This window comes from Erinaceus europaeus, chromosome 17, assembly GCF_950295315.1.
Source record: "Erinaceus europaeus chromosome 17, mEriEur2.1, whole genome shotgun sequence".
NCBI classification, from domain to species: domain Eukaryota; kingdom Metazoa; phylum Chordata; class Mammalia; order Eulipotyphla; family Erinaceidae; genus Erinaceus; species Erinaceus europaeus.
The window spans coordinates 6,616,817-6,688,905 of record NC_080178.1 but is presented as its reverse complement, the minus strand read 5'-3'; the positions used below and the strand labels follow the sequence as shown (position 1 = coordinate 6,688,905).

General features: G+C 39.9%; 1 protein-coding gene across 2 annotated transcripts; it reads right to left on the bottom strand.

Annotated features, from left to right (window-relative positions):
- Positions 1 to 14,284: 14,284 nt before the first annotated feature.
- LOC103110387 (fatty acid desaturase 2-like protein FADS2B) lies at positions 14,285 to 65,897 on the bottom strand. 2 transcript variants are annotated; one of them, XM_007519561.2, is made up of 13 exons: positions 65,309 to 65,897; positions 55,416 to 55,526; positions 51,063 to 51,260; positions 48,733 to 48,834; positions 38,781 to 38,906; positions 34,845 to 34,905; positions 26,692 to 26,768; positions 26,396 to 26,493; positions 25,128 to 25,224; positions 22,667 to 22,746; positions 20,593 to 20,718; positions 15,429 to 15,525; positions 14,285 to 14,530 (listed from the first exon to the last, which is right to left on the bottom strand). In XM_007519561.2, exons 1-12 carry the CDS (start codon positions 65,654 to 65,656, stop codon positions 15,474 to 15,476), a joined length of 1,476 nt encoding a protein of 491 aa, XP_007519623.2. In that variant the 5' UTR covers positions 65,657 to 65,897; the 3' UTR covers positions 14,285 to 14,530; positions 15,429 to 15,473. The 2 variants fall into 2 exon arrangements, with proteins under 2 accessions (XP_007519623.2, XP_060032184.1); XM_060176201.1 differs by lacking the exon at positions 20,593 to 20,718.
- Between the last annotated feature and the right edge of the window lie 6,192 nt (positions 65,898 to 72,089).

Here is a 72,089-nt window from a genome sequence, read left to right as displayed (position 1 = left end):
GAAAGGATTGTTTTGTTAATGTTAATAAGCTTATCATTTCTAAAAACAAGAGGAGGAATTCCTATTTGCACACTACTACCCACTTTTCTTTTTTCCAGCAGTGGTACACACAGTCAATTAGAACATCGATGTGAAAAATATTACTAAATGGAACAGGATGCTCATATACTCTCCCAAATGACTTTTTTGGGCTCTTTGGTTACTCCAAGATGCTACTCATCTAAATTAGGGTGGGGGAGCCAGGGATCAATGTGATAGGGTATCTGGAAGTTTCGGGTTGGAAAGTTTTGGTCTAGGGACAGGGATGGATTCCGTAGCTAGCCTTATGGGAAGACACATTTCAACACTGCAGCTGCATCATTTATTAAAAAGATTGAGGCACTCTCATATCATATGGTGAAGAAAGTCACATTCCTCTAACTCCCACAACACTTTCTCACTGATGGCCTCCCTCCTTCCAGGACACACTTTCCTGTCTTCTCTGGAATGGAGATGAGCCAATGAGTGGATGGGGAGTTATTTTCCATACCTTTGAAACTCTGCTCCATGCTTCAAGCAAACATCCTACTTCAAAGGCACAGAGTCCTGTCCAAAAGAAAATTTGAACTCTAGACCTCAAATAACTTGAGTTTGACCCTTGCAAGGTAACCTACAAACATCTTTCAATTAAGAACAGTCACAAGAGGCACAAACCATCTCAACTTTTAAATGAAAATAATAGTCTTTCTTCTCATAATAGGCATTCCAAAAATCCCTGATATTTGCTGCTCAGGATCCAAGTGTCATTTCAATGTTTCCTGCTCAGTATGAAGATAAAAAAAAAATGGCCCTAGTGGAAGTAATGGTGAAAGTATGGAATTTGAAACCCCTTTCTCAGCCAGGGAAAAGAAAAATGCAACTATGGTTGTGAAAAGTGGGTGGAGCTATTATCTTATAAACTTTCAAAAAATCTCTAGTAAAGATTTATATATATATATATATGTTTTAAAGTTTACATCAGACCAATGATTCCTCTTTAACAGGGACAAAGCCTAATATTGACATGCTAAGAGAATGTGTGTTCTGTCATGTGATTTATTGGGGAAAGATCTTGGCAGAGCTAAACAGACAAGTGGGACTATCTGAAAGTACAATGGGAGTGGTAGTGGTGGTGGTGGCCTCATTATGGGAACACTGTCACAAGAGCTCTATGACTGGGTTCCCTGAATAGCTACACCTATTAAATATCTAGCCTTATGACATGAATTTACCTTCCCCCCCACCCCCGGCCCAATAAGTTTCTTCTGGAATCCATTCATGATGAAAGAAACACAAAGAATTATTTGGGTTTGAAATATACAATGTAGAAGGATATAAGTGGGGGGACTGAAAGTATTCATCATAGGAAGAAGAGAAATTAGGGGGTCTGGCAGTGGTGCACCTAGTTAAATGCACATGCTATCGTGTGCAAGGACACAGGATGGAGCCCTTCAGTGGGGAAGCTTCACGAGCAGTGGAGCAGGTATGCAGGTGTCTCTCTGTCTCTCTCCCTCTCTACCTCTCCCTCCTTTCTCAATTTCTCTGTCTTATCCAATAAAATGGGAAAAAATGAGGTGTAAACCTAACCAAAGAAGTGAAAGACTTGTATACTGAAAATTATGAGTCACTATTCAAGGAAATTGAGTACAGGTCCAAAAAGGATGACAGAGGACCTAGTGGAGGTGATATTGTTATATGGAAAACTGGGAAATGTCACACATGTACAAACTATTGTATTTACTGTTGAATGTAAAATATTAGTTTCCCAATAAAAAATGGCCATCAGGAATATTGGATTTGCTGTGCTAGCACTGAGCACTATAACCTGGTGGTAATAATAATAACAACAACAACAATAAAAAATTGGGGACCAGGTGGTGTTGCACCTGGTTGAGTGCACATGATCCAACGTACAAGGGCCCAGGCTCGAGCTCCTTGTCCCCACATGCAGGGGAAAAGCTTCACAAATGGTAAAGCAGAGCTGAAGGTGTCTCTCTGTCTCTCCCTCTCTATATTTCCCTTCCCTCTCAATTTCTGACTGTGTCTCTAGCCAATAAAAATAATGGGAAAAATTATAAAGATAATGGGAAAAATAAGAAATTGCATCTATGTCTTAACAAGTATACTATAAACCACTATTCACCCTGATCCCTCAAAAGTAAAACAAACAAACAAACAAACTAATGTATTAAGGGGACATTAAGTGCCCACGGAACCATGCTCAAGGCTCAGGATTAAAGTTCTGTCTTCTCTTCAGACACAGAAGCTTCCTGAACAGTGGAGCAGTACTGCAATTGTCTCCTGTTTATCCACTATGTTTCTTTTTCTTTGGGTCTCACTCTCCACAGACTGAAAGGAAAAAATTGAAAAAATAAAGACTGCTAAAAGGGGGGGAAAAGGTTCTCAAGAGCTTTGTAGTTATCATGTACACAATAGACTCCATCTCTAATTCTGACTGGAAAAAATAAAATATGATGCTTCAGGGGGTTGCTTCATAAGTGATGAAGCAGGTCTGCAGGTCTGCAGGTGTCTATCTTTCTCTCCCCCTTCTCTCTTGATTGATTTCTCTCTGTCCTGTCCAACAACAACAACTATAACAACAAGGGCAAAAAAGGGAGGTAAAATGACCTCCAGGAGCAGTGGATTCGTAGTGCAGGTAGCAAGCCCCATCAATAATCCTGGAGGCAAAAAACAAAAACAAAACAAACAAACAAACAAACAAACAAAGAAAAAAACAATGCCTGCTAAAGTGTCAGAATCAGGCCTGGCTCTGGTCAGCTCTTAGGTTACTACTGCAGCCTCTATAACTGTTCTCAGTGCTTAACATCACCACCACTGTTATAGCTGATGTTCTAGCTACTTACAACCTTACAGATATATGTGCGACACATTTAGTGTATTTTGATCACCTTTTATTTGATCTAGTTAAGACACAGAATTTCTGCCTGTGATCCCTACTCCCTTGTTCTGAGATCTGGAAAATAGTGCAGTGGATAATATCTTGAACTTTCAATGTCTTGAACTTTCAAACATCAGATCCTGAGTTCAGATGCCAGCATACCATGTACCAGTGATACTCTGCTTCTCTCTCTTTCTCTCTCTCTCTGTTTAATTAACAAGAAAGTAGATACTGGCCAGGCAGTGGCACACCTGGTTATGTGCACACATTACAATATGCAAGGACATAGTTCAAGCTCCTGGTGCCCATCTACAAGGGAGGAAGCTTTGTGAGTGGTGAAGCAGGGCAGCAGGTGTGTCTCTGTCTCTTGCCCTCTATACCTACCCCTCCCTTCACTATTTCTGGCTGTCTTTGTCCAATAATATGAAAAAAATTAAAAAGAAATTGTTTTGGGGATAGGTGGTAGCGCAGCAACAGGTTAAGCACATGTGGAGCGAATTGTAAGGATTAGGGTAAGTTTCCTGGTTCCAGCCCCTGGTTACTCATCTGCAGGGGTTTTGCTTCACAAGTGGTGAAGCACGTCTGCAGGTGTCTGTCTTTCTCTCCCCTTCTCTGTATTCTCCTCCTCTCTCCATTTTTCTCTGTCTTATCCAACAATGACTACATCAATAACAACAATGGTAACTACAACAACAATAAAATAAATCAAGGGGAAGAAAAAGAAAAATAAATAATTATTTAAAAAATAAATTGTTTTTAAAAAAGAGGGAGATGGAGAGAGGGAGAGAGACAGAGAGACATCTGCAGTCTTGCTTTACCACTTGTGAAGCATTCCTCCTATAGGTGGGGACCTGTTGCTATACTTCACATTGGTTTGGTCTCACCCCCCCCCCCCGTCTCTGTGGTTGGGCCCCTGCTAGTTTTGCGTGCCCCCTTCTCCCCACCCCTTGCCCCTTCCAGAGTTCTTGCCGCTGCCGCCGGAGGAGAAGGATGCAGGACAGATCTGTGTGGTGATTGGTTTGGATTAGTTTTTGAATCGTTGTTCATGAATAAAGAAATACAGCTTCTCTGCCCAGCTGTGTGTCCTTGAGTCTATGTCTACCGCTGCGAAGCTAGCCTGGCCTACTAGAGCCGTGAATTCTAACGACAAATGGTGCCCATGTGGACCTGACCTGTGCATCCCCCCAGATAAGTGAAGACTTTGCCTACCTATCTACAATGGCCTTCTTTTCTACTTGTGAAGAGGTTTCCAAAGGCCTCTGCCCTTTCTTCACAAGACTGTTTCTCTGTTTCTGGAACATTTTGTTCTGTGCCACTCTGTGGTTTCTGCCCAAAGCCTGCATGCAAGAGCCAGCTAGCCGCCACCTGGCACAGGGCATTGGACGCAGGCTCCCTCCATGATTCTTGGCCGCCAGGAGCAGGGCAGCAGACATGGCGGACAGGGCTACAGCCTACCCTGGCCACCACCATGGGGCACCTCGACCCACGCCTTCTGCATGGCCAGCCCACTGGCTCTCCTGCTATGAAGTCTGGGCAGATCCTGGATGACCTGGAGACCGTGGGTTCCTTGCCGAAACTGGGCACCCTGGCCGAAATCCCTAACTCGGGTCTGAAGGCAGACGAGCTAGAATACACAGAGATTCATCCAGAGATCGCAACCTACAATTCCTGGAGCTGAAGTTGCACAAGAGGCCACCACTAGACAATGCACTCCCCAAACGGCTAAGACAGTACAGATCTAAATTCGTGTTTAAAATGACATCAGGAACCTCACATCTCCGCTATAGAGCCCCTACTTCCCCCAGTCCTGGAACCCTTGGATAGGGCCCACTTTCCCGTATGCCTCTCCCAATCCATATCAAATAATATTGTATTCGCTGATCACATCCTAACCAATGCAACAATTGCCACCTCAACATGCTTCACTTCAGACTGTGTCCAGAGACTTCACATGTGGAATGACAACCCTTCAGCTTCATTACTCAGGTGAGACCTTTCCTTTCATAGTATACTCTAATTTCATCTCAGGTGGTTCACTTTCTAACAAAGTCCCAAAACATAGATATACACCAGTTTCTGTGAGAGAGAGCATATCTTCACACGTTTCTATAAACTACTGCAAAATATATACCTGAAAGCCTAAGTACACTGGAGTTTGCAGTGAGTACCTCCCTAACACTTCCTATCCACTATTCCAAGCTTTGGGTCCATGATTGCTCAACAATTTGTTTGGCTTCGTATGTTAACTCTCTTTTCAGTCACCAGGTTCCAGATGCCATCAGGATGCTGGCCAGGCTTCCCTTTATGCTGCTGGGTTTCTCAAAGACTGACTGCAGCCAGCTGCCTTGAGACTCTAGGCCTTAACCTCCCCCATGCTAGAAAATGCCTGTTGAGTCAAGTAACGCCCCCCAGAGGCAAAAAAAGGTCCCCCTCAGGCCTTCCCTTGCAGCACACTGGTTCTTGTTGCTCGCTTACATGTTCCTCCATGTTTGTGCCAGTTTCTTTTTTAAAAATGCCTGTATGATATAGGCTTCTGTTCACCCCACACCCCTGATACTATGGTCATTTAGTTAAAAAGAAAAGGGGGAATTGTTGCTATGCTTCACATTCATTTGGTCTCGCCCCTTCCATCTCTGGGATATTGTGGTTTGGCCCCTGCTAGTTTTGCGTGCCCCCTTCTCCCGGCACCCTGCCCCTACAGACTTCCAGAGTTCTTGCCACTGCTGCCGGAGGAGAAGGATGCAGGACAGATCTGTGTGGTGATTGGTTCGGGTTAGTTTTTGAATTGTTGTTCGTGAATAAAGAAATACAGCTTCTCTGCCCGTGTGTCCCTGAGTCTCTGTCTACTGCCGTGAAGCTAGCCCGGCCTACTGGAGCCCCAAACTTTAACGACAGGGACCAGGGGTTTGAACCTTGGTCTTTGCAGTGTCATGTGTGCACTTAACCTTGTACCTCACTGCCTGGCCCTATACCCAATTCTTTATGGTAAAATGTCTCTGAGATTGCTGTCAGAGGCTAGGGAGGTGGCTCAGGGGTGGAGCACAGGACCTGCATAGGGTGAGGTCCTATGGATGACCCTCAGCACCACATATGCCAGAAAAATATTGTGGGTATCCTAGCCAATAATTCAGTAAATACATATTTATTTAAAAAAAAAGATTCTCTGTCAATCAAGTCTAACTCTCTACTTTTTTTTTCTTGTGAACTTTCTGGAGAGTATGTTTACACTTCTATCTTTTGTCCTTCTTTCCCTCCCAGGATCTTTTGTGTGGCTTTAAGAAGAATCTTTCTAGAACCCAATTCCAATGACACCACTCTTCATCTCAAAGACTCCCTGTGGATCCATGTAATATAATAAACCAAGCATAAACATCCTGGTTTAATGCTTTAGATTTTTCCTTTTTTAAAAAAAGATCTTTTCATTTATTTATTATTGGATAGAGTCAAAGAGAAACTGAGATGAGAGGTAGGGAAAAATACAGCCAGACAACTGCAGCCATGCTTCACCACTCATGAAACTTTTCCCCTGCAGGTGGGGACCAGAGATTTGAACCTGGATCCTTGTACACTGTCATGTGTACACTTAACCAGGTGTGTCACCTCCTGGTCTCAAGATTTTTTTTCCTCCAGTAGTTGGAAACCAATGTAACTTTCCAGATTTATGAATTATTGACTAATATGTTTCTATTACTGGCCAGTGCAAAACAGTGGACTGGGGCTGATGGTCAAATGACCACCATCTTCAGGGTCAGTGTCCTCATGGAGTAATCAGGTTAGTAGGTGAACATTCAGGAGTTCAAGGATCAGAGTAAGGATACCACTTTGAGCCCCCATCTCCTCACCTTCAGGGGAGTCACTTCACAGTCAGTGAAGCAGGTCTGCAGGTGTCTATCTTTCTCTCCTCCTCTCTGTCTTCCCCTTCTCTCTCCATTTCTCTCTGTCCTATCCAACAACAACTATGTCAATTATAACTAGAACAATAAAAACAACAAAAGACAACAAAAGGGAATATATAAAAAATAGGTGAATATTCGTAAACAAGGAGCATCAATGTACAGGGGTGTTGGGTGGTACGTTCAGTGGGTAAGGTAATAGTTTTATCATAGGTGAATGTCCTAGCAGTAACTCTGGTGGCAAAATAGTACTAGTACTACTAATAAATACTATTACTAATGAAAACTACTACTAATGCCACTACTACTAATACCTCTACTACTAATACCACCACTACTAGTACTCATACTAATAAAGTATAGTAAATCTACAAACAATATACTTCTCTTTGGCATGATTTCCAGCAATGAGAACAATGCACTCAGCTACAGTAAGTCTGTTGATAGAATCATTGTCCTTTTATTATCCCTCGAGCATGAGATCCAGATTCTGATCTCAGAAGACTTAGTACAATCAGATAACAAAGGTGATACTCCCAGGTGCTACTTTTGTTCTCCATTGTGACTTATCTGCCTCTAATTTTCAGAAAAGTGACCTTGCCATAGTCAGAATGATTCAGTAACTTTTCATCATGTGGGCCTGTGTGATTCTCATGTTTTTGCTGGTTCTCCGATGGGGGCAGTTGTCTTTGTGATAATAATAATAATTAGCTTTGGCTTGGGTGCTCTGAGCTTATGAAACTATCAACATTTGATCATTCCCACTTTTTCTTATGATGTGTAACAGCCATAAGAGGCACCACGCCTATCTTACAGAAGAAAGTAAGAAGTTATAAATGGTGGGAGTCAGGTTGTAACACAGCAGGTTAAGGATATTAAGATCATGCCATGTCACATCATGGGGTTCAGGGGGGCACTCTAGCCCTGCCATCTTCTGGGAAATGTCACAGGGCAAGGTTCCAAATGGATTACCAGGGATTCCTGTGAACAAAACACATACAAATCTGCTTCCCATGGTTAGCATGGCGTCTGGTTTGAATTTTTATGGATATTAAAGGAGGCTTAATATAGTTAGTGTGTTAGCCAACTGAATATTGGGGGGGATGTATCCCCCCTTTTTCTTTATTTAATTGGGCCTAGGTGTTTGGTAGACCTTCTCAACAATAGTTTGTCTTTGGGGGGTTGTAAGAGAAGTCTGTGGTATGGGTGATGTTATAAAGGGGAAACGTCTTTAAATTGTTGGTTGACAAAGGCAGGCCTATAGTGGCAAAATGAAATACACCAGTTAAGTGTAGTGTAGACAAATATGTAAATGCTGTTGTTAATTTACATAAGTTGTATATGGAGGGACTTCCTATATAGTTTAATATCTTACTGTATGAGCAGATGCTTCTTCATGTGAAGACCTGACATAGCTGTAAACATTTATTTGTGAAGAAAAAGCTTGTAACAAATTAGAAGTTTACTATAATTGATAATGATGATTAGAATTGGTTTAATACCTTTATAACCAAATTTTGTTAAAGTATATTAATTTTTAACTAATTTTACTTTAAACATTAAACAAACTCAGGTTACTTAGAGAGAGAGTTAACACACATTAGTGACAATGTTTCTTAGAACATTTACAATGCCAGATTGATGCCAGATTTGTTGTGGATTAGTTTCCACAGATCAGTTCACAGGGCATTTTTTGGGGCCCTCCAAAAATGTCCTGTATAGACAATTTGTATTTTAATTTTGGAGATAATGAATTATCACATTAAATATTTAGACTTTTACTTTAAATACTCAGTTACTTTATCAAATTAAGTTTACCTTTGTAAGTATCATGTTGAAAACTCCTTCATTTAACTTTGTCTGGTAAGAATGTAGCTTCAAAGTTACACTTTTAACCTTAAAGTTAATGTTTACCAAACTTCAAACACACACATAAAAATGTAGTCTTTAATAAACAAGAGGAGAAAAACATTTGTTAAGAAGACGTATCATTTCAAATAGAAATTTAGATCTTTACTCTCTTAGTTGAACCATGTTTACTCACAGTTTTCAAGAATAAACGTTTCACATTTATACCAAGATTTAAAAAAATAAATTTTTTTAGAACTGTTTCTGGACATCTCCAGAAACCATGGCTGCATCTGGCATTTTCATATAAAGTCAATTAAGTTTCAGAGTACTCTGAGCAAAATGGGTCCTACAAAAAATTCAGTTATTATACCTATTCACTTACATAACACAGCTGGAAGCAGAGAGGTCAGACAGCAAACTTAAGATATTGAGAGAACAAATGGGGAGGGAGAAGCGGTAGGGAAGTTTTATTTATGGGCTCTGTAAACCAGGCTTTCCTGGTCCCACCATGTCTCATTATGGGTCCTGCAGTGCCTCTTGCACCTAATCTTCTTGTGTTATTTGTTCTTCAAGGATAGCTGTGCCATCTTGTGGGTATTGCCTGACATGGCGGGCAGGAAACCAGAAAGGTTTTGAGTAATCCTATGGAAATGCACAAACAAAACCCCTCCCCATGGTCAATAGGTGGTCAGGTCCTTTCCAAATTTTATCGAGGGGGTCTTTCCATTTGACCTTAATAGCTGGGAGTGTGGATGTTTGCCAGTGAAGAATAATAGGAGGCTGGTTCAAAATTTTTAAATATTAAAGAGGATTAATGTAGTTAAGGCTCTTGCCAGCTGGATATCACCTTTTTTCTTTATTTAATTGATCCTTAAGGGTTTGATGGGCCCTCTCAACAATGCCTTGTCCCTGAGGGTTATAGAGAATGTCTGTAGTGTGAATAATGTTCCAGAGGGAACAAAAGTCTTTAAATATTTTTCTGGTAAAAGCAGGTCCATTGTCCATTTTAAGTTGAAAATGTATACCCGTTACAGTGAAACAGGAGAGCATATGGCTTATAAGCTTCTTTGAGCTTTCTCCTGTCTGAGCCATAGCCAACATAAACTTAGAGAAGGTATCAATTGAGATAAACACATATTTTTGTTTACCAAAGTTGGGTAAGTGGGTGACATCAATTTGCCAAGGAGCATTGACTTTTATGCCAAGGAGGTTAACCCTAAGAGTTTGAACAGCAGATATCTTAATTAAACCTAATTAAGATAGGACGAGCATGTAGCATGAATACATTTCCACTGTGCTCGAGGAATATCAGAAAATTGAGCTCAAAGACCTTTAAGATTAACATGAGTTAAATAATGGAAGCAAGCAGGATTAGAGATATAGGCTAGGAGAATTCCAGTGGAGGTGAGGTGATCATCTGCAGCATTCCCTTCAGATAGGGGATCAGAAAGAGGGGCTGTGAGAACGAATGTGTTAAACATACAGTAGTTGAGTTTGAGAACAGAGCATAGAGGCAATCTGAATTAAGAGAGGAGAAAGTGGGTTGTCATGAACTCTTGCATAAGAATGAGCAAGCCATGGAAGTAAGTTAACAGTATACATACTGTCAGGAAAAAGGTTGAAGGGTTCTGATACTGCTTTTAGGCAAGGAAAACAGCATAGAGTTCTTTGTAGTGAGGGGAATTATCAGGGAGCTCAGTAAAGAGAGATGTGGGACATTGTTTATGTGGATAATATACAAGGGCAGCAGCTCCCTTCTTGCCACCATCAGTAAAAATTGTAGGAGAAGAGGGGATGGGATTTTGAGAGACAACTTTAGGTACCAGTAAAGGAAAAAAGAGGTAAAGAAGCTACCCACTTATTAGAAGGAAAATGATTATCGAATTGTCCTGATAAAACCATTAAGCTTATAGCAAAACTGGAGTGATGGCATAGAGGCCACTCTGTATCTGTGAGAGAAAAAGAAATAACAATTGAATCAGATTCTTTTCTTAAGACCTGTGTTGACCTGTCTCTTCCTTGGAGGTTCATAGAAGGCATCAATTTTGGTAAGAAGTCTTGGAGCTCCCCCCTACTGGCATATGAAGCCATTCAAGAACACAATTACTCTGGTATATAGCCCCTAACATGGGAGAGAAGTTAAAGAACAAAAGTTTTATGGAAAGGGAGGGGAAGAACCTAATAAGGAGCATGTCCTGGAGAGCCTGATTAACACTTCAGAGAAACTTCTAACTCTATTTCCTTATGGCCTTTGATATCTATCAAGCCTTGTTTATTTGCTCTCTGTCTTACCCTACTGGTTTAGCCCCTATGTTTCTCTCAAGTACCTTTGTATAATTAAGTTGCTTGCATCATGGAGAATAATTGTCTTGACCTTTATGTACCTCATCAATTCTTGTCATACCAGCCCCCTACCATAGGGGCAAGCTGACCTTTGAGAAACCTGTAATTTATGACGTATTTGAAAAATGTTCTTTGTCTGAATCTCTATTTAAATCCAAGTCTCCGTCCAATAAATGAGAGTGTTCCAACTCTTCCCAGTGTCTCTTGCCTATATCGCTGAGTCCCTTGAACTAGCAAGGGAGAACCAGTCATTTACCTTCCTGGCTGAGAGCCAACACACATAAGTGCCAGCAGACTTCACTTTTCTCTGTATCATCTGTCTAATTTACCCAATTCTACTCAGCTATGCAGCAACCAGAGCTGTGGAACTATATAGTGGAGTAGATCTGACATGGGTGGAGGCATATCTTTGAATTAAGTTTTCCAGAGAGAGGTCTAGTTATTATTTCTGGTGATCAGGAGAGACAACAGTACATTAGCATTTCTGGGAGTTGTACCAGATAAGAGTGGGAGAGAGAGAGGAAGAAAATCAAATCAACTTACTGTTCCTCATTTCAATTTACTATTCCAGTTTCAGGCAGGAGAATTTATCTATAGATCCAACTGCAGAAGAAATATGACCTTATGCTAGGTCTAGGCACATTTGTATTCTGAAAATTCATAAAACCAGCAAAGCTCTTATTCCTTTTTATCCTCGGTCTAGCTTCCTTATTTGACAGAGATAGAGGGAGAAAGGGAAAGACAATGTGGGAGCTTTCCTCAATGTGAGGGATGATGGGGCAGAGATGTTGCATGGTGAACAAACCTTTTGCCTTTCCTTTCTCTCCTTTCCTTTCTATTCCTTTCCTTTCCTTTCTTTCCCTTTCCTTTCTTTTCCTTTCCTTTCCTTCCATTCCCTTCCCTTCCCGTCCCTTCCCCTCCCCTCCCCTCTCCTCTCTTCTACTCTCCAGCCTTCAGTTTCCTCCCCTCTCCTTTCTTTCTTTCTTTCTTTCTTTCTTTCTTTCTTTCTTTCTTTCTTTCTTTCTTTCTTTCTCTTTCTTTCTTTCTTTCTTCTTTCTTTCTTTCTTTCTTTCTATTTCCTTCATTCCTTCCTTTCTTCATTCCTTCTTTCTTTCCTTCCTCCCTCCAATCCTTCCTTCACCTTTCTTTCTTTTTTTTGCCTGCAGGTTATCACTGGGGCTTGGCACTGGCATTACAAATTTACTGCTGTTAGCTTCCATTTTATTGGACAGTATAGAGAGAAATAAAGAGAGGAAGGGGATATAGGGAGAGAGAAAGATACCTGCAGATCTTCTTTGACTCTTGTATAGCATCCCCCTTTCAGGTGAAGAGCTGGGGGCTTGAACCAGGATCCTTGCATGGGTTCTTGCATTTAGTACCATGTACTCTTAACTAAGTGCACAATTGTTTGCCTTCTCCCCCACTTTTTTATAGAGATAACCATGAGAGGAGAGAAAGTGACAGAGACACCTACAGCTTCACCACTTGTGCAGATGGGGACTGGGAGCTTGAACCTGGGTCCTGGTGCATGGTAATATATGTGCTCTATTAGGTGTGACATGATGGGCCCTTTGACCTTGTTTATTAGCTTTGATGTGTTTCCATGACCTCCCAGAACCTGAGAGGCATTTTGTTGGTCATTATGCCAGGCCCTCTGCATTGCTTAAAGCTGTGGTCTATTTACATAATTATTGTATTGTATGAGACCCGCCCTGCCTACAGGACATTGGTTTAATACCCAATGAATGGTTAGATGGAAGCTTGCTCCTTTCTCCTCTCCACCCCCTATCCCACTCATTTCCTTTTCCCACCTGCCACTTCTGCTTTGGAAAATATAAAGGCAGTTCTTTAATGGTCAATAAAGGCAGCATTGAATTGCATTTCCACTCAGCAATGAGATTTTCTGGTTCCTCTCCCACATTGCTGAGTAAGCAGCAGCCTAGGTTGGCTTCATCCAAGTTCTCTCCAACCCAGAGAGAAAGTGCCTGGGAAGAAACACCCTCAGGCTAGCCCAGCAGCATTTCAGTGATTGGCCTTTTTCTTCCTTTCCTTTAGCCTTGGTGGTTTCTTTGAAGTCTGTACATTCCTTCTAACTATTGGATCTTCATTCCTGGACATAGAGATGTAATTCAGAAACAAACAATAGAAATTCAAGTGGGTAGATAAGTTCAACTGTCATGAACAGGACTTGTGTAACTGAATCTCCTGGTTCAGTCCCTAGTATTACAAGTCCTGGATGGCACTCTTGACTTGTGCTCTTTCTTTCTCATATGATACATAAGAGCAGTGTTGGGTGAAGAGTAAGAAGAGTAGATTGTGGGAATCAGGTAGAAGAGCAGTGGTTTAAGCACATGTGGTGCCATGATATGAAGTGTAGCGAACAGCATAAGGATCCTGGTTCAAGCCCCCAGCTGCCCACCTGCAGAGGAGTCACTTCACAGGTGGTGAAGCAGGTCTTTAGGTGTCTAGCTTTCTCTCTGCTCTCTGTCTTCACCTCCTCTATCCTTTTCTCTCTTGTTAAAATTTCGGAAGGCTCTTGCCGGGCTAGCTTCACGAGTGGGTAACAGAGATGACCAGAGACATACGGCTGGGCAGGGAAGCTGTATTTCTTTATTTAGGAACAACGATTCATAAACTAAGGCAAACTAATCACCAAACAGAACTCTGCTGTCTCTTTGCGGCAGCACAAGCACTTTCTCTTATTCTGCAACTCAGGAACCCTCCAACTCTGGAACTCTGAAACTCTCTCACTCTGGAACTCTGGCAGGGTCCCTAGGGGCGGGGCCAAGCAGGCCTGCGAAATTAACTGGACTGATCTAATTCTCTTGGCGGGGGAGAACTAGAACCCAATGTAAAGCATACAACACTCTCTGACCTATCTAACAGTGGCAACACCAATAACAACATCAATAACAACAACAACAAAAACAACAAGGAAAACAAAAAGGAAAATAAATAAATAAATAAAAGAAGAGTAGGTTGTGGGACTTTAAGGAGGAGAATAATATGCTTCTTGACAGAATTTCCAGTAACAGACAAATATGTTGAGTTTCTTGGAGCTATTGATGGATGGAGTCTGGTTCTACTGTATTCTTTCACCCCCCCCCAACAAAGGAGCAAAATCTGGGACCCTGAATGTCAGTATGTATTTACCCATCCTTAGATGTCTGAAATAATCTCATTTTAAGGCATGCTAAAAAATAAAAGACATGCTTAATTGATACTAAGCCTGAGAAATACATACTGATATACTTGATATACACTTGAATACAACAAAATACTTCTTTTAAAAATTTATTAGTGATTTAATAATGATCAACAAAATTGTAAAATAATAGGAATACAATTCAGAAAGAGATGGATAAATATGGATGATTTCACTCATAGGCAGATGTGGAGAAACAAGAACAAAAAGGGGAAACACAAAGTAGAACTTGGACTGGACTTGGTATATTGTGGCAAAGTAAAGGACTCTGGGAAGGGGCCAGGAGGGTTGCTTTTCAGGTCCATGATGATGGAGAAGAACCTAAGATGGAGGTGAGAATATTTGCAGAAAATTGGTAAATTTTCAACATGTATCAACAACTATATCTACTGTAATCCACCAATGCACCCCCAGTAAAAAAGAGATTTTAAAATGCAGAGGCTGTATAAAAGCACATTATACAAAACAGAGCACTTTGCCTCTGTTCTCTCCAGACACAGGAAGTCACACAATTCCAAATTGATGCTCGGTGTGGGACTATGCGAAAGCTTGGTAGAGCTTAGGGGTAGCTCTCCCAATCTTCAGATGGAGGTCTGAAAAGACATCCCTCTTGTTAGACTCTCTCCATAGAGCTTAACCAAGAGGGAAAATTCTATCAGACTCAGTTTGCCCCTTATTATACTCCCAAATTCTCAAAAAGCCTACACCCTCTCTCAATTAGTTCCCCCTGCTGTCAGCTAAGTGGTTGCCTGATTTAGGATTCACTCACTCAAAGTTCACACATTCCACTTCACCTTTTGATCACAATGGAAAAACACATCCTGTCACACACTCCTAACACCAGACAAGTGAAAAGCCCCCAAAATCTTATTTCCTGGTGTCCTTTGATGTCCTTAATTTACATCAAGCCTTGTTTCTCCTTCTTTATCTCAACCCCTATTCTTCTCTCAAATGCCTTTGGATAATTAAATGCCTGCATCAGGAGACTAATTGTTTTGATCTTTATGTATCAACTCTTGTCATACCATCCCCCTACCATAGGGGCATGGTGACCTTTAAGAAACCTGTGAATTCTGACATATGTGAAAACTGTTCTTTGTTTCTATATTAACTTGAACCCACCCCCAATAAATGAGAGTGTTCATACCAGAATACTCCCCAAGTCTCTTTCTTTATAAAGTAGCTTATTGAGCTAGTGAGGGAGTCTCCGTAAGCCTACCTTCCTGGCTGAGAGTCACCCCACGTGAGCTCCAGCAGCTCAGTTTCATGTTTTGTAGTAAGCATCCACCCAGAGGGCTCCAGATTTCTTCAAGGCCCTGTCAGATGAGGAATCAAAATGTTCAGCAGGTGAAACCATTATGTGAAAACAAGGTTCTAGAGAGATGTGAGAATTTCCTTCCTGTTATTCTCTTTGTATTTCAAAACACTACCTATCCATTCCTCCAGTCTTATAAATAAGAACCCAGCCCGGGTCCAGACCCATTATTACTCCCACAAAGGAACTTGTCCAAGAGCAGTTGTCTCTGGGACATATTCGTCATTCATGGAGCCCATGGAACACCTCTGTTTTTGTGACTAAATAACGCTTGTGAAAATAGCTCCTCCTCCAAGACCTCTGTGTGGTTAATAAAACCATGCAAGTCTGGGGCTCCCCCCAAAGGGGTTTGCCTCTTGCTTCTGTAATTCCCACAAGAATTCCAACAATTGCTATAGATATTCAAGATTATTTTTTCTCTATCCCCTTGCACCCACAAGATTGTAAACATTTTGCTTTCTCTGTTCCTTCTATTAATAAAGTGAGTGTTGCCGACAGATTTGAATGGGTGGTACTGCCTCAGGGCATGGCCAATAATTCCACTATTTGTCAAGAGGCTGTTAAATCTGCTCTTTTTCCATATATTCATAAGGACCTTAAGGTTTTTCATTATATGGATGACATCTTAATATGGGGAAAATTAGATACAGGTCTCTGTGCCCTACATGATTTTCTTCTCTTCACCTTAAAGCAAAATGGCCTTAATGTAGCTCCTGAGAAGGTACAATTAATTCCTCCAATATCTTTCTTAGGCTCAGAGATTTCTCTAATGCAGACTCATGCCTGAAAACCTTGTGTTACTTTTCCTTCTAATCTCACTCTTGTTTCTTTATAAAGATTTCTTGGAAATTTAAATTGACTTAGGCAATATCTTTATCTCCCCACTAGCTGCCGCCAACCACTGTTTTATCTGTTAAAAGGAGACAAACAGCTCTCCTCAAAGTGTACGTTAACCCCCAAAGCCTCCTTAGTGCCAGAAAGGGTTAATCAGGATCTCCTGGACATGCACCTCCTTAGGTTCTCCCCCTATTCTCCCGTAAATTTTTTGATCTTTAATTCCTCCCCTACCATGGTATACCAGAGTCATGGTCTTCTTGATTGGCTTCATACGCCAGTAGGGGGAGGTCCAAGATTTCTTTCTGAAATTGATGCCTTGGCTTCTATGATTCCTTGGCTTCTGTGATTCTCCAAGGTAGAGATAGGCCAATACAGGTTTTAGGAAAAGAACCTGATTCAATTGTTATTCCTTTTTCTCTCACAGATACAGAGTGGCTTCTATGCCACCACTCCTGTTATGCTATAAGCTTAATGGGTTCCCCAGAACAATTAGATAATCATTTCCTTATAATAAATGGTCAGCTTCTTTACCTATTTTGCCTTTACTGGTACCTAAAGTTTTCTCTCAATATCCCATGCCCTCAGCTCCTACAATTTTTACTCCTGGTGGCAAGAAGGGAGCTGCTGCCCTTGTATATTATCCAGATAAACAATATCCCATGTCTCTCTTTACTGAGATTCGTGATAATTCCCCTCAGTACAAAGAACTCTATGATGTTTTCCTAGCCTTAATTGCTGTACCAGAACACTTCAACCTCTGACAGTGTGTATACTGTTAACTTACTTCCATGGCTTGCTCATTCTTATGTGAGAATTGATGACAACCCACTTTCACCTCTCTTAATTCATATCGCCTCTATGCTCTGTTCTCGAATTCAACCACTATATGTTCGACACCTTGTTCCCACAGCCCTCTTCCTTGTCCCCTGTCTTAAGGGAATGCAGCTGATTGCCTTGCCTCCAAAGGAATTCTATTAGCCTCTGTCTCTAGTCCTGCTGACTTCCATTATTTAACTCATGTTAATCTTAAAGGACTTAGAGCTGAATTTACTGATATTCCTCTGGCATAGTTGAAATGTATTCTTGCTAAATTCACCTCCTGTGAAGGTCTAATCAAGACATCTGCTGTTCAGACTCTTGGGGTTAACTCCCGTGGCTTAAGATCCAATGATCTTTGGCAAATTGATGTCACCCACGTACCTAACTTTGGCAAACAAAAATATGTGTTTGTCTCAATTCATACCTTTTCTAAGTTTTTGTGGACTACAGCTCAGATGAGAGAAAGCTCAAGAGGGCTTTTAAGCCATATGCTCTCTTGTTTCACTGTAATGGGCATACATCTTCAACTAAAAATGGGCAATGGTACTACTTTTACAAGCAAACAATTTAAAGACTATTGTTCCCTCTGGAACATTACTCACACTACAGGCATTACCTATAACCCACAGGGACAAGGCATTGTTGAAAGGGCCCATAAAACCCTTAAGGCTGAATTAAATAAAGAAAAGGGGGAATATTCCCCCCAATATCCAGCTGGCAAAAGCCTAAACTACATTAAACCTCTTTAATATTTACAAAAATTTGAACCAACCTAAAATTATTCTTCAGTGTCAAACACCATCCACCCTCCCAGCTATTAAGGTAAAATGGAAAGACACACTCAATAAAATTTTGAATGGACCTGACCCCCATTGACCATGGGAAGGGGTTTTATATATGTGTTTCCACAGGATTAGTCAAAACCTGTCTTGCTTCCTGCCTGCCATGTCTGGTAATGCCCACATAGCTAATGGCATAGCTATCCCTGAGGAACAAGAAACACTACAAGAGGACTAGGTGCAAGACGCACTCCAGGACCCATAATGCGACATGGAGGGACCAGGAAAACCTGGTTTACAGAGCCCAATATATAAAACATCCCTACCACTTCTCTCTCTTGCCTCGTGCTCTCTGAATATCTTAAGCTTGCTGTGTGGCCACTCTGCTTCCAGTTATGATTTTTAAGTGAATGAGTTGAATGACTGAATTTTTTTGTAGGACTCATTTTGCTCAGAGTACTCTGAAAATTAATTTACCTTATATGGAAACACCAGACATGGCAGAGGTTTCTGGAGACGTCCAGAAACTGTTCTAAAAATTTTGATTTTTTTTTTTTAGTCCTGGTATAAATGTGAAACATTATTTTGAAAACTGTGTGAGTAAAAAAGGTACAACTAAGGCATTGCAAATCTAAATTTGTGTTTGACATGATATTTCTTTGTAACAAAAGTTTTTATCCTCTTTTGTGTTATAGACTACACGTTTATGTGTGTTTGGAGTTTGGTAAACATTAACTTTAAGGTTAAAAATGAAACTTTGAAGCTACATTCTTACCAGGCAAAGTTAAATGAAGGAGTTTTCAACACGATTCTTATAAAGGTAAAATTAATTTGCTAAGGTAACTTGAGTATTTAAGGTAAAAGTCTAAATATTTAACATGAAAATTTTTGGAGGGCTCCCAAAAATGCGCTGTGAACTGATCTTGTGGAAATTAATCCACAACAAATCTGGCATTAATCTGGCATTGTAAATATTCTAAGGAAAATTCTCACTAATGTGTGTTAACCTGAGTTTGTTTTAAATTTAAAGTACAAATTAATAAAAAATCAATATACTTTAACAAAATTTGGTTACAAAGGTATTTAAACCAATTTTAATCATTCAGTTATCAATTAAGTAGACCTCTAATGTGTTATAAGTTTTTTCTTCACATGTAAATGATTTTAGCTATGTCAAGCCATCACATGAAGCACCAACTGCTCATACAAAATCCCCCAAACCATCTGGACCCCTGCCCTCTGCCATTGTCCACAAGATGGCATGACTACTACACCCCCGAAACTCATGATGTGACCAATACAATCTGTCATACCTGATTCACAGAATCCAAGGACAAAACTTTCCTACTGCCCTTCTCTCACCCATCACTGTCTTCCTTTCCTGCTTCTGCTTCACCTGTCTTCTTTTGGCAGTTTTGGCTCACTCTCTACAGAAATGCAAAATTCCAGTAGCTGTCTTCTCCCACCAAGATTAGATGCATGGTGTCTCTTCCCCTAGTCATTCACATTGGACTGACACTATTATCAGACTTGCTGGTGGAGTTCTTAGACACTACCTTTATACTGCTGGACTTTGAGGAGCAACTACAGCAGTCCATGCATTTTTCATCCAGCTGTCTTGGGACCCTGCAACACCAGACCACAACTCTCTCCCCTAGGCCTATCAGGCTCCCACTCCCCCGCCTATCAGGCAACACCACCTTCCACCCATTAGGCAACCCCTCAATGTCTATCAGGTCTCCCCTCAGCCTCACACTGGCTCTTGCTGCTCTCTTACTTATCTCTCCCTGTCTTATTCTAGTTTTTTTTTAAATCACCTGCATGATATAGGTTTCTATTTACCCCTACACTGCTATTCCCCTAACAGAAATAGTCTTTTACCGGCATTGATCCATTTAAATGTGGCCACTAGATATAAGATAGGGAGAGATGTCAGGAAATTGTGAGGATGTGGTTGAGTCGGGCAGGGCTTGACCTGAGGAGTGTGTCTATCCTGTTAGTCTCTCTCTCTACAGAGAGGTTGAGCAAGGAAGGACAGAAATAACCCCAAAAGTTTGCCTCATCCTATGAGACTCCCTGCCTCACAAAGCGACCTGCATTCCTGATTTTATGATCATTAGATAAGAAGAAAAGGGGAGATATTGGGCATTAAGCCAGCTCCCCCTGCTCTACCGTGGCATTCCTGATACTATGGCCTATTTACATAATCATGTTTTGCCTGAAAGATACCAACCCATTCCATTCCTTTGATCTATTTTCTTTCTAATTTGAGGCCCTCCATGCCTGCAGGGTAACATTAATGCCACCAGTTAAAACCCTCACAACAGCTGCTAAGGAAGTATCTACCTTCCCAGGCCACTTTTGCCTTTCTCCACCCCCTCTCCTAGCCATTTCTGTTTCTGACTTTCCACTTCTAGTACTATCCTCTAAAAGCATTGTCTCTCTGATCAATAAATGCATTGCATTACCACTCCACCACAAATTCAAGACTATCTCTTGTGTTGCTGAGTGAGTAGCAGCCCAGGCTGGCTACAGTCAAGTTCTCTCCAAACCAGAGAGCACGCACCCAGGAAGAGGCACCCCCAATTAGCCTGGAAAATGGGGACTTTGAGTCAAGGGAGACGATGTATTACCTGGCAATATCTCCAAACGCCTTCAACAATGGCTTATTCACATACTGCAGTCCATGCTTGACACACAGTGACTTCACCAGAGGTGCTACTTTGTGATAATTGTGTCGTGGCATAGTAGGGAACAGACTAGGGAAAGAGAAATGGGAGATATAAACCTTAAGATGTCAAAAAGGAACCCAAAGGAGTTCTCATGCTCTCTTTTTAACTTTATTTTATTAATGCTTTATTTATTTACTGGAAAACAACAGAGAGAATTTGAGAGATAGATAGGGGAGAGAGAGTGAGAGAGACTTGAGAAGCTTCCCCCTGCAAGTGGGTGACCAGGGGCTTGAACCCAGATCATTGGGCATTATAACATAGGTGCTCAACCATGTGCACCACACCATCTAATCCTAAGGGGTTTTCTTTTCCCTGTTACTACATATAATCCTATTAGCTACTCTGAATCAACCTTGCCCTTGCACAACAGAAGTGCCAAGAAGTAAAACAAGCTTTCCCAATACTCTGTTTTCTTATCCTTACCAGCCTGTGGTCAGACAGTGAATAATATCTTGGAAGTGATAAGAGAATACATAATAAACTTGTTGAATATGTTTCTTGTCCAGGTCCAATGCAAGTATAAATTTTCCCCAGACCAGTTTGTTCCCTTTTTATTTACTTATTTTTAAACTACAGCACTGATCAGGCCTGTGGTTCAGGGGGATGAACCACAGACCTTGGAATCTCAGCCTTGATACAATCATGCTATTTTAGGGAACTCTACCACTTTGAATTAGCTAGAAAGTTGGAGATAGTAACCCTCTCCCCCAATAATTTTGTATCTAGGTGAGTATCCAAAAAGCTCTAGCCAGGGCATGTGAAGGAAAAGTACTGGAATAAGATAAAAAAGTGAAGAGATGTGTTTTTTTAGCTAAGTTTTCAAATAAGAGTTTGATGACTTCTGTGAGTTTTAACTTCCTCTTTGTTAAAACACGAGAAATAATTCATTTTTGGTCTGCTGATATTATGAAGCATTGCCATGGGAGAAATCATGAAAATAAAATGACAAAGAAGTTTACTATCTGTTTTTCTAACAATGATAAATATAACTTTGACAAGGAGTGCATGGAAAGTCCGGACTGTTCTTAAGAGACTGGCTTTCTGGAAGTCAGGCGGTAGCACATATGGCACAAAGTGCATAGGACCGGCATAAGGATCTGGGTTTGAGCCCCCGGCTCCCCACCTGCAGGGGAGTTGCTTCACGGGCAGTGAAGCAGGTCTGCAGGTGTCTATCTTTCTCTCCCCGTCTATGTCTTCCCCTCCTCTCTCCATTTCTCTCTGTTCTATCCAACAACAATGATATCAGTAACAACAACAATTATAACTACAACAATAAAACAAAAAAGGAATAAATAAATAAATATAAAAAAAGAGACACTGGCTTTCCAAGTAGTTTCAGTTTTCTTATCTTTAAGGCATAATCACCCAACTGACCCACTGGTAAATCATCTGCATATTACTGACAGTTGCAGTAGCTTTCATTATTGATTTTATAACTTCTTATCTAAAGATAAAGATATAGATATGGATATTAATTAATTTGCAGTCATGCTCCCACACAATTCAACTACTAATGTGTCAAGATTTGCCTGGGAGCTTGGCAAAAAAAAAAAAAAATGCAGAGAAAAACAATCACCAGTTTCTAAGTTCATATTAGTCCGGAAACAGTAACTGGTACTTTCCAAAGATTCTACTTAATATTCTACTCAAACTTTTCCACGCTTGTGTCCCGCCCCTTTTTCTTTCCTCCTTTCTGTCTTTGTTTCTTTCTTTCTCCCTTCCTTCTTTCCGTTCTTTCTTTCTTTTTTTCTTTCTTTATCTCTCTCATTCTTTATTCTTTCTTTTTCCTTTCCCTTCTCTCTTGATACTGTGATACCAACAGGAAGATAGTAGCTTTTTGATAATTCCGGTTAATTCCCTCCCCGCCATGAGAACCTAAGCATAGATCCCTCCTCTGGTCTGTATAGGAGAGGGGCAATTGTTATGGGAAGCTTTAGCCCCTGTCCTCACATGCATCACTACTTTTATCACTTACTGGTGCTCAATCTGGAAGTTCAGGTGTCCAGTGAACCAGTCATTGAAAAAAGACTGTTCAACATTGCAGGTGGCTATGACCTGTGAAAAGTAAGTTTATATTAGATATAAGTTAAGGGTCAAACAAATGCTTAATTATTTATTTGTACTTTGTGCTTATTTTTACCCTCCACTAACCAGAATTTTCATTCAATAGATAGATAATTTGATAGTAAGAGCAAGAGACAGGCACAGTAGGGCTCCCCCTGGTATAACTTTCACATGGTGCTGGTTCAGACACCTGGCAAGGAATATACCTTATATATCCTAACCACTGACATTCCTCTTTCTGGATTTTCTCCTTTAACATGATTCCATTAATCTCCATCCAAGATGAGGTGAAAATGGTGAAGTCATCATTCTTAATATCTGAGTAGTATTCTGTTGTGCATATATAACACAACTTCCTTTTGCCACTCATCTGACAACTAGGTTGCTTCCAGGTCTTGGTTATTACAAATCACGCTGCTATGAACATAGGTATACATAGATCTCTTTGTATGGATGTGCATTTCCTTAGCTTTTTTTCCTTAGCATCTATCCCAGGAGGGTATTGCTGGTTATAGAATATATCCATTTCCGCACACTGCTTTCCACTGGGGTTGGACCAGTTTATATTCCCACCAAAAGTATAAGAGTTCCTTTGCTCCCACAACTTTTCCAACACAACCTTCTTAAAAAAACAACAACATTTTTTTATAAATAAAAAAATAAAAAATATAAAACATACATTTGAACTCAATCAGACATCTTATTGGAAAAAGGAAAAATGTTTCATCAATCTTGTCAGATAATTATAAAAATTCTTCTTTGATATTAAACCACAACTCAACAACAGGTAGTTTGGTGTTTTTTTTTCCTTTTCATATATATATATTTCTTTTTTCCTCCCAGAGCATTGCTCAACTCTGCTTTATGGTGGTATAGCAGATTGAATTTGGGACCTCAGAGCCTCAGACACAAAAGTCTGTTTGCATAACTATTAAGCTCTCTCCCCTGCCCTCCAATACAACATTTTAGTCATTGCAATGTAATTAGATATACATGGTTTCTTTTGTAATCTAATGGATTTTGCATATCTAAGAAGAATTATCTTGAAACAGTACCCAATTTTCTCCAGATTGTCAATATTAAATTAATAATGTCATTTAATGTGATTTCTTAAACTTTAATTCTAATTGGTGTCACCAATTTTTGTGTCATTGTTTCTCACAGTGTGCTTAATTGGTGGGTTCTCTACTTGTCTACCAGAGAAGCTTCAAGGTCAAACTATTTTCATGATATTTCTAGGATACATTCTGCCTTTTTCATTCTTTTTGCTGTGAATATTTTTTCCCCAAGGCTACAAAATATAACATTTACTCCAATGTTTACATGCACTTTCTTTGTACTGTTAGACTTATAAGTTTTAATTTGAAATTAGCAGATACAAATAGTTATGCAAATAAAAGACCTTTTGAGGTTCCTAATAACTTAAAACCTTTTTTAAATTTTATTATTAATTTTTTAGATAGAGAAGCAGAGAGAGACTGTGAAAGAGACCACAGCACCAAACCTTCCTTCAATGGGGCCCAGCTCGAACCTGGGTCATGCACTGGGAAAACTCAGTAACTTTGAATAATGTAATAATGTAAAGTGGTTCTATGTCAAAAGACTTAAGAAGCATTGTGTTGATCCACTGAGTTTGGGAAATAACTTGGAGAAAGAAAAAGGAAGACAACTGGATTCTCCAGTTAATCATGTCATGACCATAGGCTTGGAAGGTGGTGGTATTCTTCACTGATTAAACTCAATTGACAGTTTACAATATTCTTGGAGATCATGTTCTGTCTCCTGTATCCATATACTGAAATGAATTCCAGCATCTCTCTAGATGTAAAATTAATTCTTTAGCTCTAGAGGCTATAGATTCCCTTGAAAAGTTGTGCCATGGAGGTTAAGAGTGTGTGTGTGAGGGTGGCTATCAAAGTGACAAAAGGAAAAAAAAATAATTCTTTGTCACAGATACTTAAATCTACTCTTGTAGTAAACACAGAAGCAACCACAATGTGTAAATGAATGAACATAACTGTGGTTCCATAAAACCTTATTTACTAAAACAGTGACCTGGGTTTGGTGCTTGAACTCTAAAGTTTACTAACATTCTGTTTAATGCAAAGGCTCTGAATTCAAACTATCAAAGTGAACAACCAGCTTCTACCATTTGCCACCTGTGGGTTCCTGCAAGTAATTTCACTGCTTCCTGACTCAATGCTATTATTTATAAAATGGAATGATCCTATAACCTACTTCCTGGAGTTCTATATCAAGCAATTGGCAGGACCCTTAGCCAACATTTCCCAAGTAGGAATATTCTAATCTGAGGGAACCTGAGTCTAAGCCATATGGTTTGAATGATCCTCTCTCAGGAACCCTATTATTACCTGAGTGCTGACCCAGTCTTCGTTTTTCTCTTCATTCATTTCCATTGGAATATGGCTCATCTGGGTGACGTATGCAATCCAGGGACTTTCGAGAATCCTTATGGGAAGTAAAAAGAAGAAGCATTGTTTCCTTGGGCTGCTTCACTTTCAGTCAGTTGCACAGCCCCTGGAAAAGTTGGCTCAGTTTTGGAGAAGATGGAATTGACTCAAAGGTTCCCATAAAATCAGTTACTGTTTGTTTGTTTGTTATGTTTTCAGTTTGGGAACTCTGTATACCTAGAGGTGATCCTCCAGCCTTTCAGTCCCAGCACCTGTTTTGCTGTCATATGTATGAGAGCAGATAGCTAGGGAACCTATAGGTTATAGAAAATACTTGACAGCCTGGGCTTTGCCATCACATACAGTAGAGTTCAAGTTCTGGCTTGGCACCTGCCACTGGCCTGCTTCTTTTATAACCTCAAGGAAATGTCTGAATCTCTTGAAGTTTCAGTTTCCCTAACAGAAAAATGAAGATGGCAGTGTCTTCATGACAAGTTTGTGCCAGGATTATATCAAGTAAGTCAATGTGTACAGAGTCTTTAGCAGTTGGTGATCACCATCTTTATTACTATGTAGGATTTAGAATAATAATAATGTGCAAAAATGAGGAAGGAAGAAAACTGGGAATAAGGAGGGCTGTTTGGTTTAGGGGATATCTCTAATCATAAAATCACTGAATTCATTTCCTTCCATTACCGTTGGAAACGATTATTATATCCAATGGGACTATAATGAGATCTAATATACAATAGTTGGCAATCAAACCACTGAATAAAAGGGACAGCTAGGTAATTTCCCCCCCAAGAAGCTCTTTCTGGTTTCTTTTTTTGACTCACCAAATCATCGAATTCACTGATCCAGATGCAGAGAGAGGTAGAGAGATGTCTATGACCATAACATCCTGAACACGCCCTATCATGTCTGAGATAGACACCATAACACTGAAGCTTCCTCCAGTGTCATAACACTCATATATAGTACTGAGAGACTCAAACCTGGGTCATGCATAGCAAGGCAGGAGTCTAGCCAAGAGAGATATTTCGAAAAACACCCCCTGGACCCAAGGAACTCATTTATCAAGTTGTCCCCATCCACAATATGTCAAAAGCATCAGGTATAGAGAAGGAGGTATGATGCTATTATATTCTGCTAATCATGAAAAGGTTAGATGAGGAAACTAAGAGGATCATCTTTACTATGAGAATAAGAATCTATTCTTGCTTTCTTACTTGACCAGAAATATGAGCAACATGGTTCCAAAGATCCCATAGAAAGGTCCAAATGTGATCAAGTTCCGAATGTAAAAGCTGGCGACCCAGGCAATATCCTGCAGAGAAAAGTGTTAAATGTTAGGTGTCCTATATATAGATGATTTCCCATCCTTGTCATTGAATTAGGATACTTCCATATGCTTGTTCAGTCTGATGTCCTCTATTTAACAAAACCCTCTCTAGAAAGCACAAAGCATTTTTTATTGCCTGGTGTCTCTCTGACCCAGTCTCTGAAAATGAATCAGATTACTTACCACCCAACACCAGTGGAGGTACATAAAGTATATGCTACTCATGTTGAAATACACAGGCATCATGAAAGGAAGTGCAACTGAAAAAGAAGCACAATGCAAAGGTGTTGATTGGTTGAGTGAAATGGAGCCTCAGTGCACATCAGAGGGAATCTAGCCTCTCAGCATGCACTCCTGAGAAGGCATGTGGGTGATTAACCCACAGCTGCCTCCCAAGATCCACTGGACATTTCGAGGCTCTGAGACTGAATCAGAAATCTAGTTCAAGTTCCCTATAAGAGATGAGGGTTTGACTCATGGGACCAGAGGCCTTGGAAGATTATTTGCTGTGAGATTTTAGATTATCTCAAAGAGTCTAAAAACTTAGGTGTGGGATTTGTGACAACATACTGAATTGGCAGAGTAAAGAAGCAAAATTTCTTTCCTAGGGTAAACAAAGCAAAACAAAACACTCAGGGGCTCTGTGGATGTCAAGAAGCAGAATTTAATTCATATCTCAGAGTTGAGAAGTACACTTCATTACACCACTGGTAGTAAAAGAAAAGAAGGGAGATGAAGCGGTGGATACACATCGTCCATCTTACGATGAGGCTCTGCTGAATGTCTCTGCATGGAATCTTTCTCATGGGACACTCTGTTCCTCTACTTACTGAGCATATGTGCATTGAGGATATCTAGCAGTTATATCAAGTATAAACATCTTAAGGGTACAGGTAACCACCTTGAAGGCACAAATCATTATCTCTTTCCTAGTATGCAGAACATTTTATATTGGATTTGTTACCTACAATTCTAGTAATTAGATTAGATTCTATGTTTGCTCTGTAACTCCTGACCTTACCCTGAGTATGTAACTATAATTTAGGGATATCAGATAAAGCCTTTGTTAGCCTGAGGGCCCTTTTGACTTATTTTTCTGTTTACCTTGATAATAGCTAAACATCCCCTAAAGGTTACAGACAGAACTACAGAGAAAGCAAAGAATTTCTGACATGTCTAGCATAAATAACAGGCATTATCATTCAGGAGATCTATCAAGAAATCAGGGATTCTTCAACACCAGGGTTATTCAACTATTTCTCCTAAAGACTAGTGTTTCCGCTTACCATTCAAAGGAGTCCCAGGGAAATTCTTTGAACCTTCCCCCCTATTTTAAATGCAATTTTCTTTTTAAAAATGTTCACTAAAGTACCTTTGGCTTGTAATGTGTAGTTTGCAGATATAAATCAACATCTTTTTTGCTTTATAAATCAACATCTGTATATAGTGCATTATGTTCACTTTAAAATGCCCAGTGCTTACCATGATAGTACAATTTACCCCTTTTATCTGTCTTACCCATCTCCCTTCTCATCACTTATCTCAGCCATTATTTCTTACAGACTAGCTTTTGAGAGACTACGTGTAATCAGCTCCCCGAATCTTTCTCTTGACTAGCAATGTGTTGGCTTCCAAACTTCACAAACTCTAAAATCTCTGCTTACTCATGATTTCTCCCTTGTATCTCCTTCCAAACAAGGGGCTTGGACAAATACACATATTTTTTCCTGACAGCTCATAGTTATATCCCCTTGATAACCCTAGACTACATAGAATTCATGCCTATAAAATTCGAACTCTGTCAAAAGAATTTATTGCTCGTCTGAGCCCAATTCTTACTACAGGCATCTGATCTCCCTTTTAGTAGAATACTCACATTAGAAAAATTTAACAGTTATAAACTCTTTATTACCTTGAGATATAGCTTCTACAATCTAGAAAATTCTCTCTCAAGGAAGTAGGAGTCATCTTCTTGAAAGGTAAGGAAAAAAATTACAAAAAAAAAAAAAAGAATAGGAAAGCTATCAGGGGAGGAGATGGGATACAGAGTTCTGGCGATGGGAATTGTGTGGAGTTGTACCCCTCTTATTCTATGGTTTAGTCAGTGTTTCCTTTTTATAAATAAAATAAATAAGTAAATAAAAGAAAAAGAAAGGTAAGGAAGGAGAGGACCCAACTCCTATCCCTTTGGAAGGAGAAGGGCCAAAGAACTACAAATACCAGTGAGCCAACAAATGTGACCTAGTCATTGGGAACAGCTTCCCCTCCTTGGGTGTCTCTGCCTTTACCACAGACTATTTTTAAACCATTTCTTACTATTTTAGCATGGCTGAGCTTATATACACTGAAGTCCTGAATAAAAATCTGTCTTTCCAACTTTTGCAAATAACTGATTCTCTTTCTATGTGACAATATTAGAGTGATTCATCTGTATCCCAAATAATAATCTGATTATTGAAGGGAAATAAAGGAAGCATCCGAACAGTTCTGGTGTGATGTGTAGGTACATTTCCTTCCTTCTTTCCTTCCTTCCTTCCTTCCTTCCTTCCTTCCTTCCTTCCTTCCTTCCTTCCTTCCCTCCTTCCTTCCTTCCTTCCCCACTCTATTCCTCCCTTCCTACTGTTCTTCCTTTCTCTCTCTCTCTCTCTCTCTTTCTTTCTCCTACTTCACTTCTTCTCTTCCCCTTTTTCTTCCTCACAAACTTAGGGTTCAATGCAACACTACATATGGGCAGAAAATTCAGGAAAGAAGCTTCTACCACTTTTCCTATGTGGGCACACATCTGTTGGGCCGAGAGATCAGCTACCTATCTTTCAAAAGTGTACTCTAATGTACTCATTTATTTTTCTGTTTATCCATGAAAGGAATCTGAAGATTACCAGAGGATGGACCACAGAATTACAACAGTGAGAGAAGCAGTCATTTTTGTTGATGCACCACCTCAATAAACAGGGCCAATGCCATCTTGGTTAGGCATGTTATAAATGACCACTGATGGCTAATATTTAGGAAAATCAAATATGGTGCAATAACGTTTTTAGCCTTAACACCTGTGGCATTTTTGGGCTCGGTAATTGTTTGTTGTTAAGAGATGTCCTGTGTGTTGTGGAGAGTTTAAAATCTCTTAGTTTCTAGTCCTTTGATCCTGATGCCATCTAAAACCTCTGTTTTGATAATTTAAATGTCTTTAGACATTGCCTATTACCCCACTGGCGGCCACATTACTTTTGGTTGGTAAACACTGTTGAGTAGAAGTATTCAGTTTATTTTCCAAGTGAATACACATGGTTTAGATGAGCATATTTTGGAGTTCAGTATAACTTTTCTTATTTCAGATTTTTATATTCATAGCTAAAATAGTCTAAATATGGACTTAACTAAATGTTAATTGACAGATGACTAAATAAAACTGTGGGCTACATACTCAATGCACTACTACTCAGACATTAAAAATGATATCTGCCTTTTGGGATAAAATATTGGAAATTCAAGGTAATTATATTAAGTGAGATAAGAAAAGAATACCTAGGAATAAAGTTGACCAAAGAAGTGAAAGACTTGTATACTGAAAACTATGAGTCGCTACTCAAGGAGATAGAAACTGATACCAAGAAATGGAAAGATATCCCATGCTCATGGATTGGAAGAATAAATATCATCAAAATGAATATTCTCCCCAGAGCCATATACAAATTTAATGCAATACCCATCAAAGTTCCACTAGGCTTCTTTAAGAGAATAGAACAAACGCTACAATCATTTATCTGGAACCTGAAAACACCTAGAATTGCCAAAACCATCTTAAGGAAAAGAAACAGAAATGGAGGCATCACACTCCCAGACCTTAAACTATATTATAAAGCCATCATCATCAAAACAGCATGGTACTGGAACAAAAATAGGCATACAGACCAGTGGAACAGAATTGAAAGCCCAGAAGTAAATCCCAACACCTATGGGCATCTAATCTTTGATAAGGGGGCCCAAAGGATTAAATGGAAAAAGGAGGCTCTCTTCAATAAATGGTGCTGGAAAAACTGGGTTGAAACATGCAGAAGAGTGAAATTGAACCACTTTATCTCACCAGAAACAAAAATCAACTCCAAATGGATCAAAGACCTAGATGTCAGACCAGAAACAATCAAATACTTAGAGGAAAACATTGGTAAAACACTTTCCCACATACACCTCAAGGACATCTTTGATGAATCAAACCCAATTGCAAGGAAGACCAAAGCAGAAACAAACCAATGGGACTACATCAAATTGAAAAGCTTCTGCACATCCAAAGAAACTATTAAACAAACAGAGAGACCCCTCACAGAATGGGAGAAGATCTTCACATGCCAGACATCAGACAAGAAACTAATCACCAAAATATATAAAGAGCTCAGCAAACTTAGCCGCAAAAAAGCAAATGACCCCATCCAAAAATGGGCAGAGGAAATGAACAAAACATTCACCACAGAGGAGATCCAAAAGGCTAACAAACATATGAAAAACTGCTCTAGGTCACTGATTGTCAGAGAAATGCAAATTAAGACAACACTAAGATACCACCTCACTCCTGTAAGAATGGCATACATCAAAAAGGACAGCAGCAACAAATGCTGGAGAGGATGTGGGGACAGAGGAACCCTTTTACATTGCTGGTGGGAATGTAAATTGGTCCAGCCTCTGTGGAGAGCAGTCTGGAAAACTCTCAGAAGGCTAGACATGGACCTTCCATATGACCCAATAATTCCTCTCCTGGGGTTATACCCCAAGGACTCCATAACACCCAACCAAAAAGAGGTGTGTACTCCTATGTTCATAGCAGCACAATTCATAATAGCTAAAACCTGGAAGCAACCCAGGTGCCCAACAACAGATGAGTGGCTGAGAAAGCTGTGGTATATATACACAATGGAATACTATGCAGCTATCAAGAACAATGAACTCACCTTCTCTGACCCATCTTGGACAGAGCTAGAAGGAATTATGTTAAGTGAACTAAGTCAGAAAGATAAAGATGAGTATGGGATGATCCCATTCATCAACAGAAGCTGACTAAGAAGATCTGAAAGGGAAACTAAAAGCAGGACCTGATCAAATTGTAAGTAGGGCACCAAAGTAAAAACCCAGTGGTGAGGGGTAGGCATGTAGCTTCCTGGGTCAGTGGGGGGTGGGAGTGGGCAGGAGGGATGGGTCACAGTCCTTTGGTGGTGGGAATGGTGTTTATGTACACTCCTAGCAAAATGTAGACATATAAATCAGTAGCTAATTAATATGAGAGGGGGAAATCAATTGTATGTCTCAAAGTTTCTCAAAAGACAAACTGAATCTTTTTAATATATAGGCTATGTATTTGATATGCGGACTCTCTCAAAAGCCTAGACCAAGTAGATTAGAAGCTTCCAATAGCACAGCTATATACAAGATACTGGGTACTGTACAGCAAACCATAACAAAGGGACTTTTCAAAGTTAACCCAATTAACAAATAATGTGATGATAATATTAACTATTGAGTGTCTTTTTGAATCCTAAGACAGCAGGAACCTCACATCTTCACTATAGAGCCCCTACTTCCCCCAGTCCTGGAACCCTTGGATAGGGCCCACTTTCCCGTATGCATCCCCCAATCCAAACCAAATAACATTGCATCTGCCGATCACAACCTAACCAAAGCAACGATTGCTACCTCAACATGCTTCACCTCAGAATGTATCCAGAGACTTCACGTGTGGAATGACAACCCTTCAGCTTCATTACTCGGGTGAGACCTTTCCTTTAATAGTACACTCTAATTTCATCTCAGGTAGTTCACTTTCTAACAAAGTCCCATAACCTAGATATACACCAGTTTCTGTGAGAGAGAGCTTATGTGCACACGTATCCATAAACTACTGCAAAATATATACCTGAAAGCAGGACTACACTAGAGTTTGCAGTGAGTACCTCCCTAACACTTCCTCTCCACTATTCCAAGCTTGGGATCCATGATTGCTCAACAAATTGTTTGGCTTCATATGTTAACTCTGTTTTCAATCACCAGGTTCCAGATGCCACCAGGATGCTGGCTAGGCTTCCCTGGATTGAAGACCCCACCAATGTGTCCTGGAGCTCAGCTTCCCCAGAGTCACACCCTACTAGGGAAAGAGAGAGGCAGACTGGGAGTATGGACCGACCAGTCAACGCCCATGTTCAGCGGGGAAGCAATTACAGAAGCCAGACCTTCTACCTTCTGCATCCCTCAACGACCCTGGGTCCATGCTCCCAGAGGGATAGAGAATGGGAAAGCTATCAGGGGAGGGGGTGGGTTATGGGGATTGGGTGTTGGGAATTGTGTGGAGTTGTACCCCTCCTACCTTATGCTTTTGTTCACTAATCCTTTCTTAAATAAAAAATAAAAAAATAAAATAAATAAAAATAAAAATAAAAAAGAAAAGAAGTGAAAGACAAATATTACCAGATAGTTACACTCATATATGGAATAGAAATTATTAAAGTAGTCTTGAAAAAGGTAATAATAGTAAATTAACTCTATATCTGGGCAAACCATGGTGATTATTAGCGGAGATGAAGGAGGCACAAGAAGAGGGGAGTATGTTATGATGTGTGAATACCCAGGGTTAAGCACTTGGTCTCTCTCTCTCTCTTTTTCTGTCTCTCCATCTCTCTCTCCTCTCTGTCTTATTTATAGAAGATAATGAAAAACATATGATAACCAGGATCAGTGGTTATCACTTGGTTATCACTTGGTCGATTCCAAATTATATTCCTCCATGAGGATAATTTCTGAAACCATCCGTTCCACCCCAGTTCCATGGCTGCCAGTTCTTAGCAACATCACCCCGCCAGATACTCTAGGTTCATTTCCCACGTCTACACTCTACCAGGCCTGCCAATATACGTGGATATCTTCGCCCACCCTGTCCAACGCTTGATGTCTCGTCACCCAATCTGGTCCCCTACGCCTACACTGAACTTCTCTGTTCCAGACTCTTGGAAACAGAGTTGGCAGTCAGCTGAGGTAAAGAACAAACACCTCATCACAGACCCCTGCAAGCGTGAACCCGGCTTTGACCTAGCACGTTATGATTGGGCTCTCCTCAATTGCTATTGAACAGGCCATGGCCGGTGCGCCGCTATGTTCCATCGCTGGGGAGCCAGAGACGACCCGAACTGCCCCTGTGGCTCCAGACAGACTATGACCCACATAGTCAATGACTGCCACCTCTCCAGATTCAAAGGAGGTCTTGCAAATTTACATCAGGCTCAACCTGACGCTGTTGACTGGCTACGGAAGAAGGACAAACGCTAGAAGAAGAAGTGGTTTCATGACAGTACCAAGCTCCAGTGATAACCTCGGTGGCAGTAACTAAGTACACAAGTAAAAATAAATAAAAACAGAGAGGTCTCTTTAATTTAAAGGCACTGAAACTTTAGTAGTATAGTAATAAGTTTTATATACATGTATAGATATGAAACTATACCACTAAAATTTTATATTATCAGGTGGGGAGATACCATAATGTTTATCCAAAAAGTCTTTCATGCCTGAGGCTCTGAGTTCTCAAGCCCAATTCTCTCTGCAGCATCATAAGCTAGAGCTGAAATGCGCTTTGGTTAAAGTTAACTATATATAATTGCAAACCTCGGTTAAATCAATTAAAAAATGGATTTAAGAAATAAGAGAATCCCACTTGATGTGCATCAGTTTTTTTAATTTTAATGAAGAGCAAAATATTTTTTGTTTGTCATTGTTTTTCTTGGCATCTGCTACCACAGTCTCCCTTTCAAATCTGGCTCTATGGATATCTTCAGTCTTTGTTCCCCAAAAACCTTTTCTTCCATATGTCAGTCACAGAAACAGCTGACTTCCTTCTACAAAGAAATGCTCTAGGTCCCTCAATAGAAATATTTAAAGAAAATGTTCTAGGTAACTTTTATTCCTGAACTCTATCTCACTTTTGTTGTCATACTTTCACTACTTCAGCACTTTTTTCTCTTTTTACAATATAAAAATTCCTCTGTTATTTTCTTCTTTAAAGTGGTTAGTCTTTTCAGGATTAGAGTCCTGGATGCAAGACCAGGTGAGTGTTTCCCCCCTTCCATTCTTAATGAACTGTCTCCTTTCTTGTCCAGTACCCATAGTCATAAGATGCTGGCTCTAATTTCTATTTGATTTTCCACTTTCCTGGTCTGATTTTTACCTCAGTAAGTCAAAAATAAGACCTCCTCCTTTCCTGAATAATAATGCACTCTGTGTGAGATGATTCTACTCACAACTCAGACTTGGCACTTCAAGGAAATAGGATAGATGATAAGAAGAGTGATGCCAAGGTGACTCACCCATGTAGAAGTACAAATGCTGCTTTTCATAGTTGATGTACTTGATTTTCTTCTTGCCATACTGAATGGAGAGACCACAAAACTTAAATAGGAGACAATGCCTCAAGGACAACTCTTTATATTTTGTCTAAGATCGCTATGGAAAGAGGCATCAGTTTTTGTTTGTTTGTTTGTTTGTTTTGCCTCCAGGGTTATCACTGGAGCTCAGTGCCTGCACTATGAATCCATTGCTTCCGGAGACCATTTTTCCCCATTATTGTTGCCCTTGTTGCAGTGGTTATTATTGTTATTGGATAGGACAGAGATAAATCAAGAGAGAAGGGGAAGACAGAGAGAGGGAGAGAAAGATAGACACCTGCAGACGTGCTTCACTGCTTGTGAAGTGATGCCTCCCTGACAGGTGGGAAGCAGGGGGTTGGAAACAGGATCCTTAAGCTGGTCCTTATGCATTGCACCATGTGCTCTTAACATAGTGTGCTACTGCCCAGCCCCCAAGAGGCATTAAATTCTAATCATTGATTCATTTACAGCCAGATTTGAGGCATCAAAGGGTCAGAACCGGTACGGTAAAAAGTAATTCTGATTTCTTTTGATTCAATTAAATGTGGAAAAAGAAAGCCATGTAAAGAGCTTATCTGAGTAGTATGCTTACTTTCTCATGCCTATGACCCAGGTTCAAGCCTGTTGCCTTCCCCACTACACTGATGAATGTTTTGATGCTGTGGTCTCTCTTTCTCTCTTTCCATATGTGTGTGTCTGTGTGTGTGTGTGTGTGTGTGTGTGTGTGTGTGTGTGTGTGTTTGAAAGAATTGATTTAGAGCAGTGAAGTCCTGGAAATTGGGAAAAAGTGTAGGAAAACCTTCCATACTTCCTTATCGATGGATTAGCCCATTTATCATCATGATTAAACTAACTATTGTTATATTCCCATGAAATCCATTTTGAAATTCTTTGTCCTTTTTCCATTTTGTGGAGTGGTGATTGAATAGGGTAACTTCTGATCCGTTTTTCTGTCTTTCCTTAATATGGCATTTAGAGTATATCTTGAAGCTTAGCCTTTACCTAGAGTGATTCATTCAGCAGATATTTATTGAGGGAACCTGTGATGAAAGACACAAGCATGGCTTCTCCCTTCTGTGTCATCCTTTCTCCTCTTTGTTTTCATTAGTGATCTCCTGCTGCTATTTTTTCTATTTCTAAGTCATGATGAGATTATATATAATTTCACTACTGGGGATTTGATTCATTTTCTAGGGTTCCTTTGATGAATTTAGTCTGTGATTCATGCACAAAGATATTGTATATCCTGACAGGAAGCATAGAAAAGATTTCTCTAACTCCAGGAACCAGATAACACTGAAAAAATGTTTAATCTCTAATAAAAAATTACTCCCATGGTATTTTTACATGTTAACTCAGTTATAATATTATGGCTTGTATTTGGCTTACTTTCCCCCATTCTGTTGTACTTTCTTTCTATGTGTAAACTTCTCATATTAATATGGTCCTTGTTTCTCTCATTGTTAAAGATATCAAGAAATATCTTGATAATAGAATATTAAAAGCCATTTAAAATTACTCTCAAAAAAACTTAATTATATTTAAGTAGTAGGAAACATGGAAAAGGAAGTGGATGGAAAGTGATGGTAGGTGGAAAACCCAAGTGAAGCCTTGGTGCGGATCAGTAATCCTGAGGAGGAATCTGTATCTTCTAGAATATTCTAGGGTCTGACACCAACAAGCTGTAATTAGTGCTTCTTAACAACCTGAAGAAAGTGGTAAAGATACAGGCAGTAAAATAGGAGGAAAGGGGAACTTCAGGGATCATAATAACTATTGACATTTTATATGAAATAACTGATTATTGACTTTAGATAATTTTACATGTAAGCTTTGAGCTATTACACAGAATCCTCAGGCTCATAAATATATCCAGAAAGTAGCAGCTGTGACACTTGGAGAGATGGCCTCCAGCTCTTGTTAAAGAAGGTATGATTTCAATTTTTATGTGGTAGCTGAAAATATAAAGCAAATGAATAAGCAAAACAAATAAAAAATCTTAGACTGCAAGAACAAAACTGTGAGAGGAGGTAGTAAGTTGGGCAAAACATAGTCAACTGCATGGTTTTAGATGGAAACCAGAATTCAGAAAGGATGTGTTTTTAACATAATGCTGTGACATATGTGCATTGAATATTGCTTTAGGGAAGGCACTTGTGAAGCAGGTGAAGCTGCTTCATGAACTAGAATGAGAAAAATCTCTATTGATGGGGGGAAAATGAAGAAAATCAAAATGTCAAAGTATTGACAATATTGTTCACAGAAATTTCCAGGCATCAGAGAGACTCAGCTTGCTTGCAATTCATTGTAAAAGGCAACTGATCTGTGTTCATAGCCAACAATCTTTCTTTCCACGAATCCAAGAAGAGATTTGGTTTCCTAGTTCTAAGGTCAAGTTACCCTAAATGGAGAAAATATATTTTCAAAGAGCTGCATAATGTTCTGCTGTAAAGTACAAAAATTCCAGGCAGCAACTGAAGACAAAACACAACAAAACAACAACAAAAACAACTATGCCCTTTTACCTCTTATAAAAGTCTTTACATTCTAGTAGATGTAGATTTCAGTTATTTCCATTTTTTTCTACTTTGTTGAAAGAAGACTACATCCTCCCAAATTTTGGTTGGTATCTTTTACATGATTACTTAAAGCTGAAAGTTGTTAAAAAACAACAACAACAACAACAACAAAAACACAAACTGAGTGGGGCCAGTTCATGGTGTACTTGGTTGAGCATTATACATTCTCGAGCACTAGAACCAAGGTTCAAGCCTCTGTTCCCCACTGGCAGGGGGAAAACATCATTAAAAATCAAGCAGGACTGCAGTTATCTATTTATATCTTTCTCCTTCTCTATCTCCCTCTCGCCTCTCAATTTATCTCTGTCCTAGCTAATGAAAAAAAGAAGTGAAAAGAAGAAGAAAAGAAAAGAAGAGAAAAGAAAAGGAAAGAAAAAAAAACAGGTCACTGGGAGCAGTGGATTAGTAGTGCTGATATCAAGCTTCAGCGATAACTCCAATGGCAATAAAAATGAATAAATAAAACAATCAATGAGGAATTCCGGAATTAACTTTTTTCTCCTTTTTCAGATGTGAAGGAATCCATACTAGAAGTGTGACCTTTTAGTGTCTCTCATGACACTGAACTGTGTGGTTATTGAATGAATGAATCAACGTAAACATGAGTAGAAAAATAACAGCAGTCTATTCTAACAAGTGATAATTCACTAGCTTGACTACACATTCAGGTTATTGTGATTCTGTGATAACTGAATGTAGAGATTAGTATTCCCTGAGTGACTGTCTTCATGACCTTGTTGAGCATTGGACACTCACCTCTCACCCTAGTCATCTGTTTTTTACCATCTAATGTTAACTTGCATTGTCTCAGAGACAGTGAAGGTCACTGGGAATGGATCCACCTATCAGCAAGACTGTTTTTTAAATATTTTACTTATTTTATTAATGAGAAAGATTGGAGGAGAGAGAAAGAGCCAGGCATCACTCTGGTACATGTGCTGTTGGGGATTGAACTCAGGACCTCATACTTGAAAGTCCAGTTCCTTAGCCACTGTGCCACCTCCTGGACCACAGCAAGACTGTTTAATCTCATTTATATATGATCCTTCTGATACTTAGTATGGGTTGTTATATCCTTCCTGGAGGAGTTTGTACCCTTGAAGATTTGAGTCTTGTGACTCATATCTCCCTATACTTTTTCCCCAACACTAACTTCCGTTATTGGAGTTCTTTCTCCTGTACTTTAAAACATGGGAGATACTTTCAGAATATTCTGGAAGCTAGAATTTCCTAGTTGGTCTTTCTGAGAAAGCTATTGATATTTCAAGAGCTATTGCTAGGGGCCAGGAAAACATACCTTGACTGGATGTGTTTTCCCAAGTAGAAAAAGTGGACCAACATCAGTGTCTGGATCTTTGGGGTAGATGTTTGTTTTCACATGGTGTTGGAAATGCCGGTGGTTCCACCAATCTACAGATAGGCCCTGAGGAGAGAGAGTTCATAAGATGTAGGATTTCTTTCCAGCCAGGTCCTTCTCTATCAGAGTTTTCTGCATGCACTTCCAAGGTCATAAGAAGATATTTGAGCTGCTCAAAAATGCCTTCACAGGCAGGTCACAGGCGATTCATCAGACAAAGACTCAGAACTTACAGATTGTTATCTGATTCAGAAACTGAATTCAGGTTAAATTCCTCAATAGAAAATCATAAAGACCCATCAAAAGTGAAATGATTCTCTAACCTTCTGAATTCTGATCCTCATTAAAAAAAAAATGAAGCTAGAGCATCCCCCCCCCCCCGGTTTTACAAATGGAAAAATCACAGTTCTAAGACTTTAGCTGACTTCAAGGATACAACTTTAGAGAATATTTTGAATATTCATGGGAGTGGTCTGTTAGGGAAGCTAGACTCAGATCATTGCATATACTGCCTTCACTGTTCTCACAGAAAAATAGTGAGGACAAGTAAGTGCACTTTAGTTGTAGACAAATCATGGGGGTGCGTGTATCATTTTGAATTAGAGTTTTCATACATTTTGGAAGCATACCCAGAGGTGATGTGAAAACACACACACACACACACACACACACACACACCCCTCCAGACTATTCAGCTATAAAAACTTTTAAACTGCGAGTTGGGCATTGGGTTAAGCCCAGGTGGCGCAAAGCACAGGAACTGGAGTAAGGATCCTGGTTTGAGCCCCCAGCTCCCCACCTGCTGGGGAGTCACTTCACAAGCAGTGAAGCAGGTCTGCAGGTGTCTATCTTTCTCTCCCTCTCTCTGTCTTCCCCTCCTCTCTCCATTTCTCTCTGTTCTATCCATAACAACGACATTAATAATAACTTAAACAATAAAACAACAAGGGCAACAAAAGGGGATAAATAAATAAATTTTTTGAAAACCTTTTAAACTATAAGAATAAACTACAAGTTTCCAGAAGGGGAGGGAGAAGCAGAAGCATAGAAGAAGTAATTCATATAAAAGGTCGGTTGTGGGTTGATGTGTGGAAACTAGAATTCTGGGAAGGTCACACTGGGAAGAAGGGTGCCAGTCACATCACTGACAGGTTGAACTTCAGGTTGGAGTCCTGGCATCGTATGAGAGGTGCTATGGCAGCAGAGGAATCTTTAGTACTGCGATGTCTCTCCCTCTCTGTCTCTTTATCTAAACAAAAAAGGGAGCATGGAGCTGAGATTGTGCACGCATGAGGCCTGGAATCTACAAAAAAGAAGAAGAATAAAAACTAATTATGGTGGTAAACATAAACCCAATACATACATACACCTATATCATCTATATCTCTCTATCTTTATCTCTAATCTATATCACTTATATCTGTATATAGTCAGTACATATAGAGATACTGATTTATAAATAAGTACTCTGAAAAAATGACAAGATGTTAAAATCTTACTTCAATTAAAATAAAATTTTAAGGTAGAGCTATGTAATAAAAACAAATACATTGTCTCTGACTAACACAAAATTAGTTGATGCCAAGTCCAAATCATCTCTGATCTGGGTGTTTGTGAGTTTAACTCTCTGAATTCAACTTTGGAAGTTTTAATAGAGTAAAAAAAAATAGAAATATATCATCTAGTCTTACATGCTAGATATCTAAATACTGCTGTCACTTTGGGCAAATTATCTAACTTCTTTGAAGTTCAGTTGCATTTCAGTAAATATAGTGTAATGTCACTTCTTTCTATGGGGTCATTTGGGGAGACATAAGATGCTGTATATAATATGTTGGCACATTGAGATATTCAACTTCTACTCCTTTTCCCTACCATGTTTGATGTATTTAGTTATGAGAAAGACAGAGAGAGGGAACTGAAGGATCACTTCGGCTGACTCAACCCCCCCCCCATTAAATCCTGAGACCAACATGCTAATCCTTTTCCCCTATCTGAATGTACCCATTTAGCTAATAATTATCTGTGAGAATAAAAATAATCAAGAGAGGTTCTGACTTAGCATGGGGCAAGGAGCAGATCTTGATAGTTCATGAACGTGACTAGCGTAATTATGAGTCGGATCTAAAGCTCCATCCTGTCCCCTCCTTCTCCCTCTAGAGCCATTGAACTCCAGAGACACTAAAGTGGATCCATGGGAAGTAAGGCACATCAGCTTAGCTGCTTCTTTAATTTTTTTTTTTTTTTTTTGCCTCCAGGGTTATCGCTGGGGCTTGCTCCCTGAACTACAAATCCACTACTCCTGGAAGCTATTTTTTCCAGCTTTGTTGCACTTGCTGTTGGATAGGACAAAGAGAAGTCAAGAGAGGAGGGGAAGACAGAGAGGGGGAGAGAAAGACAGACACCTGTACACCAGCTTCACTGCTTGTGAAGCCACGCCCCTGCGAGTGGAGAGCCAGGGGCTCAAACCGGGATCTTTGAGCGGATCCTTGAGCTTCACACCATGTGCGCTTTACCCAATGTGTTATCACTCGGCCTCCTGCTTTCTTTAATTTTAAATCAGAGCCTTTCTTAGTGCATCTAGAGAGCTCAGGCTTTGACCAAAACCCTCCTGAGTTTAAATCTTTGTTCCTAGCTGTGTGCAATGGCTATTTTCTCACAGGTGGAATTGTTGGAAGATGGAGGTCCAAGCCAACATTACATTGTTCTCAGCATAGGCAATTTATGGGAATAAAAAAAGAACCAGGTTGAACAGTTTCAGGGAAATGAATCAAAGGAATGTAGTTTGGGAAAATAGGTAGTTACCGAAACTTACATGAAACTGACAGGGAGTTGGAAAATTTTTAGAAACCCCTGTCCTGACGGGAACCGCATGATGTTTGCTCAGTAATTACTGCTTGCTCAGTGTACTTAGAAAGTCCTATAAATGAAGCTTAGTAGTTGGGGTCTGGCTCGTTGGCACCTGGAGCAGCTGTGTCTGTGTCCGTGACTGGCCCGACCCTAGCCTGGGCTAGAAATAAACTCCTCTGTGCTTGCATACCCAATCTTGTCTCTTGGTGGTCTGCTGGGAAGCCTACCCAGCACAACAGAATAAGTATGTGATTGAAAAGATTATAGATAGTAGAGTGATTGATATTCCTTCCCCCCACCACTGTTTCAGAATATAATCCTAAATACTACACAGACCAGATATTCAGGGAAGGTCTTAATTTCCAATATTTCTGCCTCTTTATCCTTTTATAGTTTTCCTAATATGCTACAGGGAATGTGTTTTGATTTCAGTGTTGCACGGAAGTCCAAAGCGCATATACATATTTTGTTTATTTTTAGAAGGGCTCTTCGCTTGTGCAAAGATGGCACAGACCAGACCAAGTATATTTTTGTACAGCCAGTGAATGAAAATTCCAAGGAATCTCAATGTCCTGATCTTTTCTGGAAGGGCGAGGATATAAAAGCAGGTTTTGAAAGGGGGTCAGGCGGTGGCACAGCAGGTTAAGCACACGTGTCACAAAGCACAAAGACCAGCATAAGGATCCCGGTTCAAGCCCCGGGCTCCCCACCTGCACTGGAGTTGCTTCACAGGTGGTGACGCAGGTCTGCAGGTGTCTGTCTTTCTCTCCCCCTCTCTGTCTTCCGCTCCTCTCTCCAGTTCTCTCTGTTCTCTCCAATGACGACATCAATAACAATAATAACTACAACAATAAAACAACAAGGGTAGCAAAAGGGAATAAACAAATATTTTTCAAAAAGCAGATTTTGAAGTGGACAATTGTGATGCCTGTGTAAGGCAAGGAAGATGATGTTTACACACACACATACACACACACACACACACACACACACATGATTTTTTTTTTTTCCTGTTACCTCCCTACCAATCCTCTGTCTCTTCACTGGTAATTTTCTCACCAGCATATAGCTGAAGTCTATACTCATTGTGTTCACAAATCAGTGGGTTTATTTATAGATGGACAGAGTGCACTTGATTTGCTTTTAGAGTCATTTTCTGTTTACTTATTCTTTTCACGAATTATCAAGGTAACATTCATTTCAAACAGTGCAAGATTGTTTCTGTAGACTGATTATATATAGAGAGAGGGGGGGAAGAGAGATGAAGGGAGAGCAAGAGAGGAGGAAGGACAGGGAGGGAGAGGCAAGGAGAAAGGGAGGGAGAGGTGGAGGGAGAGGGTGAGAGAGAGAGAGAGAGAGTTAGTTGTATAAAAATGTAGACCAATCAGAAAGCACAGCCTTTTCTTTTTTCTTTCTTTTCTTTTATTTTATTAAGTACTAGCAATGGTGGGACTGTTTTGAGATGTTAGGGAGCCTAGCACCAAATCAAGTCCCAACTACCTCCAAGATAAATGTGTCTCCTTGTCTGCCAACTTCATCCCAACAGGCAAGGGGGAAAAGCTGGAGATGCCATTATATCAGGCTCACAATGACAAGAAAATGGTTCTGATTTATTTCAGTGAGAAAGATTTCTGAGGGAATCCAGAAACACTTCAAGTTCCCAGTGCTGGTGACTAGAAGGATAGCATGCGTATCAGAATCTTCCGGTTAAAATAAAGTTTGACACTTAAATGATAATATATTAATCTGAACCATTTAGAGTGACAGACTTCTCTTTTGCACTTCTCCTTCATCTTTTTTTTTTCTTTTTTCTTTTGTAGTGCAGGCCCTGGGATATTCTTGTGTAGTGAAAAATGGTCAACACATGGTATATTGCAGCAAAGTAAAAGAATCTGGGGTGGGCAGGGAGGATTCAGGTCTTGGAATATGATGGTAGAGGAGGGCCTAGGGGGTGGGGGTTGAGTTGTTTTGTGGAAAGCTGAGAAATATTACACCTATACAAACTACTGTATTTTACTGTTTTTGTTTGTTTTACCAGAGCACTGCTCAACTCTGGCTTAGCATAAGGCAGGGGATTGAACCTGGGAGTTTGGAGCCTCTGGCAGTAGAATCTCTTTGCATAACCATTATGCTATTGTGCCTCTATTTAAACCTTCTTAGCTCAATTAATTCTTGTAGGCAGAACAATTCTATTCCAGGACTGAGTTCTTCCCATTTTTAGAAAGAGAATAAAAGAGAGGGGGGGGGGAAGAGGGAGGGGGGGAGGAAGGGGGAGAAGGAGAGGGAGAGGGAGAGGGAGAGGGAGAGGGAGAGGGAGAGGGAGAGGGAGAGGGAGAGGGAGAGGGAGAGGGAGAGGGAGAGGGAGAGAGGCTCCATTATCTGTGTAGCTTCTCCCTGGTGTTATTTATCCTTCTTCCAGGTGGTGCCTGGGTTCTTGTGCTTGGTTAGACACGGACTCTACTGGGTACATTCTACTCTGACCCCAAGAAAATTATTTCAAATGTGGATGCAGATTCAATTCTCTGCAATTCCATCTATTTAAGTCTCATTTGTGCAGACTGGAGGGTAGCTGAGACTAAGTGGTTCCAAGCATCTTCCAGTTCCATGTGACTGTGTTATATAGTCTACCTCTCTGTCTTCTTACTATATCACAATTAAACATTTTCATCACTGGTTCTCTTTCCTCATTTTTGATGATGGAAAGACTGTCCCTATTATTAGTAACAGATCAGGAGTACCGAGTATCTCCCCTGTATCCGCCATTTTTTTGGATGGGGGGGTATTAATGGTTTACATGGACCAGGCAGTGGCGTACCTAGTTAAGCACATGTGTTACAATGCTCAAGGACCTGGGTTCAAGCCCCTGGTCCTCACCTGCAGAGGGAAAGCAGAGGGAGTAGTGAAGCAGGGCTGCAAGTCTCTCTCTCGCTCTCCCTCTTTATTTCCCCCTATCCTCTCAATTTCTCTCTGTCTCTATCCAATAATAAAAATAAATATGATTGCTCAACAATTTCTTTGGCTTTGTATGTTAACTCTCTTTTCACCACCAGGTTCCAGATGCCATCAGGATGCCAGCCAGGCTTCCCTGGACTGAAGACCCCACCAATGTGTCCTGGAGCTCCGCTTCCCCAGAGACCCACCCTACTAGGGAAAGAGAGAGGCAGACTGGGAGTATGGACTGACCAGTCAACGCCCATGTTCAGCGGGGAAGCAATTACAGAAGCCAGACCTTCCACCTTCTGCAACCCACAATGACCCTGGGTCCATGCTCCCAGAGGGATAGAGAATGGGAAAGCTATCAGAGGAGGGGGTGGGATATGGAGATTGGGTGGTGGGAATTGTGTGGAGTTTTACCCCTTATACCCAATGGTTTTGTTAATTTATCCTTTCTTAAATTAAAAATAAATAAATCAATCAAAATAAATAAAATAATAAAAAATTTTAAGGGACTAGGGATAATTGAGATAAGAATTTTTAAGTAGGAGGCAAGGGTAGGTAGCATAACGGTTATGTAAAGAGATCCTACTGCCTGGGCCTCTGAAGTCCCAGGTTCAATCTCCTGCCCCACCCTAAGCCAGAGTTGAGCAGTGCTCTGGTAAAAAACTAACAAAACCAGTAAATTACAGTAGTTTGTACATGTGCAATATTTCTCAGTTTTCCACATACCAATTCAAACACCCCCCCCCAAAACACACACAGGTCCTCCTTCACCATTACGTTCTAAGACCTGAACATGCCCCCACCCACCCCAGAGTCTTTTTGGCGCAATACACCATGTGTTGACCATTTTTCAGTACACAAGAATCTCCCTTGTGACTCCCACAGCATCCTTATCACATTCATCAGCAGCTGAAATTTGCAAGCTGAAATCATTGAAGACCAGATATTGGGCAACTTCTTCAAAGCGACTCAGCTAATTAGTGGATGAGTGCTTGCAGGAGGTGGGGCTTTGGTCAGAGTAGCTCATTTTAGTCATGGTGCCAGGCAGGTCAGAATCATTAGGGATGCTGCCAGAAGTTGCTGGCATGAGACCTCCACCACAGAGGAATGGAAAGGACACATGTAGAGAGGAGGAGGCCTGGGCGGCAGGACAGCCAGTGTGGAGAAGCAAGGTTCTGGGCTCCTCAGGATTTAATCTCGTGACGAGATTTCTCCTGCTGTTACCAATTAGAACCAGTGATGTCAATGAACTCCACTAACTCTCAGTGTCAGCTTTCATGCAGGAGTACTGTGACCCTCACTTCATGTGAATTGCTTGAGATGATGGCCTAGGGGGACCGGTACAGAACCTGGTACTTGAAACCTCTCATCTAATGAGCTGTACCTAGCTCTCTTTTTATCTGCTGCCAGAAGTTACGGCTGGCCTAGGCACCAGAATCTCTTACTCTGTGGTAATTTTCAAGTCATGAGGTGTTGTAAACTAGATAGCCAGTAGAACAGTATCTATTTTAATTTTTGTTTTCATTCTTTTGTTGCTTCCAGGGTTACTGCTGAGGCTTGGTGCCTGCGTCATGAAATCCACTGTTCCTGGAGGCTATTTTTTTCTCCTTTTGTTACCCTTGTTTTATTTTTTGTGGTGGTTATTACTATTGTTGTTATTGATTTTGTTATTAGGACAGAGAGAAATGGAGAAAGGTAGGGTAGACAGAGAGGGGAGAGGGAAAGACACCCGCAGACCTGCTTCACATGGATTCACTTGCCAACATACATGTACAGCAGAGAAGCAATTATAGAAGCCAGAACTTCCCATTTTCTGCACCCCATAATGATCCTGGATTCATGCTCCCAGAAGGACAAAGAATAGGGAAGCTTCCAATGAGGTGATGGGACATGTGACTCTGTTGGTGGGAACTGTATAGAATTGCATCCCTGTTACTTTACAGTTTTGCTGATCATTATTAAATCACTAATAGAAAAATTAAAAAAATGTGCATTGTAGACTTACTATGTGTAAAGCACACTGCTAGGTGCCAAACTGTAGTGTTTCACAGGAGGAGAGCATATTTATCCCACTGGAGCTTATGTTTGAAGGAAGAGACCACCTACTTTTCCCAACTGACTGGGTTTTCATCCCTCAACTTTCATTTTTCTTTTTAATCAGTGCACTGTTCAGTTCTGGCTTATGGTGGGGCCTTGTATTGAGACTGAGACCTTCCTTTGAGCCTCAGGCAGGAAAGACCATTGTGTAGATCACTGTGATATCTCCCAGCCTCTGACTCTAGAGGACAACTCTCTAGTCTTCATTACCCTCTCTTTCTCTTCATTTTTAATATGTTTTTAGCGTCGTGTCCTTTTAGTTCCTCACAGCCTCATCTTTCTGGGAGGAATCAAACTTTTTGTACTCCCCTTTCTCTCAGCAATGGATGTTCAGATTCCTTTGAAAATATTCCTACTCATTATTTTCCAGGTTACATCCTTTGTGTAAATGTGGTTACAGTAATATATATATTGGCTAGAATCAGGGATAAATTGAGAAAGGAGATGAAAATAGAGAGGGAGAGACAAAGAGACACCCGCAGCTCTACATCACCACTCATGAAGCTTTCCCCCTGTAGGTGGGGACCAGGGGCTTGAACCTGTGTCATTGTGCACTGTATTATTAACCAGGTGCACAACTACCTAGCCCCAGTGTTAGTATGTTTTGTATATGCAATTCCAGTACTTCTAGGAAGTTTTCACATTTCCTTATTTGAGAGAGAGAGAAAGAGAGAGAGAGAGAGAGAGACAGAGAGACAGAGAGAGAGAGAGACAGAGAGAGAGAGAGAGACCATAACTGCACCATCCCTGAAGATTTCCCTGCAGATTTGTGGGACCACCATGAGGTTCCAGGGCTGGAGGCTGGGGCTTTGCACAGAGTAAGTACATATCCTAGCACATAAAATACTTCCCAGATCCATGATTGGCATATTTACATTTAAAAAACCCTATATATTTTTTTCTTTTATTCTTTTTTCTGTCTTTTTTTCCCTTTTTTTGCAAGGCGGTTCCTTACTAGGGTTCTAGAAATTGAGGCAAATAGTTTAACGTGTAAAAGAAAAAGAGAAGCCAAGTTTTCTTGAATTCAAAAAAACCTTTTCTTCATAAAAAATAGTTTAAATTTTTGTACATATGTTACAATGATACAGCCCACATTAGTGTCTATGGTCTGTGCTGCTTGTATTTTTGCATTTCTTTGTAGATATCATAAACATTTCAGTTTTTCCTTTCTTATTTTGATATTTATTTATTTCCCCTTTTGCTGTCCTTGTTTTTTATTGTTGCTGTAGTTTTATTGTTGTTGTTGTTGTTAGATAGGACAGACAGAAATGGAGAGAGGAGGGGAAGACAGAGGGGGGAGAGAAAGACAGACACCTGAAGACTTGCTTCACTGCCTGTGAAGCGACTCCCCTAAAGTTGGGGAGCGTGGGGCTCTAACCAGGATCTTTACTGATCCTTAAGCTTTGCGCCATGTGCACTTAACGTGCTGCGCTATGGCCCAATTCCCTCCTTTCTTTTTTAAAAAGGATTTCTTCTGGGATAACAATAATTCCTTTTATTAAAAATTTATATATTTATTATAGGTATGATGCTAATAATAAAGGGAGAGGAAAGGAAAGAAAAAAAACTCCAAGCCATTGTGCAGCTCTGGCTTAAGATGGTGCCAGGGACTGAACATGTGACCACCAGTTCTCAGGAATGCAAGTTAACACTTTTAACAGGTTAAGCTTTCTCCCTGGGTTTGCAGAAACATTTCCTACTGAGATGAGAGTACAGTCAAACAAACTTGGAGACTGGTGTCTTCATAACAAAACCGAAATGTCTGGGGAAACAATATAGTGGTTTTGTAAGATACTATATAATTTCAGGTTCAATCCCCAACACCACCGTAACCCAAAGCTGAGCAGTGCTCTGACCTCCCTCTACAAAGGTTTCTCTTTGTATCTCTCTCTCTCTTTCTCACTCAATAAACTAATAAATAAATTTCAGAGCATCAACAAGTATATAACAGTCAAATAAGAAAACCTATTCAAGAACCCCGTCCTGCCCCATAAACATCCTGCACCTTGAAATTACTCATCACCAATCGTTGCATCAGGCGTTTCCACTTGAGCTTCTTAGATATGGAGATATGTCCCAGGTCATGCTGCAGAAATCCAGACTGGGCCTAGGAGAAAGGAAATTACTGTCAGAGAAGTAGGGACCTCAAGAAGGAATTAACAAATGAGCCCAAGAGTAGATTCAGGAGCCCATTTGAGAATAGAGGGCATCTCATCTCACCTCTCCCATGTCAAGTTACTTTTCTACTGTGTACATGTGTTGTCTGCCCCTCCTTTTTTATTAGAGATTTAATAATGATGAGCATGATTGTGGGATAAGAAGGGCACAATTCCATACCATTCTCCACACCAGAGCTCCGTATCCCATCCCCTCCATTGGAAAATTCCTTATTTTTTATCCCTCTGGTTTTATGGACCAAAGGCCTTTATGGGGTACAGAGGTCTAGTTTCTACAATTACTTTTCCAAAGGCCTTTATGGGTACAGAGGTCTAGTTTCTACAATTACTTTTCCACTGGACATGGTCACTACCAGACCACTCATCAGGAGCCCTAGTCAGGGAATCCTGGGATTCCCATATAGATATGATGGGCATGTACCTCTAACATATCTCTCTCCACATGATCATTGGGCATCTCCAAAAGGGACAACATCGCATGTGGGCCTCTACAGAACCTTGTCCTCAATGTAGAATAACAGTAGTAGAAATTGTCTCACTCTGAAGAGAGGCTGGGTCAACATACTCTGCCATTCAAGGAAGATTGGTCCTGAAATGAGTGCAGCCTAGAGTGTTCCTAGCTATGAAGGAATGTGAGCTCACACCTTCAGGGATGCTTAGGTTACATAGTCTATTGTGTTAAATATGAATGAACATGGGCCCTTGGTCAGGTCAATGGGGTTTACAGTTAACAGTATTTATATACTCTTCCCCCTCCATGTTTTTATGCAGGTAGTTCTCAGTCTAGAATGCCCTCCTTACCACTCTCAAAACTTTTTGGTGTGAAGAGTAAAGAGTCCAGTCTTTGGACAACAGCTGATTCATATTCTAAGTCATTCACCACCACTTATACTGAAGAGCTCTTGGCCAATTATCATTAGCTCCGAGTCTTGAGTTTTTATCTGATAAGAATGGAGAGTAATACCTGGCTTGTGTAGCTGTTGTATAACTTAAGGATATATAAAGTGCTAGGATTAAGTAACACACCAATCAATTGTTTGCTTTCTTCCTTCTTCCAAAGTTATTTTTCAAAATCCAGCCAGTTGGATTTTCAAGAAAAAGTTGAAGAAGGAGAAGGAGAAGGAGAAGGAGAAGGAGAAGGAGAAGGAGAAGAAGAAGAAGAAGAAGAAGAAGAAGAAGAAGAAGAAGAAGAAGAAGAAGAGAAAGAAGAAGAAGAAGGGGGAGGAGGAGGAGGAGAAGGGTAAGGGAAAGGGAAAGGGGAAGGGGAAGGGGAAGGAGAGAAGGAGAAGAGGAGAAAAAATTGGAATCTGGAAACCTACTAAAATTACCTCTTCATGATAACTCCTCCAATTATTACCATCATAATTAAATGCCTCATTCTATTATGACAAATAATGCTTGTACCACTCTTTGACATCTCAGCCATTCTGTCATGTAGTGTGTTTGACATCCTGAGTAAAAACACCCCCAATAGATGACAGTTTCCCAGAGGCAAGGGACATGTGTTTCCCTTTGGGTTCATAGAAAGTGTTGTTCAAATGTTTATACCTCATTCAACAAAGTTATCAAATATCCCCCTAGTTATTTATGCTATTATTTATGTCAGTGTTCCTATTTCTTATGCATTTATGAGTGTTGGATGATATATGAATATACAGTAAAGAGGAGTATTAGGGCTGGGGGGACAGTATAATGGTTCTGCAAAAGACTCTTATGCCAGAAGCTCTAAGCTCCCAGGTTCAATCCTCAGCATCACCATAAGCCAGAGCTGAGCAGTGCTCTGGTATCTCTGTATTTACTTCTCTCTAATAAAATTAATAAAATATTTTCAAAAAAGTTTTTAAAAAGGAGAGGAAAGTTATGTGTTTGAGAACAGAACTTCAATTGCTGAACTTGTGCTGAAGTAGCAACTGTCACAAATTATGTATTTTTTATTATATGTCAATTATTACTCATTGTACATTAGCTTGTCTAATCCCCAGAATATTCCCACAAACATGCAATTTCTAGTTTACAGTAAGGTAACTGAGGTTCAGCAAGCTCTGATGAATTTCTGGTGTTGAATGATATCAGATAACAGTTGACATTTGTCAATAGAGAAGCAAAAATTCCAAGCCTTCTCTTAGAGTCATTCCCTGGGATAAGGATGACTGCTTACTTGAGATATTGCGAGGATAATGGAAATGAATATTGTTACTGGCCAGCTTGTGCCCAAATGATGCACTGTCAGCCAAGCCAGAGTTTCTAAAATAATGATCTGACAGAAATGGAGGAAGAAGAATCTCGGGTTGATATCAAACATCTTCATGGCCTCCAAAGACTTCCTCAGTGCCTGGAAATCTTCCACCAGCTGGGCCTGTGGAATAAATATCCAGGGAGTTAGTTATTTTGGGAAAAGGGATCACAAATAAATATGATTCATAATTTATTTTATTGACATATACATTTATTGATGCTGATAAACTTAATAGGATGGAATTAAGAACAAGGCAAATAAAATCTTTGAAGAAAATAAGGTTTATAATTTTTCCTCTTTGAAGAAAGCATCATAATTTATAAACTGGTCTCCAATAGTATTCCATTAGAATTAATTTTCTTTCTTTTTTTGGTCAGATATGCCTTTTTAATTATTATATGTTTATTTGTTGCATAAAAGCCTTAGAAATATTGGCATTTTTATATAAAAAGGAAACACTGACAAAACCATAGGATAAGAGGGGTTCAACTCCACACAATTCTCACCACCAGAACTCTGTATCCCATAGCCTCTTCTGATAACTTTCCTATTCTTTAACCCTCTGGGAGTATGGACCTAAGGTCTTTGTGGGATGCAGAAGGTGGAAGGTCTGGCTTCTGTAATTGCTTTTCCACTGAACATGGGAGTTAGCAGGTAGATCCATACTCCCAACCTGCCTCTCTCTTTCCCTATGGGGGGAGGTTCTGGAGAATGTGAACTCCAGGATACACTGGTGTGGTTGTCTGTCCAGGAAAGTCTGATTGGCAATCATGGTAGTATCTGGAAATTGATGGTTGAAAAGAGAGTTAACATATAAAGCCAAACAAATTGTGGTCCTGATATTGGGCCAGATTGGAACGTTCCTACTGATGACCACAGAATGTGAGCTCAGGTCTACAGGGATGCAGAGGTCACAGTCTCCTAAACAGATTATGGGCCCCAGATCACATCAAATCAATGGGGTTTACAGCCAACAATATTTATACACCTTTCCCATATTTGGGAGTTACTCTCTTCCCTGATTCAGTTTTCTGGTGCTTTTTCCAGCCATGACATCATCTCCCTAGACAATAACTTGGATCCACCTGCATATCAGATTTCAGGCTCAGGAAAAAAAAAAAAAACTAATATAGCCAAAGGCCCTTTGTATTATAACTAAAATATGCCTACTAGATATCTATAAAACAAAGAACCCCCCAATTCTTCATCTGCACTATTCCAGCCTTTAGGTCCATGATTAGAGATAGGCCTAAGTATGTATCAGTATGATTTCAGGAACTGATAGATCTCTGATTAAGATCTGGGGAACTTTGTTTTCTATTTGAGTCTGGGTAGCCCAGTGATGTCTAAACTAATAGAGCATTGAATTTACATGCCATAGTTTCTCTCTCTTTTTAATTTTTTTCTTTTTCTTAAATTAATGATTTATTAAGGTACATAATAACAAGAGTACAATTCCACACTGTTCCCATCACCAGAGTTCTGCGTACCTTTTCTCTTAACTGGTAACTGTAGTGCTTCTCCCATCATCACAGATATGTTTTGACTATTATTTCTATAATTATCTGAATATATATGCAAATATATCCATTTGAATTAGTGATTTAAAATTAATTTTAAAAATTATGAGATAACAGGGGAACAACTTGTCCCATACCCATCACCAGAGATCTGTATCCCCAATCCCTCCATGGGAAGCTACAGAAGTTTTCTTAAGGTGTCAGATATAAGTTAATTATTATTTCTATAACTCCCTGTCTATATTCTATATATTTTCCCATTTGTTGCTCATGTTTCCATATTCTCTTCCTTTCCAAGTTACACATACACCTATTACTACATCCAAATGTCCCTCCCCTTTTCCTCTTCTTTCTTCATCTTCCCCCTAGCATTCCCCCTCCTCCACTGGGAGTATGGACCAAAATTTTTTGGGGGGTCAGAAGGTGGGATTAGCCTTCTGTAATTGCTTCTTCACTGCACATGGGCATTGAATGCCACAGATTTTCAATGTGATTCCCAGCACCACATGTACCAGAATGATGTCCTGACGGATCTCTCCCTCTCTCTCTCTCTCTCTCTCTCTCAATTCTCACATTCTCATGTGCATTAAGTTAAAAAACTTTTGGGGGGTACTGGTATATCAATTGGTGGTGGCATCAGTGCACAGACACGTAGTATAGAATAATGAGATTGTATTCATGTGACAAAAGGAAAAGATGAACAGAACTAAATGTGATCCATTTAGATTACATAAAAGGGAAAATTTCTTAATGAGTTGCTCAATAGACCTTGTTTCTGCTCAGTCAGATTAGGGTCCTATTTCAGTGGTGTTGGTGTGTGTCAGCAAGTAGCAGGGAGTAGTGCAGGCCCTGTGTACACACACAGGGTGCATACATGCATGTGAGTTTATACAGACTTGAGGCAACTCTTAGCTTGATGACTACAATGGCTTTGAAACCAAGATAACTGAAAAAGTTACCAGGGTGTCAGAAAGAGAGTGGAATTGGTCAGATTTAAGAAAGGAGATGCTTTTAATGTATAAAAAGAATTATTAAAAATAAGTGATAATTCTAGAAACAAAAAAACAGCATTTCAGAATTCATTGATGTACTTTAAAAAATGCTACTGTCTAAGGGGTGTCTGGACGAGCCCATCTGTCAAGTTTCTCTCAGTCCTTGGGGTCCTAATGGCCTTGATAATTGAAAGAGGGCATCTCTAGAATACTTTCCAACTTGGATATCTTTTGTAACCAACCTATTGTGCCATGTGAAGGATCACAAAAGCCCAGAAGAGTGACTGGTTTAAAATAATAGCAAGTCAATAACAGATGCTAGATTTTAGCCTACACTTTCTGACATTAAATTTTATTCTAAACTGTTGGTTCTTTCTCTCTACCTAGTTCATTTACATAAAGCAAATATATGGTATACTTGCACTCTTGGAGGGCAATTTTTTTTTAGGTAATAAATGCTTATAGCTCTTGGATATTATTGGAATTTTATCTTCCTTTAGAGAAAATTCATAGTAATAAGTGTCTTACCTTACATCATCTCTCCCTCCCCCTTTTGCTTTTTAAGCTTAGTTTTGTGACTAAAATGATGGGGACATTTACATAAGTTTGTAAACTATCCATCCCAACATTGATAGTGTCTACAATTTATTGAGTGTTTATTAACCTCCAGATATGGTTCCAAATTCTTGAAACCATTTAACTCTTTCAATAATCTCCCAATCACTATAGTTGCTGTAATATTTCAAAGAGAGCAGCTGAGTAACAGAGATGTTTGGTATAACTCATCTAACTTCATACCATTTGTGGCAGAGTTGGGTGTGAGTTTAAAGTCTTCAGCTCTAGACTTCATGTAACTCTGTCTCTTGACACAACGTTAGAGGATGCCCATGGACCTATGGAGTAAGCCTAAGTGTCCACCTTTAGATTGCATTTCAGGTGGACAGTGGAATGCAGAGAGAAGAATGCTATTCTGAATTGAGAATGCCTAGGGAAGCGTGACCAAAAGGCAGTGACTTGTAGTTATAGTTGTACAGTTCAACAGCTTTGGGTATTTGGGAAGTATTTTATTCCTCCTGAGGTATAATTTATCCAAACATCAAACACAATGGTTGGAGTGCATTCAGTTTTTATTCAACAACTATTTGTGGGGTTCATTCTATTGCACATGGATGATGCTGCGTAGATGACCCTTTATTTTATTTTTAATATTTTACAAGATTATCAAATTACATTGGTGTAAAGTATCACATCCACCAGCCAAGTTCAGTGCTTCCTTTTCCCTCCCATGCTCTGTAGTTCTCACAAAGTCTTAGAGATAGTTTGCCTGCTCCTACTTTTTTCATTATTATTTTTTTCTATTATTTTTGTCTGTGCAAATAAGACATGAGGATGATAAAAGCAGACACATTCTCTTCTGTCATGGGACATAGTTAACAGACAACCAACACAGACATCAAACAGATAATTATAAGCAGTCACTGAAAAAGATATTACTTATATGAGTTGCCTGACCTGAAGTAGATACTTAAAAATATGGAGTTAATGCTTGGTACTGGGCCCCAATGTCCTTTGCATGGCAGAGCCTTCAGAGTTCTGAGGGTCTAATCTCAATGATGCTCTTTGGAAATATGAAAAACCCACTCATTCAGGTAACTGCGGGTCAACCATACATGACAGATGACATTCATAGAATTATAGGCTAGGTCTGAATTTTACCCCTTGATCCAGCCTCCACAACTTGCCCATTCTGAGACCTCACTCACATTTTTGTTTTTCTCCTGGCTGGGTTCTCCTGGGTCAAGTTCTCCAATGAGTAGTGGCTTCTGGTACAATTGCACAATGTCCAGATGATCATGCATGGCTCTGAAGACATCCTGTAAGCCAAAGAGAACTTAGAAAAGAAATTCTTATTCACAGATCAGTCCCTTTCATTACTTTTTCCTCTGTCCCCTTTGGGAAGTAACTCAGACTCTTTCATAGAGGGTTTGCTTGTGATCTCACATGGATGCTTTAAGTTGACTGAATCAATTTGCCCTTGGGATGCTTCCCACTGGATATCTACCTACTAATGTATTACTGCACTGGACAAGTTCAGTGATGGCACGTCAACAATATCAAGATTCGGAAAGAGATCACTGACTATTTTCTTTCTACCTTATAAAGCACTTTACTGGGGAAATAAGGAATTTCAAGACAGTTGTCAAGTAAATATAGTTCCTCATCTTCCTATCAGAGGTGTCTGCACACCACACCCACTACTGATTGGCATCTTCCTCTGCCATAGAACACACGGACCCCAGCTCCTTTTCAACGTTCTCTCTCCTCACTCCTTGTAGAGCTCTGGCCTCTACTGCAATAGGCCACAGCTAGTTTAAGTTCATCCTGTGTTTTCCCTGTCTTTTTAAAATTTTCTTTTAAAAATATATCTTATTGTCTTTATTTTTTGAATAGATATAAGCAATAAAGAGATTAGGGGGAAAGAGAGAGAGAGAGAAAGAGAGGGAGAGAAAAAGGAAAACATCTCTAGTACTGTTTCAGCACTTGCAAAGCTTTCTCCCTGCAGGTGGGGTATTGGGGCTTGAACTCAGGTCTTTGAGCATTGTAACATGCATGTTCAACCAGGTGTGCCACCACTTGGCCCCTGTTTTTTTCTTTTAAATCCAACCTGCAAGTGAGATCATCTGGCATTTTGCCTTTTCCTTCTGACTTAACTCACTTGATAAAATCACCACATTATTTGCAACCGTAACATATGAAACATGTTATGGTTGCAAACAAATGCATATATGTATGCATTCATTCCTAATTAATTTATGTAACTGGGTTTTATAAATTTAGGTGTTTATGAAGATGTGTATAATACACCCCATTTACTGGGTGCTGTAGCTAATATAATCATAATAGAAAGAAATATAAGTTGAAGTTTACTTCAGTGGTAAAAATAGATTAGTTGTAAATGATATTTTTGTAATATTTATTTTTAATTTTTCAATGTTGCAGATTTTTGAATGTACCAATGTCTTTGAAATAATGACTAGTTAATTGCTATATATTCTAAGTGCTCTATCTCTGACAATTAAAATCTATTACAAAAAAATCACCACTTTAAAAATTATCAGTTTATTTAAAATTGAGTTAATGTGACTTTACATTAACAAATATGTTCTAGGAGGTACAATTTCACACCTCTTGAATGTGCATGTTATCATATCCCAGCCACCACTAAACTACCCACATCCCTTTACTACAGTCCACTAGACCCCCTTTACCCTATCAACACAGTGTCTCCTTTTCCTCAGGTAATGATGGTTCCATGGGAAGAGTTCATACATACAGAAGGACCTGAGTTTGAGCCTCAGACAGCACATGGGAACACCACACATGGCCCAGGGGAAGCCCTTTGAGTGTTGCTGTAGCGTTTCTTTTTTTAATATTTATTCCCTTTTGTTGCCCTTGTTGTTTTATTATTGTAGTAGTTGTCAGCTGGGACAGAGAGAAATGGAGAGAGGAGGGGAAGACAGAGCAGGAGAGAGAAAGATAGACACCTGCAGACCTGCATCACCGCTTTTGAAGCGACTCCCCTGCGGGTGGGGAGTCTGAGGTGCAAACCAGGATCCTTATGTCAGTCCTTGCGCTTTGTGCTACCTGCACTTAACTTGCTGTGCTTCCGGCCAACCCCGGTGTTTCTCCTTTTATCTCCCTCCTTCTCCTCCATCTTTCGCTACCCAAAGGTGAAAAAAGAATAAAAGCCCACTAGGAGTAGTGAATTCACCCACATGAGAAGTCCTGGTAGGCAAAAAAGAATACAAAATGAATTTTAAAAAGTAATATCCTTACACAGTCTGAATATTGAGTTGTGAAACCACATTCTTTAAAGATCTGCAAAAACAGGTTTTGTCATTGACATTCTTGAGCAAGTACACACATGCTGCCTGAAGGTGATGGGAAGAAGAGAAGGGAAGAAAGGACAGTGCCAACATTTACTGTGTACATGAAGTGTACAAGACCTTTTATGGGCCAGTTCCTAAGCATCACCTTAGTTTTAGGAGGTTCCATTGATTTGATGTACAGTTAAAGGACACTGAGTTTCAGTGCCTTGCTTAAATTAACACAGTAAACAATTGAATCAGGATGAGAAGTCAAGAATATATAAAGGCACGAAACAGTAAAGTTTTTTCTGACTTTAACATGTTATCATTCTTTTACAAAGGTCATGGTGCCTTGGGAATGTACTAAAAACAGACTTCCTAGATTCTTTCCACTATAGAGTTCCTATTTTCAACTGCTCTATTCCTACATTTTTGTTCCTTATTATTAAAAATTGTGCCCTGCTTTATATCTGACTGCCTTTCAGCCACATATTTGCAGATGCTACCATGATTCCATGCTGACTTCCCTGGGCAGATGAACTCACCACTGTGTCTGGGTACCTTACCTCTCCAGAGCCCTATTCCACTAGGGAAAGATAGAAATAGCCTGTGGGTAAGGGTCAGTCTGCCAACATCCATGTTCAGTGGAGAAGCAATTACAGAAGACAGACCTTCCACCTTCCACCTCATAAAAAAATTTGACCCACAGTCCCAGAGGGGTAGGTGATAGTGGAAGATGACCAGAGGACTCTGAACACCAATTCCATCAAGCATTTGCCACCAAGAAGCCTGTTTTTATACCACCACTTAAAACTAGGTGAACCTCAGAAACACCAGAAAAACCCAGGCATCGTTTCCCTTATCTGAGAGAAGAACAAAAAATGAAGGATTCTCAGAAGTAGTCGGGCTCAGTCAAAAATTAGTAAAGTCCCATATGGACCCCCTGGAATATACCTAAAATATATTTCCAACATGAAGACCTCAAATTTCATCTGCTATACTTTAACCTTTAGGTTCCTGATTATTAAACAATTTGTTCTGCTTTGTATTTAACGCTTTTCAGACACCAAGTTGCAGATGCTACCATGATGTCAATTTGACTTCCCTGGGCAGATGACCTCACTAAGATGTCCTGGAATTCCACCTCTGCAGAGCCCTACCCAAATAGAGAAAGACAGAAACAGACTGGGGGTATGGATTGACCTGCCAACACCCATGTCCAGTGGAGAAGCAATTACAGAAGCCAGCCCTCCACCCTCTACACCCCACAATGACCTTGGGTTCATACTCCCAGAGGGATAAAGAATAGAGAAGCTATCAATGGATGGGATGGGATATGAAGTTCTGGGGGTGGGAACTGTGTGAAAATGTATACCTCTTATCCTATAGACTTGCCAATTTTCCATGTTATAAATAAAAATAAAAAAACAAGATAGCCAGATAGTCAACAAGATAACTTCATCTTAGAAAAAACAAACAAAAAATTAAAAAACTCACCAAAATAATCAACATTTCATTTCCACACCTCAGGATAATTCTTGTTGACTTATCTCAGATCTCAACTGCTCCAAGGCTGAAATAAATCTCATATTTCATATGGAGACTGAGTTGTGAATAAATTACCTTGTGGAGGGAATGCAGCCTTTTCCCTTGTCTTGAAGGAAGGCTGCTTTAGAGTAAAGGATGCTTGTGGAGAATGACACTTGGTCACCTAGATCCTCTTTCATCATCACAGATCACGAGAAGGTTATATATACTTCAATTTATTCTATATCTGAAAGCTGTTTCTTATACTGAGTTCTTTTTTATGCTTTTATTAAATTCCAAGGGGCTAGGTGGTGTTACACATTGTTGGGCACACTTGTCACAATGCACAAGGGCCCAGGTTCAAGCCCCCATCCCCACCTGCAGGGAGAAAGCTTTGTGAGAAGTGTAGGAGTGCTACAGGTCTCTCTTTTTCTCTATCTCTCCCTTCCCTTTCACTTTCTGACTCTGTATCCAATAAATAAATAAAGATAATAAAAAAGTTAACTGAGTTCCAATTCCAAATACTTTCTCTGCTCTCTTTCTACCTACCCTGTCTTATAATAGGTACCATCACCTAGCTACCTAAATCAGATGTGCAAAGGTAAGCATATACACCTTCCTCCTGTTTACTTATCCAGTTATTCATCCAATATTAAATATTATATCTTCTAGATATCTTTGCTTCTTATCTTTTCCCCAAAGTCCTGTTTAGATCTTCACTTTTTTTTTTCCTGGATTCCATTCTTCATTTTGATGCTTTCTGCTCCATTTTTTTCTTCACTTAGCTGTCCAGGTAATGTTTTAGAAAGGAAGCTTCTGCTTTTGACCCACTGTAGACTCTTAGCACTTTAAATTCTACTCCACCTATTTTTTTTTTTAACTTAGACTGTCATTCAAATGACAACTGAACAACTCAAGAAAACTTGCAACCCAAGAAAGGGGCAATTATCACTGATGATCATTCTCCTTTCACCGACAACTTAGAAATTGAGTGGATTTGTTGTTGTTGTTGTTGTTGTGCTGGTTGCATCTGAAGAGATGCCTTACTACAGAAGTGTCCTGATGTGTTACAGAGGGGAGGAAGACATAGCATTTTTAGTGTGGCACTCAAGACCCTTTATCCTTCTCCTCCTTCATCCCTTTTTCTCTGTCCCAACTTCTCCTCTCTGTTCATCTCTTTTTCTTTCTTCTCTCTACACTGTCATGTCCATCACTGGTATTGATTGAATAGGCATCATCTATCAATATTGTGCTAAAGAAAGAAAATGGCACATCTGGGTTGCCTATTCTGGCTGGGTGACCTGAACCACATCTGGGTTCTGTTTAAATACATCACATCTGTTTCTATGCTTTTCCATATTCTATATGTCAGTCCACCAGACAGCGGATATGGATTATGGATGTCCTTATATAGCCTTTAAGTTGTTATCATCCCCTTTTGGTTATATTGGTCTTTGACTGTCAGGAGAAAGCACATACATTTCTTTTCTCCTTCCTTATCTTTCTTTCTTTCTTTTTTTTTCCCTCCATTGTTATCACTGGGGCTCAGTGCCTGCACTACCTTTCCACTGCTCCTGTGGCCATGTTTTTCTTCAATTTTTCTTTCTGTATAAGACAGAGAACAATTCAGAGGGGAAAAGAAGAGAAGAAAAGAGACAGAGAGACATCTGAAGATGTGCTTCACCACTTGTGCATGTAGGAAGCCGGTGTTAGAACAGGGACCCTTGCGCAGGTCCTTGAGCTTAACCCACTACACCGACCCCCCCCAAAGCACTTACATTTCCACATGTACCTTTTAGAGTATGATGTTCATATGAGTCTTTTGCGGAGCTACTATGCTACTTCCTGGTCCACTCTGATTTTCACAACAATACTAAAATTACATCCTCACTTCCTAGGTATGTGAGTGAAGGTTTCAAGAGTTTGAATCACCTTCTCAGAATATTCTAGTTAAGTGGTGAAGCCCAGATACATACCAGATCTGCTTTGTTCACAAGCCTGTTCTCCTAATGATCAGGCCCAGACCCTTCACAAGGGTTTATTGCTATTATGGCCGATACCATTAATAAGCATTCTTTTGGAAAGATGCTACTTAGGCATCACTTAGGTATCACTGGACATCTATCAAGATGATGGAGTGTCAGAGAGAGTTTCTGTACAAAGGAGAAAAGGTGCCCCTCAGGCGCTGGGTGGTGGTGCACCTGATTAAGCTCACATACCACCAAGCACAAGGACCTGGGTTTGAGGACCCTGCTCCCCAGTTCATGAATGTTGAAGCAAGTTTGTGATCTTTTTTCCCCCTTTTTACCTCCTTCCCCCCATTCTCAATTTTTTTCTGTCTTGTCAAATAAAAACAGAGAGAAAAACCAAAAGGAAAAAAAAAAATGGCTGCCAGGAGTGGTGGATTCCTTTTGCAGGCACAGAGCCCCAGTGATAACCCTAGGGGCAAAAAAAAAAAAAGGAAAAAAGTTGCAATTTATAGCAGATACAGCCAAGATTCAGAGTTTGCACACACAGACAAATTTCGCTGAATTTTTTTCCTTTTGAGATTCAATTTGCAGCTACTTCTAAGTCATATAATTCTTAAGGGAGCTTTGAGTTCTATCCCTCTGGATTTATGTTCTCTTTGACTCTAGAAAACATCATTCTGGGCTGGGGAGACAGCATAATGGTTATGCAAAAGACTTCCATGCCTGAAGCTCTGAGGTCCGGAGTTCTATCCCCAGCACCATTATAAGCCAGAGCTGAGCAGTGCTATGATCTTTCTGTGCTTCCCCTTCCATAAAATAAAATAAAATAAAATAAAATAACGTTTTAATAACGTTTTAATAAGAGAAAACATGATTCTCCACCCATACCCTTCAGTTCTTAATCAGGTGTCACCAAACATAATTTTTCCTATTTTTTAATTTTATTATCTTTATTCATGGAATATAGACAGCCAGAAATTGAGAGTGAAAGGGGAGATAGAGATAGAAAGACAGAGAGACACCTGCAGCCCTGTTTCACCACTTGTGAAGTTTTGTTCCTGCAGGTGGGGACCAGGACCTTGAACCTGGGTCCTTGTGCACTGTAATGTGCACTTAACCAGGTGCACCATCACCCAGTGCCCCCCCAAAATACAATTTCTAAGCTGGCAGTAATCAGGAAGTAATGACCTCAGCTTCAAAGCAATGGATATTGATAATATAAATAGCAGCAATTTCACTAACATTTAGTAGATATTGGATATTGTGCTAAAAACATAAAGATTCTTCCCATCGACCATAAGTGAGGTGAGTAATCTTGCTGTTCCCATTCTGAAGACCTGAAGTTTATCCTTAGAGCATTCCAATCCAGTTACCAGCTTACATTCCAAACCTCAATCTTCTTGAGTAGCCAATGGAATAATGTGGATGTCAGAAGTCTTCTATGACACACCCTACCTCCCTCCTTGCATCATCTTTCTTTGAAAAATCTTTTATTTTTTAAAAATTTTTCTTGAGCATTTTTGAATTTCTGAAAGTCTGAGGGACTTGATGTCTGTGCTTAAGTTTTTCATTCTCTGGACATGAATCCAGAGGCTGCATGGCTATTTTCCCCCTAAAGATTCACATGGCTTGTATATTATTAACTGATTTTTCTTTATTAACTAAGCTTGGGTACAGAATTGTGGCCTTTTCATTTCACTGGGGCATAAACATCATCAGCAAACTGTAGATTTGTCAGTTGGTTGGTATAAGGTTGAATGAGCCTATTAGTTATTTTTAAGGGGGGCAGAAAGGATGTGTCTTGGTTCTTTGGGGTTCTCACCCACATCTATGGCTCTCTGTCTCACTCTCTCTCTGTATCTGAAAGGATGAACTGGAAACAGTGATATCACACCCACACAAATTCAGGACATGTCAAAACCAAAACTAAACAAACAAAAACATAACGGTGATCACCAGGGAAGAGAAGAGGAGTTGGTGTACCGCGTAAGAAAGGATGGTTATTTAGTACTGGGTTGAAATGGAGTCTCTAGAGGTGATCATAATGCCAGATATACAAACACAACTGAAGCCTAGGTAGAGTATAAACCAGAGTGCAATAATTATTAAAAATAAACAACCTGTGGTCGGGGGAGACAGCATGATGGTTCTGCAAAAGATTTTCATACTTAAGGTTCTGTGGTCCCTGGTTTAATCCTCAGCACCACCATTAGTCAGAACTGAGCAGTGCTCTGGTCTTTCTCTCTGTATTTCTCTTTCAGTAAAATAAAATGAAATAAATAAAGAAAGAAGGAAGGACGGAAAGAAAGAAATGAAGGAAGGAAGGTAGAAAGAAGAGAAAGAACTTGATCAGAGGAGTTTGAGAAATTGCAGAAAAGTGAGAAGGAGGTGTGTGAAGGGAGGGAAGATGAAATCAAGACTATCAAAAGCCAAAGTCTTCTAACTTTGCAAGTCCTCAGTTATTCACATATTCTGTTATTATTAGCTCAGTCCTCTGCATAGAGTGATCATTAGTGAGTTGATGCTTTGAGTCTTTGCTTTGAAAATAGCTGGAGAATTTACTGATATATAATAAACTGTGAAAACAAAAAAAAAAGGAAATAGATAAAAAGGGGGGCAAATTTTAAATTTCTCCTCCATCTGTATCAGTTTCCTGATCTTTGTTATTTCCTTGGCTTCTCTTCTTCTCCAGATCTTCTATGCTGAGATTTAAAAAAAAAAAAAAGCCTACAATATTTACAATATTTTAGAAGTGATTTCAAAGTGCTTTTGAGGGTTTGAAAAACCTCCTTGATCAATATTAAATAGAAAGCTCATTTTATTTCATTTCCTTTTCTTTCTTTAATTCTTTTTTTTTCCACCAAAGCACTGCTCAGTTTAGGCTTATGGTATTATGGGGGTACTGAACCTTGACCCTTAGAGTTTCAGGTATAACAGTTGTTTGTATAATCATTATGCCCTCTTCAGGGCTCTGGAAATTTGTTTAATTTTTAAGGAACTTAGCTACGAATGTAGAAAAATACTATATGCTTTGATAATTTGTCCCTATGACTTGCTGTACTGGAGGCTGTGTAATTTGCCTCTTTAAACACTGATTTTCTCATCTGTAATTAAGGATAATGGTCACATTCCTTATGATGATTTATAAGAGAAATGATACATTAGAATGTGTCTCAGTCATCCTAGACAACTAATAAAGTGTGTGTTGTGTATATGTGGTGTATGTGTGTGTGTGTGTGTGTGTGTGTGTGTGTGTGTCCTTTCCTTAGCCATCTTGTTGGGGAAGGGTGATGAGGAGAAGCAGTGATGAAAAGTGGGGAGAAAAATGCAGGTTAAGAAAGATAAGGATTTGAAGTCTGAATCCTGCAACTGGGTTGCCTTTGGTCAATCACTTCAGCTCTGATTTTAATTTATTTTCCTTTTCTTTCCTCCTCCTCCTCCTCCACATCCTCCTCCTCCTCCTCCTTTTTTTCCTCTAGTGTTATTGCTGGGGCTTGGTGTCTGCACTATGAATGCACTGCTTCTGGGGGCTATTTTCTCCCATTATCTTATAGGATAGGACAGAGAGAAATTGAGTGAGGAGGGGAAGACAGAGAGGGTGGAGAGAAAGACAAGACACCTGCAGACCTGCTTCACTGCCTGTGAAGTGACTCCCCTGCAGGTGGGGAGCCGGGGGCTTGACTTGGGATTCTTGAGCTTCACACTATGCCCACTACCACCCAGACACCTGGTTTTAATTTCTTCATTGATAAAAGTCAATTGTATTTTCTAAATGAACTGCAGGACAGAAACAAGTGTGCAAAAAACGAGGAGCCTGCGTAATGGTAGGTTTTCCTCATTGCTATTATATTAACACTATGTTGATGCCTATCAGTTGGATTACTGCCTTTCCTCTAGACAGTTCAATTAGGAGTTGCAGAAATTTTACAAGGATTCAGACATCCTCCTTTCTCATCACCTGTTTGTATCTTTCTTCTCAAAAGACAGTGAGTGCATGTCAAACAATGCAAAATACCTCCAAACAAACATATCCACCCCCAGTTACACAAGCATAATATTCATTGTGAAGATCTGAGCTCACCCCATCCTTAATGAAGTTAATAGCTAGACCCAGAGGCTTGATTTGCTTCCTAGGTCTGGCTGAAAAGGAATCCTGAAAAATTGGTTTGGGAGGTGGTGAGCCATTGTGGTGCTTGAGCACGAACTTGGGAAAGCGTTCTTGGGAAAAGAGCCAAGGGCCCAGCCACCCAGCCAGTTCAGGGAAACTCAGGGAGAAACTGTTTTCCTTACCGTGGCGTCTTGCCCTGCATAGTGGTTGAGGAGACGGTGCCCGCCAGGATGTCTGTTGGCCCAGTCAGTGACATTGTAGACCTTGCGGTCAATCACCAGCCACTGGTCTTCTTTCTGGTTGTGTCTGTGGATCTCCTGCCAAGTGAACCTTTTTCGGGGTCTGTCGTATTTCCCATTGGCCTCTTGCTTTGCAGAGATATCTGCTTTGCCATTTGCTGCTACGGTCTTCCCCTCTGCCTGATGCGTCTCCTCTTCAGGATTCCCGTTGCCCACTGACTCACTTTCAAAAGTCATTGCCCTAGAACTCCTGGAATTTTGGAATTGACTCTTGAAATTCTTAACCCTCATCTCTGATTGGATCACTAGATATGCCTTTCCTCTTTATTATATCCCATTACAGTTGGGATCCTATACAGAAAACTTTTTTTTTTTTTAGCTTAGTTGTCTTTTTTAAAAACCTTCAGCTTCACTTCTCTGTCCTATTTTTCTGTCCTGATGGAGACCAGTCTACCTTTATGTCCTAGGAAGTTTCCCTTCTCTCTCTCTCTCTCTCTCTGTCTTTCTCTCTCTCCTCACCTCTGTTTTCAGTGATGTTGGTGTCTTCATGGTACCCTCCTACATTATTAAAAGTCCCTGCATTTAGAACTGGAGCCAATCACAAGCTGGTTGGGTGTTCTGATCGTCCCCCAGGGGGAGAGGCTTGGCTCCTGGCTTCACATCTGGCTGGGTTGGGTTCTCAGGTGTCCTGACAGGTGAGTGGAGATATTTTGCTTTGTCAGTTGTTCACATTAGCAAAAGTTTTCACAATCTCTGGGAGGACATAGATGCTTAGGGGACTTGGAAAATGCTTTATTATTATTATTATCTTTATTTATTGATTGGATAGAGGCAGCCAGAAATTGAGAGGAAAGGGGACATAGCTAGGGAGAGAGACAGAGAGACACCTGCAGCACATCTTCACCTCTTGTGAAGGTTTTTTCTTGGGGGTGGGGAACAGGGGCTTGAATCTAGATCCTTGAGCATCATAACATGTAAGCTCAATCAGATGCTACCTCACAGCTTCAGGAAATGTAGTTTATGATGACTGCTATTTTCCCCCTAAGTCTTTTAAACTGAAAAAAAAATTGTAAAGGGATGTTTAAGCTAAATTTTATAAAAAAGCAAATAATTTCTTTCTCTTATTTTCCTTTGAGCATTGTCTTTATCTGTCAACCTGCTTCAAGTTAATTACAGCTGGTATTTATTGAGACACATGCTGATTTAAGCATGTTGCATCTTGATTTAATTTATATATCAGTCTTTTGAGGGAGGAGTTACTAGTGCTCCATTTCCCAGATGAGAAGCATAATGGACTGATGACCCACCTAAGGTAACTGGGCCAGAATGACCTTGCCAACGAGAAGTTAACTGGTGCTTGAATCCAGATTTCTGTTTACAAATCCTAAATTTCCCCTTCTTTTTTTTTCTTTTTTTATTTGCCAAGTCCAAAGTCTAGACATATGTAATAATGATTGGACCATTGTTTATCAGTGAGATGGAATAAGAGATTCCTGATGTGGAGTTGAAGGAAAAGGGTCTTGATTTTGGGGCTGGGTGGTGGCACACCTGGTTGAGCGCACGTGTTACAACACGCAAGGACCTGGGTTCGTGTCTCAGGCCCCCACCTGCAGGGGGAAAGCTTTTCCCCCTGCAGGTGGTGAAGCAGGGCTGCATATGTCTCTCTATCTCTCTCCATCTCTATCTCTCCCTCTCCTCTTAATTTCTATAATAAAAAAGTAAGAAGTGTAGCAGTGCTCTCTCTCTCTCTCTCTCAACTTCTGACTGTCTCTATCCAGTAAATAAATAAATATAATAAAACATAAAAACAATAAAAGAAAAAGTGTCTTGGTTTTAAGAGAAGAGGTCACAGGAAGGGATTAACAAAGTCCATTATCATAGGAATCAATCCTAAGTAAATCAACAATTCAGGCCAAGATTTAAGTGCCAAGGATTTTGTTTCAGTACTATTTAAAATTACTAAAAAAAGACTAAATCTCCAATTGTAAGGAAGAAAGTTAAATGATCATGTATATTGAATATTATACAGTCATAAAATGTGTCTTTATTCAATTTTGGTGGCATACATTCATGTTTGAGAACAGCAGGTAAAAATATTAATCAAAATCAATTTATTTAATAGTATAAAATTAGAATATAACTTGAAAAATGTTGATTTTACTTCTCTTTGGGATGTAGTTTTATTTTTAATTTTTCATTTCATTTATTTATTTATTTACCAGAGCACTGTAGTGCTTAGCTCTGGCTTTTGTTGCTAGATATTAAAGCTTTGGTGTTTTAGGAAGGACTTATTGTATAACCACTACATTACCTCTCAAGGCCTGAGGTGTAGTGGCACTGCAGTCTTTTTCTGTATTTCTTGATGGCATCTATCAAAACTTCTATAAATGAATACATTCTACTCTTTTAATTTTTATTTATAAAAAAGAAATAGTGACAAAAAACATAGGATAAGAAGGGTACAGCTCCACACAATTCCCACCAGCAGAACTCCGTATCCCATCCCCTCCCCTAATAGCTTTCCTATTCTTTTTTAATTTTTATTTATAAAAAGGAAATATTGACAAAAACCATAGGATAAGAGGGGTACAACTCCACACATTTCCCACCAACAGAACTCCATGTCCCATCCCCTCCCCTGCTAGTTTTACTATTCTTTAACCCTCTAGGAGTAAAGACCCAGGGTCATTATGGGGTTCAGAAGGTGGAAGGTCTGGCTTTTGGAATTGCTTCCCTGCTCAACATGGATGTTGACGGGTCGATCCATACTCCAGACATTTCTCTCTCTTTCCCTAGTGAGGCAGGGCTCTGGGGTGGTGGGGCTCCAGGACACATTGGTAGGATTGTCTGCCCAGGGAAGTCTGGTTGGCATCATGGTAGCATCAGGAACCTGGTGGCTGAAAAAAAAGTTAACATATAGAGCCAAACAAATTGTTGACTAACCGTGAACCTAACTGCTGGAATATTGCAGATGAAGATTTGGGGTCTCTGTTTTGAAGATAGCTAGTAGGTCAATTTTAGTTATATTCTAAAGGGCCCATTACTATACTGTTTTTTTCTTGAGCCTGACATCTGGTATGCAGGTGGACCCAAGCTGTCTGGGAAGATTCTGTCATGGCTGGAAAAAGGGCTAGAAGGTTAGATAAGGGGACGAGAGCAACACCCAAATCTACTCTTATAACTCAAGAAGAAATTTTTTTCTTTTTTCCCCAGGAAACCAAAAAAAAAGAAAAAGAAAAAGAAAAAGAAAAAGAAAAGAGAAGAAAGAAAGAAAGAAAGAAAGGAAGGAAGGAAGGAAGGAAGGAAGGAAGGAAGGAAGGAAGGAAGGAAGAAACCGGGTTTTGGGCTCTATGACTCTGGGAGTATACTTACTTTAACTCTCCTTCCTAATAACTATAAACATATATGCAAATTATATTCTTTGGACTTTCAGTCTTCCTGTCTGCAAAAAGTGAAAGGAGCACTAGTCTCAGGGTGACAGTAAATTAACACAAGTGCTATAGTATTTTAGAAAACTTTAGGGTCAGGTGGTGGTGCACCTAGTTGAGCAAGCATGTTATAACATGCCTATTTTTTGAAGTGTGGTGGGGCTCAAATAAGATAATAGATGTGGAAGTATGATTTTAATGCAGAAATCTATATTACAGTCATTGAGTATTTCAGTGACTGCAATATTTTCTGATTATTCCAACTTAGTCCATTGTGTCACAAGAAAAATAGTAATTCTTTTGTTTTTTGTAAAAGAAATCATTTTATAGCAGAGGCTAATGGTTTGCAGTACAGTTTATACCACATGAGAAGAGTACTTTACATGAGGAGAGTACTTAGAAAAGTGTACAGCAGACAGCGTTATCTGTAAAGTACCTCTTCTCATGTCCCCATCTTAGTTGTCCTTATTACCTACAATGTTATGCAGGATGTTGGATGTGAGTGTAAGGAGATTCATTCATTCACTTCCTCTGTAGACTGCAATTCATTTCCAGTCACCTCCCTACCATTTTATAACATACTCTGATCTCTTTGTGGGCTGACAAAGAGTGACAAGTGCCTGTGAGCAGTAGCTATTTATATTGCTGGATACTGTGTTTTCCACAAAGGGCCAATTGGCTTGGCACATACCTTGGTTCAAGTCATTGGAACGTCTATAAGAACTCCACATTAATTTTCCCCAGTCTACTGTTTTGACATTGCTTTAACATTTCAACATCATTTAAAAAAATACAGTCCAATTAACTAGCAGTGTTTGGGCTTTGACTAAGCTCATTGTTTCCATGCAGACATTCAAGAAAGACTCCTTAAGCCCCAGACACTCCTATCCTGGTCTTTCTAGGACCAAGATCCAAGCAGAGCAGCCAGACCTCATATTCTCGGAACTCAAAGCAATGACTTGTCTTCCTTCGGATGGAAGAAAGAGCAACATCCAGGAAAGGAGGGACACCCAAGCCTGGATTTTCAACTAGTCAAAAAGGAGAAAAACCTGAATAAAGAGCAGAAGGTTAAAACTATGGTCCAGTAGAATAGAAATTTTTGTTTCACCCTGATACCAAAAGCAGACAGGGACACAACAACAACAACAAAAGAAAACTACAGACTGATATATCTGAGGAACATAGATGTGAAAATACTGAAAAAAACCCTAGCCAATGGATACAACAGTATATTAAATATATTGTTAACAACACAACACAACTCCAAAAATACCTGGGATCAATTAGAAGTAATTAGGGTTTTAATTCCTTTTTCTGAAAACTGACACTTAAAATAACCACGACTTTGTCTCTCTTGTATTATAAATTGAACTGAAAGGTGACTGAGCTCTAACTGATATGAGGACATTTTTTCTTTACAAAAGAATTTTAGTCAATTAAGTGTGGAAAAAAATAGCAGAACTAGAACTATTTTTTTTTAGTATGTAGGTATTTTATTATTTTATTTTTTTTTAAATTTTATTATTTTTTTATTTAAGAAAGGATAAATTAACAAAACCATAGGGTAGGAGGGGTACAACTCCACACAATTCCCACCACCCAATCTCCATATCCCACCCCCTCCTCTGATAGCTTTCCCACACTCTATCCCTCTGGGAGCATGGACGCAGGGTCATTGTGGGTTGTAGAAGGTGGAAGGTCTGGCTTCTGTAATTGCTTCCCCGCTGAACATGGGCGTTGACTGGTCAGTCCATACTCCCAGTCTGCCTCTCTATTTTCCTAGTAGGGTGGGTCTCTGGGCAAGCGGAGCTCCAGGACACATTGGTGGGGTCTTCAGTCCAGGAAAGCCTGGCCAGCATCCTGATGGCATCTGGAACCTGGTGACTGAAAAGAGAGTTAACATACAAAGCCAAACAAGTTGTTGAGCAATCATGGACCCAAAGGTTGGAATAGTGGAGAGGAAGTGTTAGGGGGATACTCACTGCAAACTCTAGTGTACTTCTGCTTTCAGGTATATATTTTGCATAGTTTACCGATACGTGTGAACATATACTCTCTCTCACAGAAACTGGTGTATATCTAGGTTTTGGGACTTTGTTAGAAAGTGAACCACCTGAGATGAAATTAGAGTATACTATGAAAGGAAAGGTCTCACCCGAGTAATGAAGCTGAAGGGTTGTCATTCCACACGTGAAGTCTCTGGACACAGTCTGAAGTGAAGCATGTTGAGGTGGCAATTGTTGTGTTGGTTAGGTTGTGATCGGCAGATGCAATATTATTTGATATGGATTGGGAGAGGCATATGGGAAAGTGGGTTCTATCCAAGGGTTCCAGGACTGGGGGAAGTAGAGGCTCTATAGTGGAGATGTGAGGTTCCTGCTGTCTTTGGGTTCCAAAAGACAATGGATAGTTAATGTTATCATCACATTATTTGGTAATTGGGTTAACTTTGAAAAGTCCTTTTGTTATGGTTTGCTGTACAGTACCCAGTATCTTGTATATAGCTGGGCTGTTGGTTGCCTCTGATCTACTTGGTCTAGGCTTTTGAGAGAGTCCGCATATCAAGTACACAGCCTATATATTAAAAAGATTCAGTCTGTGTTTTAAAAAACTTCGAGACATACAATTAATTTTCCCCCTCATATTAATTAACTAGTGATTTATATGACTACATTTTATTAGGAGTGTACATAAACACCAATCCCACTACCAAAAGACTGTGACCCATCCCTCCCACCCACTTCCACCCCCCACTGGCCCAGGAAGCTGCATGGCTACCCCTCACCACAGGGTTTTTACTTTGGTGCCCTACTTATAATTTGGTCAGGTCCTGCTTTTAGTTCCCCTTTCAGATCTTCTTAGTCAACTTCTGTTGATGAGTGGGATCATCCCATACTCATTTTTATCTTTATGACTTAGCTCACTTAACATAATTCCTTCTAGCTCTGTCCAAGATGGGTCAGAGAAGGTGAGTTCATTGTTCTTGATAGCTGAATAGTATTCCATTGTGTATATATACCACAGCTTTCTCAGCCACTCATCTGTTGTTGGACACCTGGGTTTCTTCCAGGTTTTAGCTATTATGAAGTGTGCTGCTATGAACATAGGAGTACACACCTCTTTTTGGTTGGGTGTTATGGAGTCCTTGGGGTATAAGCCCAGGAGAGGAATTGCTGGATCATATGGAAGGTCCATGTCTAGCCTTCTGAGAGTTTTCCAGACTGCTCTCCACAGAGCTGTACCAATTTACATTCCCACCAGCAATGTAAAAGGGTTCCTCTGTCCCCACAACCTCT

Excerpts from the sequence above, each read along its gene's own strand:
- LOC103110387 (XM_007519561.2), bottom strand. The coding sequence starts at position 65,656 with ATGAGGGTTAAGAATTTCAAGAGTCAATTCCAAAATTCCAGGAGTTCT. Across the intron at positions 48,835-51,062 it reads TTATCCTCGCAATATCTCAA|GCCCAGTCTGGATTTCTGCA; the intron begins GTAAGCAGTCAT and ends CCTTTCTCCTAG. Across the intron at positions 15,526-20,592 it reads GCGTTTGGAGATATTGCCAG|GGCCTTGAAGAAATCTGGAG; the intron begins GTAATACATCGT and ends CTCATCTGACAG.